Source organism: Lactuca serriola, chromosome 8, assembly GCF_051521515.1.
Source record: "Lactuca serriola cultivar US96UC23 chromosome 8, Lser_US96UC23_V15, whole genome shotgun sequence".
Lineage (NCBI taxonomy): Eukaryota > Viridiplantae > Streptophyta > Magnoliopsida > Asterales > Asteraceae > Lactuca > Lactuca serriola.
The window spans coordinates 6,942,686-7,014,774 of record NC_136415.1 but is presented as its reverse complement, the minus strand read 5'-3'; the positions used below and the strand labels follow the sequence as shown (position 1 = coordinate 7,014,774).

At 34.2% G+C, this 72,089-nt stretch overlaps 6 protein-coding genes across 6 annotated transcripts; 4 read left to right on the top strand and 2 right to left on the bottom strand.

Annotated features, from left to right (window-relative positions):
- The first annotated feature begins 6,255 nt into the window (after positions 1-6,255).
- On the top strand, positions 6,256-8,608 carry LOC145066611 (uncharacterized). The gene is made up of 6 exons (XM_079013903.1): positions 6,256-6,429; positions 6,521-6,823; positions 6,910-7,025; positions 7,602-7,714; positions 7,983-8,351; positions 8,436-8,608. The coding sequence occupies exons 1-6, from the start codon at positions 6,256-6,258 to the stop codon at positions 8,606-8,608; spliced, it is 1,248 nt and encodes a 415-aa protein (XP_078870029.1).
- Positions 8,609-21,840: 13,232 nt separating this feature from the next.
- LOC145065643 (protein DEFECTIVE IN MERISTEM SILENCING 3-like) lies at positions 21,841-24,760 on the bottom strand. Its single transcript, XM_079012674.1, has 8 exons — positions 24,547-24,760; positions 23,756-23,887; positions 23,558-23,672; positions 23,253-23,478; positions 22,958-23,149; positions 22,536-22,859; positions 22,241-22,469; positions 21,841-22,160 (listed from the first exon to the last, which is right to left on the bottom strand). Exons 1-8 carry the CDS (start codon positions 24,565-24,567, stop codon positions 22,116-22,118), a joined length of 1,284 nt encoding a protein of 427 aa, XP_078868800.1. The 5' UTR covers positions 24,568-24,760; the 3' UTR covers positions 21,841-22,115.
- A 1,758-nt stretch (positions 24,761-26,518) lies between these two features.
- Positions 26,519-28,995, top strand: LOC145069523 (uncharacterized protein At2g29880-like). Its single transcript, XM_079016460.1, has 3 exons — positions 26,519-27,921; positions 27,998-28,350; positions 28,439-28,995. The coding sequence occupies exons 1-3, from the start codon at positions 27,816-27,818 to the stop codon at positions 28,619-28,621; spliced, it is 642 nt and encodes a 213-aa protein (XP_078872586.1). The 5' UTR covers positions 26,519-27,815; the 3' UTR covers positions 28,622-28,995.
- A 2,198-nt stretch (positions 28,996-31,193) lies between these two features.
- Positions 31,194-40,248, bottom strand: GMI1 (gamma-irradiation and mitomycin c induced 1). Its single transcript, XM_079012673.1, has 35 exons — positions 39,578-40,248; positions 39,453-39,482; positions 39,258-39,344; positions 39,125-39,180; positions 38,959-39,033; positions 38,802-38,874; positions 38,667-38,722; positions 38,483-38,588; positions 38,326-38,394; positions 38,174-38,260; positions 38,043-38,093; positions 37,742-37,880; positions 37,598-37,659; positions 37,347-37,475; positions 37,178-37,268; positions 37,047-37,081; positions 36,882-36,960; positions 36,620-36,799; positions 36,376-36,553; positions 36,148-36,262; positions 35,594-35,710; positions 35,170-35,487; positions 34,978-35,081; positions 34,614-34,900; positions 34,432-34,526; positions 34,224-34,322; positions 34,082-34,148; positions 33,604-33,689; positions 33,231-33,515; positions 32,968-33,147; positions 32,752-32,866; positions 32,426-32,666; positions 32,171-32,359; positions 31,784-32,095; positions 31,194-31,680 (listed from the first exon to the last, which is right to left on the bottom strand). Exons 1-35 carry the CDS (start codon positions 39,968-39,970, stop codon positions 31,359-31,361), a joined length of 4,908 nt encoding a protein of 1,635 aa, XP_078868799.1. The 5' UTR covers positions 39,971-40,248; the 3' UTR covers positions 31,194-31,358.
- Positions 40,249-41,225: 977 nt separating this feature from the next.
- Positions 41,226-42,300, top strand: LOC145068686 (phytolongin Phyl2.2-like). The gene has a single exon (XM_079015684.1). The coding sequence runs from the start codon at positions 41,446-41,448 to the stop codon at positions 42,154-42,156; it is 711 nt and encodes a 236-aa protein (XP_078871810.1). The 5' UTR covers positions 41,226-41,445; the 3' UTR covers positions 42,157-42,300.
- Positions 42,301-42,582: 282 nt separating this feature from the next.
- LOC145070015 (uncharacterized) lies at positions 42,583-43,495 on the top strand. The gene is made up of 2 exons (XM_079016933.1): positions 42,583-43,247; positions 43,347-43,495. Exons 1-2 carry the CDS (start codon positions 42,705-42,707, stop codon positions 43,392-43,394), a joined length of 591 nt encoding a protein of 196 aa, XP_078873059.1. The 5' UTR covers positions 42,583-42,704; the 3' UTR covers positions 43,395-43,495.
- The last annotated feature ends 28,594 nt before the right edge of the window (positions 43,496-72,089 follow it).

Sequence of the window (72,089 nt, the reverse complement as noted above, 5' to 3'; positions counted from 1 at the left end):
AGTAGGGTATCGCGCGCTGTTAACCAACCCCTTCTTAGACAGATAGAAACCGAAGCGAAAGACATTGCAGGCCTTCCAGAAGACGATAACCACCCGAAACCTACTCTGTAGATCCCCCAGAAAGACCCTCCGCACCTCACAATCAGGTTCGTGAATCAAAAGGATAGAACTCATGGGAACGACTACTATAACTGAGTATATGCATAAGGGTGGTATATAATTGAGATAAAAAAGATTTAAGATGTGTGCTTCCTCCCTACTCCCTGTTCCTCGTTGGGTTGCGGGTCTGGGGTGGAGTCGCACAACTGAACATCCTGTCGACCTCAATTATATACGGCTTGCATACACCAAGTACTAGTGGTTAAGCCAAGTATGAGCTTTGCCACGAACCTCATAGTAAAACCCTTCATCATATCCCATAGAATAGGAACTAGAGTCAAGAGAACCACTGCGGGTTGAGCTACTAAAATGACCACAAATCCGAAATTTGTTGTCACCCCGGTTAATCCAATATAGTAGCTAACACCCTAAGTTGGTAAAGAAATCTGAGTCGTAAGAGTCAAGGACATTGACTACGACCATCCATTCACGCTTAATCCCACAAATTATGCATCTCAGCAGATATCCCGGAAACCTGGAAGCTGCAATAAGTTAAATTCTGAGAAGAGTGGATGAGGAAATTAGAAGCTCCGGGTGACGGAACCCTATATTTCTAGACTTAACCTAAATCAAGAAAACTCAGAACCACCGGAAGAGTAGTTACAGAAGATGCTTGCACTACTCAGGCACTTCGTCCACCCTGTTATTGACAAGTAGTGCCTAGGACACTCCACCTCCTCACGTGGAAGAAGTCACCGTCGCCATGTAGACGATAGACTGCATTCTCCGAAGTGAATACTAGAATGCCAAGAACCACAGGATAACCCCTGCAGCCAAGAATACTTGTATACAGTAGGAAAGTAGGTGGCGTTAAGCCTTATAACCCTGATCCCGAAGATATTATTGACATGACACCAGTCTAGGTGTTAGTCGATGGGTTATACAAGAGCACGCACTTTCTGCAACTGAAATAAACCGACGCCTTAGAGAATAGGGCATGTCTTAGAGATTCGTTAGACTACTAGGTGTTCCAAGAATACTATCTCACACAGAAATAGTAGAACCACCTCCCGAGATAGTCCAACACTTTAGAAAATCTCTAAGGACTAAGTTAGCCCTGAGCAGAGATTGCTATTCATGAAACAGCAAAGCGGGTAAGAGCGTGATTCTTTCCGGTTAGGAATCATATTAGGAAAGCGTCAACTAGACGATGATGAGAAGTTTAAAAAATTTCTAAATAATCATCTAGTAAAAACCCTAACCCACCGACCACTAAGAGTTTCCGTTAGAAACACCTCAAGAATCAGAAGTACAGGTCCATTTTGCACTAGGTCGAGATAGATGCCACGAAACCAATACCTGCCAGTGTGTAGCCAATACATCCAATGATCCAGAAAACCTCCAAGAGCCAATCAATAGGAAATGCGAATCCGAGGATAACCCGAGTCCCCTAAGAACCAACCTGAAGAACTACACCCCCGGTATGAGAGAACGTTTGGAACTTCAAAATGGCGATCATGCCAGTAATGATCCCACCATAGAAGTACTTTATGTTCTAAGTACTAAAAATCTCTATCCTTCCGAGAGCTTAGGACCATCCGAGATTCTTTATAAGAATTAATCCAACCCTCGTCATATCTCGACTACTTTTGGAATTCCATAAATTCCACTGTAGTCTATTCGTGTCTCCAGCATGGACAAAGTATTTGTTCGACGTGACTTGTATAAACCCACTCGTCGTGATAGCAATAATTAGGAACCCTAACTTCGTAGAAGAACTTGTAGGAAATCATGAGCCGAGAGATCATGCGAGCGAAACGAATCCGCATCCCACTAGTGAAGGTTCGCTGGAACGCCAAGCGAAGACCAAAGTTCACTTGGGAGTGTGAGGACCAGCCGAATAGGAAGTACCCTCATCTCATTACTCAATTGTTCATGCCTACTTCCTTTCCTAAGCTCTAATTTCGGGACGAAATTCCCTCTAACAGGGGGATAATGTGACAACCCGAAATTCCCGTTTGTTTTAACGTCGTAATTAAGCACGTAAAATTAGCCAAATTTATCCCAAAATATTTTTGACTGGATTTAAACCCACTGGAATATTTTAAATAATATTCGTCAAGCGAACCAAAAATAAGGAGGTATAATTTAAAATTTTGTCGTGTTTAACGGAAGTCGCGAAAAACCCCGTTTGCGGTTGGTGTTGGGTGGACCCCCACCCAGGCTGTAAACTCAAACCTATATAAGGGTTGAGTGGGTTTCATCCCAACCTTTTTCACACCTTATACACCTCCTCTCTCTACTTTCTCTCTCTACAAATCAGGTTTTGGTCAAAAATCGCCCCTTCGAGCTTCAAAATGGTAAGTTAACCTTCCTAGCTTGTTGTTTAGCTTATAACACTTGAAAATTCGTGGCTTAAACATCCAAAAACCCCAAGAACAAGATTTTATGGTTTGGGAACATCCCAAAACCGTAAACCCCTTGAAAGAGGGTTTTGATGCCCAAAAACTCTTCCAAAACTTTTCCAATGCTTAGTTATGACTTGGGGACTTGCACATATGAGCTTAGAACACCAAAACCTTGGCTTTTGAGGAGTAAACATGATTTTATGGCCCAAGAACACTCTTGGACCGTAAACCCCTCTTCATGGGCCGTGAACACCTTTTAAGGTGTTAAATTTGCCCTTAAACACCTCCCATGGCTTGGAATAATGTCTAGAACCAACCACCATTGCATTAGGGACCTTAAACTTGAAGGAAACCATGACTCTAGGATTTTACGGCCGTAAACCCCCCAAGGATTGGTCCATGGGCCGTAAACTCCCTTAAAGTGGTCAAATGGTGCCCTAACTTCCTTCCATGGCTTGTACATTGGACTAGAATCACTTGTGCTTAACCTAGAACCACCAAAGCACAAAAGAAATGGACTAACATGAGTTTATGACTATAAACTCATGTGTTTACGGCCGTAAACTCCCCAAGGAGTGGTTCAGAAACCGTAAACTCCCTAAAGTGTCCATTTTTGAGCCTTAATCACTGCCATAGCCCTTGAATCAACTATAGAACCCTTATTTGTCAAGCATGAAGCCTTAAAGCACCCAAATTCACCATTCCCATGAGTTTACGGCCGTAAAATCATGGGGGATATGGTTCCAAAACCGTAAACACCCCTAGACACTACTATTTGAGGAGTAAACTCCAATGTGAGTCCATACACACCTTATATGCAACCCTTGGTACTCCTAGCACTTGTAGCAAAGTGTTTTCATGTAGGAGGACATCCTTACTTGATTAATTAGTTATTAAATGACTAATTAGATACTTAAATGTATCATTACATGTTAAATAGGATTCGCGTGTGTGGTCAAGTCCTCACTTGCACTTAGCATCCTATACCGTCCATTCATCCGAATCACCAATGTCAGGTGAGTTCATACCCCTTAATTAACCTTTTAAATGATTTTAACTACTTTTATAGGGGGGGGGGGGAATATAAGTTGAACTGTACAGTTATTAGATAAATCACGTGTGATCAATAACTGTATAGCAAAATAGATTTTGCATGTTAAACTGTTTATCCAGATTAAAGGTTTCCAAATCATGTTTTCGAATCTTATTAAAGTATGAATATCCCTTTTTAGATCATTAAAGGTTATCTAAAGTTTTTCAAAGTTTGTTTACTTAAGAGACACCCAGTCGTAATTTCTTAGCAAAGGTTTTCTTCACTTAAACCATTTTATACAAATCATTTTCAAAGCTGTTTATGAAAGGTTTTTCAAAGGATTTCCAAAGGTTTTCAAAGCTTGTTTTACATAATGAAATCAAGTCGTAAATTCTTATTTTTAAAGGTTTTACCAAAGTTTTCTTCTATGCTTCTATGCTTCTATTTCGTTAAATGCATGCCTATATTTGTATAGTTATATAAATAATGTTTAAAGGACTTAGGAAGGCTAGTTCGCCCTATTTCCTTTTCCTCATTGGGATGTGGTCTGGTGGGTATCGGATATCCGTCCAAGGGTCGTTTAAACATTAGTTATATATCATGTATACATGTATATACATAAAGGTTTACATCGACCAGTTCATTTCCATTGGGTAGCAAGGGCATCCTTCCATTCATCATTCATAGAAAAAGAAACACTAGTAACTATTATAGGAATAGTTAGGAGATTCTATTTACTCTTTCTAGTACGGAGAATTCCAAAGGAGTCAGTTCTTTCGTGAGTCTATATCATTATTCCAGTACTTATAATAGAATTCAAAATACGAGATGCATCTTCAGGACACGGATCTCCGTTGTCAAGTTGGTAACCAGAGTCTCCTGGAGGGAGAGCGGGCATTGTGTGTATAGATCTATACGGGACTGACACTCCTACACCCTGACTGCTAGCTACAGTCCCCGGCCGACCAAGCCAAGGGGTGACAAATGTCACATTCATTCCGACGCTTGCAGGGCATCAAGTACTCTATTGTCGATCAGTATGGTTACGAGTATCTCTATGTTTACCTTATAATTCATGGCCTTAAGGTAACTCGGTATTTTTGAAACAACACACTTAGGATTACCAGATGTTTTAGACTTTGCTAGCTGTGTCGTTCATTCGATACTGTCTGGAGTCTGTATTTCTTTGTTTTAGACTTTGCTAACTGTGTCGTTCATTCGATACTGTATGGAGTCTGTATTTCCTTGTTTTAGACTTTGCTAGTTGTGTCATTCATTCGACACTTTCTGGAGTCTGTATTTCCTTGTTTTAGACTTTGCTAGCTGTGTCGTTCATTCGATATTGTCTGGAGTATGTATTTCCTTGTTTTAGAATTTGCTAGTTGTGTCGTTCATTCGATACTTTCTGGAGTCTGTATTTCCTTGTTTTAGACTGTGCTAGCTGTGTCATTCATAAGACACTGTCTGGAGTCTGTATTTCCTTGTTTTAGACTTTGCTAGCTGTGTCATTCATTCGACACTATCTGGAGTCTGTATTTCCTTGTTTTAGACTTTGCTAGCTGTATCGTTCATTCGATACTGTCTGGAGTCTGTGATTCCTTTTGTTAGACTGAGCCAGGCGTATCATTCATTCGATACTCTCCTGGAGTCTATGATTTCTTTTCCCTTAGTCAGCAGTATTACTGTTGTGGCATATATTATTTTTCCCCTAGTATTTTTACTAGTGATATTCTCATATTTTCTTTATATTCAATACCGTATTTTGGTAATGACGGTATTTTGGGGAAAATTACTCCTTAAAACATAAGTTTGTCGGGTCTTGGTAGAAGACTGCTTGTATTTAGAAAATATAGGATTTTCTGGAAAGGACGCTAATACACCGTAGATTCTAAACTACTATCTTTCATAAAGTTATTTTGAATAAGAATGCGTACTTATACAAATGACACAAAATACTTATGGACTCACCAGCATTATAAAAATGTTGATACTCGCTTTCAAAATAACTTGTATTCTCAGGTCAGCGATAGACAGGTACATCCCGGGAGCTTTTGTGGAGACAGCCTAGTACCGAGCTGCATATATGTTATGTTCTGTAATTACTTTGATATTACTATAACATGTAACTGATGTAAAATTATTACTATTAATGCAATGGTTGTTGTACTTTGATTACTATACTGCATATGTTGTGATACTTGACATGACGTCATCCACCCCAGAACGTTTCCACCGTTCCGGTTTTGGGGCGTGACACAATTTTACAAGTGAAATCTATTAACATTCACATTCATTCATCCCCAATATCTCGTTCTCATCAGTACCTCCGATTTTTGCTCCATCCTCCTTCGATTTCTACTCCTCTTCAGCGTAATCGGCTTGGGCTTCGACCTCTACTTCTGATATGGTAACAACTACCATTCCATCTCTGGTTTTTTTTTAGTTTCCATTGAATCTCAGATTTGATGCATATGGACATGCATCTTTGATTTTTTTATTCTGTTCATCAGTCCTTCTCCGATTTTTTTCTGTTTATTGCATCTCAGATTTTATGTATAAGACATCGATTTTTTTTGTATTCATGAATTCACTGTTGTGTTTTTTGGGTTTGGTATCCACAGTGGGTATTCCATCCACCATTTTTTTTGGAATCAATGAAACTAAGAAATTATAACTATAAAACTAGAAATTGATGAAATTGGAGAGGGATTATTGATGTTAACAAGTGAAATTGATGAACCTGTTAGTTGTGTTAAATGTGAAACTATTATGTTAACAGTGAAATTGATGAATTGCCTTGGTTTGATGTTAACTGTTACTTTCTTTCCTGTTAGTTGTGTTAACTGTGAAATTGGATATATGTGTGTGAATTGCCTTGGTTTGTTAACTGTTAGTCTATTTACATCTTTTTCTTATGTAGTTCTCTGATAATGGACGAAAACTACACTAATGTTGTTGATTGTGAACCATCTAAAAAAAGAATAGAACAAAATTTGTATGGGATAATCAAAGCTTCAAGGATTTCGTTGATGCATGTGTGATTGAATTTAATAAAGGGAATAGAAACGGCGGTCACTTCAATAAGATTGGGTGGGAGAATTTAATAAAACACATGAAAGAAAAAACAGGGAGAACCTTTGACAGAATACAACTTAAAAACAAATGGGATGACATGAAAAAAGATTGGAAGGTTTATGACCAGTTAATGAGGCTTGAAACCGGAATTAGTGGAACGAGAAGCTTAATAGATGCGTCACTTAAGTGGTGGGAGGAAAAAATAAAGGTATGCTTTACTATTCTTTTTAGTTATTTTATGTTATGATGCCATAGTGAAATCGATGAGTTAAACATTATTAGCTTATCTTGTAGACGAATAAAGAGTATGCCAAATTTAGGGATGCATATTTGAGCATGTTCGACACTCAATATGCTCTTTTGTTTCGGGATTCCGTTGCCACTGGAAATCGGACTATGACTTTGTTACGGTTTCAAAATGAAGAAAATAAGGAGGGAAAATGAGATAGTAATGAAATCAATTTAGACGATGATGAGCCTTTTTTTACGAGTTTCCTTGAAAGTAGTTCGGGTAAAAGGAAGAAGTCTAAGAATGTTGGAAATAGCCGATCAACCAAGAGTAAAACTTCAATTTACGAGGAAAAAGTAGATGCTTTATTGGATGTCATATCAACAAAAATCACACAAACTTTTCCACAAAATAATCCCTCTCCTACAATATCTGATTGCATGGTGGTTGTCATAAAGTTTCTTGGTTTCAATGAAGGTTCCAAAGACTATTCACAAGCATTGTTTGTCTTCAGCAAATCCCATAATCATGAAGCTTTTATGTTTCTAACGACTGATGAAGCAAAGATAGAGTTCTTGAAGTTACTAATAAAATAATGACTTGTGTTACGACTTTATGTGTTATGACTAATAAAATAAAGATGAAGTCCTCTGACATTATGTGCTTTCATTTTTCCTTTGACGTAATGTAATCAACATTTTATTTTATGGGTTATTATTTTTCCCTAATGTAATCAATATTTTTTTTACTTATGTAGGATGGATAGTGATGACTCTAATTCATCTGATGATAATGAAGTGTATTTGGTGGAAGAGGATATAGAATTCAAAAATTTATGTGGATTAGCTATAAAAGGGATATTGTTATCTCGTAAAATACGTACGCCATGTCACACTTCAAACCGCACAGGGCAAATGTTTATTAATGAAGTTTTAAATGGACATCCTAGACGATGTTATGAGATGTTTAGATTGCACGTACCTGTTTTTAGACAATTATGCACACATCTTGTTACAAATTACAGATTGGAACATACACGAAATAGGTCTATTGAGGAATCAGTAGGCATGTTCTTGATGACATTAGCTCATGGATGTAGTAATAGATTTGTTCAAGAATTTTTTTAATCATTTTATAGAAACGATTCATAGGCATTTCCATTTAGTTTTGGCGTCCGTGTTGAAGATGAGTGCCAACATCATCAAACTAACCGAAAATTATAATGATGATGTTCCCAAATATATACTAAACAATCGTCGATATCATCCATTCAAGGATTGCATTGGCGCTATAGATGGGACACATATAAAGTCATCCATTCCACAAAAGGAGGAAGCGAAGTATATTGGTCTAAAGGGATACGCTACACAAAATGTAATGGTTGTTTATGATTTTAACATGTTCTTTACATTTGTGTGGGCCGGATGGGAGGGGACTGCACATGATACAAGAATATTCAATGAAGCCTTACAAAGGCCGAATCTTCATTTTCCACATCCAAGGGGTGGTTAGTATAACTTTTTTATACACACAAGTTTTGTGTTTTTAATACTTTTTGGAAATGAATGACATATCTATGTTTTATTTATAGATAAATATTATGTTGTTGATGTCGGATACCTAAATACTAAAGGGTATCTTGCTCCATACAAAGGTACTAATATTCGATATCAGATATCGGATTTTCAACAAGGACAGACTTTTGCTATGCGTGCTCCTCGTGGAGCGAAAGAGGCGTTTAACTTTCACCACTCATCAATATGAAATATCATTGAACGAACTTTTGGAGTGTGGAAAGCTAGGTGGGCGTTATTAAGAGACATGCATGTTAACTACAAGTACAAAAACCAAGTGCATATTGTGATAGCATCGATGACTATTCATAACTATATTAGAAAGGCTGGTAGGTTTGATGAAGCGTTTAACAGGGCACAACAAGAATCTTACAATCCCAGAGGATTGCTGGGTTTTAGTTCAAAAATAGTTTCATAAACTAGAAAAATTATGGCAACGGAAGACTTTAATTTTGAAATAACATAAACATTTTATACCCACCAAGGATCTCCTTGCAAGATAAAGAAAGATTAAACACCAACCATAAAAAGGATGAAGAAATAACAACCTTTGTTGTTTTTTGGGTCCTCTTAGGAGGCTTGGAAGTTGATGAAGAATATGGAACCTTTGAGACACCAACAACAACTCAACTTGATGTAGATGCTAGTCCATAAGCTTTTAATCCCTTAAGCTTTAAGTTCATAACCAATATGAACTTAAAGAGAGCATGTAAAAGCAAGTAATCTTCAAAGCTCTTAACTAATTAAGAGAGAATGAGAGGAAGAAAACAATTTTCGGCCATTTGCATCAAATATAAAGAATGAGTGCAAGCCTCATCTTTTATATGCATAAAGTGATTTTATGGACCATAAGTCCTTAACACTTTAAGACAATTATGTCTCCTAAAGCCTACTTGTCTCCCTTGCCTTTAAAGCATGGTTTCTTTTGAATAAATTAACATGAAAGCCATACTCTTGTCTTTTGGCTCTTATTTTATAAAAATAATAAAAGGAAGAAGACAAAAGTTTTATATTTTATAAACCAAGTTTATCAAATATAAACTTTAACTTTTTGGTAAAAGACAAAACAATTTATCTAATCCGAAATGTTGTGCATGACTTATTAATTCATACCATATGAATTATATATAATGTTACTTGCTAATGAAAATTATTATTTCCTAGAAATAAATAATTTCCAATTTAATTATGAGAGTTTTATTGAATATTTATTAAAATCAATTTCTAATAAATAATCAATTATATCAAGTTGTTGTTAGTGTGACCCATTAGTATCATCTGTTAATTAGTAATATCACTTTAATATGACTCTTGAGCATACTAGCCCTTTCAATCTCTCATTTGCGCAAGACTCATATTAGACTGATATAGACAGTCGTGAACGTCTAGCAACATTTCATTGCTCCCAACAACATATGACATTTTTGTCATTCTATCAACGCCCAATTCCCAAAAAGCATAAAGCTACAATTGGTGTATAAGGTAAGTATATCAGTTATCCCCTTGCTATTGACATCATGTTGAACATGAGATACGGATTGCGATCAATCTCATTAGTTGTTAAACTTTTGGTAAGGCGCCTTAGATGTCTAACTCTCAACACATAAGAGGAACAAATCTCATATTGAATACATAAGCCTCTTGCATAGTTCACACCATACCTGAAAATGGATTTTATAACTGCCCAGTTAAGGAACAACATTTGACCATATCAAAGCATATTACTCCCTACACTTAAGTCTCACTATGTATCTCAGGTGTTAAGGATACAAAGATTATACCTTTTAATCAAGTATCATTCATGATAACGATCCATGAGATGATCTTGATGCAGGTCAGTTCAATACTAGTTCTCTGACAAGTACCTATGAAACTTGGTTACAACCACTTGCATACTTTCATCTAGTGAGAGTCAACCAATCCAATTCATATTAGTCTTACTTCATAATTGCTCCCACAATTATAACCGAATATGAACTTTTAGAATAATAACATTATTCATGGATTAAACATGTTAATATAGAACACAACAAGTACTAATGTGATGACTATATCCCAATATATCATAACATTATCTAATACTTTTTGTTATAATGTTCCAATATCCAAATACTAAATCCAAATAAAAAACACATTTCTATAATAATAAAGTCTTATAGCTGAAGTGTGATAATTCATACTTAGTTCAAAAGAATGACTTTATCAATGGATCTGATAAAATTTATTTGTGTGAATTCTGTGAATACTATCATCTCCATACTTAACTTTACTCTACGTATAGTTAAATATCTTGGAGAATATTATTGGTGTTCTTTCGTGACATAGAGTTTCTTAGCTTGATTAAGTATACTCTCGAAGTCACATAGATTTCTATGTGATCCTTGAATGGCAGAAATCAACATAGTTTTTCAATGATCTCATTTATCCAATCATATTTGAATTCAACTTCTAAAGTAGTGTATTCTTATTTTGTAGTAGATTGTGTCATTATGTTTTGCTTGGACCTCATTCCAACAAGACTTACCCTTCATTCCATAATGAAGTCAAAATCCAATTATAATTCATAATTATTTATATATGTTTAGAAATTAACATATTGTGTAGCTCTTCCCATAAAGATCCTTTCTAAACTGATTGTCTCATATACATTCTCTTAGTTCTTCTAAATTACTCTTAGAATTCTCTCTTAGTCATCCAATGACCTAACCATGTATTCAATTAGTATCCTATAACATGCTTACAGCATGATCAAATACCATGTCCTATGTATAATATGTTGTAAATGATGAATTCATTTGTCAAGCAAATAGAATATAAATCATTTCATCTAGTTCAAACCTATGAGTTATGTACTTTTGAGGCTAGCTCAAAATGGTGACATATGACAATGCCAAGAAATCTCCAAAAGAATCTCGTGTCTTGATCCCTTTCAAGATATTGCCAATATATGTATAAGGACATGAAACTTTTAACATTTAATTTATTTATCCCTTATAGATTTTATATTCCAAGAATGTATCTTCACCTTCCTAAGTCTTTCATTTTAGAAAGACTTTCCGAGTAAAGGTGAAAACGACATTGCTTAGTCAGAATGTGATTTCAAATGATTAAGTATGTCTCATTCATACAAGATTAGGAATTTCACTATGCTCCTACTAGTTCTTAGTAAACACACATGTTCTATTCATTTTGGTATAAAAACATAAGTTGTGGTTTATATAAAATGATGATTGTAACATTGATATGTTTGCTTTATATCCACAAGTGGATCTCAAGCTCTACACATTTTGTTAGGATAACATGGATTAAGAAAACCTCCAGGCTAATCTATATAGATATCTTCTAGTAGATGTCTATTAAGAAAAGCGGTCTTTCTTGAAACCTATTTACTATATCTCATATTAAGAATATGAATTTATAGTAAATAATATCCTTGTTGATCTAATCATGGCTACTTGTGAAAAAGGTTTGATCACAGTCAATGCTATGAGTATGATAAGGACCATAGTCAATGACATGAGTATGAGAAAATCTTTTTACTACAAGTCTTTCTTTAAATGTATATGGTTATCTATGTAATTTATTATTTCCAGAAGAATTATTTACTCATTCTAGCCTTACTATAGGGAGAAATTTTAATCAAAGCTCATTACATCTCATGTTCATGACTTTAAGTCATTTATCAGATTCAATATCTGACATTGCATCTTGGTACTTGATGGATTTTCTAGAAACCATTAATAACAGCTCATTAATGAGAGGTTCCACATTTCTCAAGTCATAGATGAATTCTACCATTAATGCAAACAATATGTGTTTGTGAATATCTAGTATTCAAGTTTAACAATCCTTGTTAAAACTAGTGCTAACTATTACTATATAAGGTTATGGTTCTTGATCTACTTCAAGTTCCATGTATCTCCCACTTGCTTTGTCATTAGAAGCTTGCTTTCTACTAACATAGTTTTCACAAGAATAAAAGAACCTATTCCTGGTGGGTTTGCATATAACAATTTAAGGCACATTTAGAGAATTATATATACAAATATGTATTTAGTAGATTTTGGGTTTTGAACCTTTAGTCCAACATCGACTTCAAATCCATAAAACATTAAGTAAGATGACGATGGGGCCGTTCCATACTAAATCTTATAAATTGTTTAATCTACTTATTAGTTGGTATTTGTATTCAAGATACAATTTAATAGTGATTAAAGTATTATCCCAAAAAGATAGGAGGATATATATTTCTACCATTTAGAAAGTAAATCAAACCTAGTAAGATTTAATTCATCATTTATTATCATTAAAGACTTAGATGGTTCTTACGGGTTTGTATCTCAACTTTTGAAATCTTCAACAAATATTTCACAATTATGCTTTACCACGTAAAATATAATTAAAACTACTATAGTTGTTAATAAATTTGACTTGGTATCTTGTGCTTAACCTCAGACATTCATTAGAAAGGAAGTCATACACCAAGGTGTATAGTTCCTTAATTATTTTCTCTACACTTTAGTAAAAATATCATTCGAAATCCTTTACATATAAATAAGGTTCACATATGTCAAATAAACTATATTGTTTGCCTTCACATATCCATTTCTTGAAGTTGGAATATGTGAATGTCATTTATATAATAAAGATAACAATGTCAAAGATGAGTTTGACTTAAAACAAGTTTAAGTCAAAAAGTGCTTGCATATAGAACTTAATTTTATTTATAATAATGTTGATATTTACTCTACAATTCTATTAAGAGATCTAGTCTCATAAATAGAAGTTAATCATTTCAGAATATGAATATTATCGTTATGAAAAACGATTGAGTAAATTATCAAACATTTGAATAAAATAACTAATACATAAATTTAGACATGCTAAATTAAAACATACATTGTTCCAAAACAAATATTGTTTTACATTACAAGTAATTTATGTTCTGAGCATAAATAATAAACTAAACTCCGAGAGTGTAGTTCCAACTTGATTGTGCTCAACTGGTACTCTTCAGTAAATATCTGCAAGCCATTTACAAATATTAGATTAACATTTAAGTACGAAGTGCCTAAGTGTTACATGAAAAGTATGAGTTCTATCTAGTAGATCATAGAAGCACTAGTCTCTTCCAGACTTTCTTTCCAAATAAGAGGAGTAAATCCTCTTACAGTGTCCAATTTCTTCACAAAAGAAACAAGATCCATCTATTTGGGCTTTAGTAGATTTCTTGGGCTTAAAGGTGTTCAATCCATAAAACATAGGCCTCTTAGATCACATTAGGTGACTCTTTTAGCATTGCATTATTCCAATGTTTAAACTAGCTTTAAATAAAATATCATTGTATTTATTGGAATATTGCTTGACCTGTTATATCATCATATATATGTTTAAATTATCCAAGACTTCCTAGAAGTCATGAATAACTATTCATAGCTTGATGTTAGAAGCATCTTTAGCACCACAGTGATGCCTTTACTAGGTATCATGTTTAGGTTTATTGCTCAAAACAAATAGTTTAGGACTAGGACCTTTAAGTGTATACAATTCCATATCTCTCACGAGATTGTCTCTTAAGATATGAACCCATTCATTGAAGTTATATCTATTGCATGTTATTATTCCATTAAGTCATTAAAGAAAATGACAATTCATGATAATGAGAACGAATTATTTAACTACAAAATTTTAACAAAATTCATTTAGTATTTTCAATATTTAATCTTTAATAATTAATACTTTTTTTAGTTTCCAAAAATATTAATTATCAAAGTCTAGGATCCAAGTTACAAAACAAATAAATGGTTAGGTATCCTTTATCCCATCCATTTGAATTCAACTCGGTAGATATCGATTATCAATTATATTTTGTTATATAATTTCTATATTTATGGGATCTCTAATAACAAATTTAACTAGACATGTTTGAATTCATCTATGCCTCAGATTTCTCTTGTTTAGGTATCCTTTATCACAAAAGATTTCTGATCAAATCGTCCAAATAGAAAAACATGTGTAATCAGTCTATAACTTGTTTATAGAAATCGCAAAGACACCCCGACCATCAAAAGACAACACTAAGCGGTTAGGTATCCTTTATCCCACTAGTGCATACAAGAGATGTGCGGGTGTTTTTCAAAAGGATTGCATAGATTTGAGGTTTGTTAAATAAGGGTCTTTATATGTTTTATAATTCTAATTTAAAAACATATGATATCATGGTTATTACATACATATAATAAACCATGATATCAATTTTCAAAAGAAAATCATTTTTAAAGGTTCTATATAAAAAACTAGTTTTTATATAATTTGACGCAATTCAATTTTAATACCAATATTAATTTTCAGTACATTTGAATCTTTTATATCTTTAATAAAACTTCATTTTATTACTTATATACTGGAGTTTTTATAAGTTACAAAAATCATCATTTTAAACTTATAATGATGTATTTCAAAATTTGCTGTTATTAACGATTTTATAAAACTGAGTTTTATTTTTAAAATAATAACTTGTTACATCTTATGTCTAATTTTGAAAACCTAAATTCCATATGATTTTTATTTTGTTTAGCATGTGAAAAACTAATTTATCAACCACATATAATAATTGCATAAAATAAACAACACAAAAATGCATAAAAAGATATGTACATAAACATAACCAACTAATGACATTTTTGTGAGCCAACACAAAAAATGTCAAGTCCATTCCTAAAGGGACATTTAAGGGGACCAAACAAAACTTCTTGTAATGTTGTTGTAGAAGCTCCCACTTGAGTAAACATCAATTACTCGCAAAAGATTGGAAAGACTTCTTAAAGGCTAAAATCCAGCAACTATCGCTAAAAGTCCAACATCTCTTTGTAAACAGCATTAGTGACACTTTTCAGAAAATGTCACTGAAAATCTTGCACACCTTTTAGACTCAAAAATTGCTCTTTTGTCTTCAAAAAATTGGTTTCAACTTCATCTCTTGTTACATTTTTGTACAAATAAATTAAATCTAAAAACTAATCTATTACTTACAAAAAAAATAAGAAAACTAATTTATTACATACCATATGAATAAATAAATTATTACGACCATTTTTATAAAACAACCAACACAACAAACACAATGATCATTGGCTAGTTTATGCACATCATATACATCAACATACACATAAAACAACCTTTGTTTTTATAGGATAACTTTAAATGACAAAAGATGCATGAAACTTTTGTTACATAAAATAACAAATATAAAGTTGCCATAAAAAATATGTATGGACTTATTTTTATACAAAAACAAGTTATCCATATTATCAAAAAACTAAGATTTCCAAACATAAAAAAAAAATATATCCAACCAAACTTACAAGGTGGCTCTGATACCAATTGCTAGGTTTTAGTTCAAAAATAGTTTCATAAACTAGAAAAATTATGGCAACAGAAGACTTTAATGTTGAAATAACATAAACATTTTATACCCACCAAGGATCTCCTAGCAAGTTATAGAAAGATTAAACACCAACCATAAAAATGATGAAGAAATAACAACCTTTGTTGTTTTTTGGGTCCTCTTGGGAGGCTTGGAAGTTGATGAAGAATGTGGAACCTTTGAGACACCAACAACGACTCAACTTGATGTAGATTCTAGTCTATAAACTCTTAATCCCTTAAGCTTTAAGTTCATAACCAATATGAACTTAAAGAGAGCATGTGAAAGCAAGTAATCTTCAAAGCTCTTAACTAATTAAAAGAGAATGAGAGGAAGAAGATAATTTTCGGCCATTTGTATCAAGTATGAAGAATGAGTGCAAGCCTCATCTTTTATATGCATAAAGTGATTTTATGGACCATAAGTCCTTAACACTTTAAAACAATAATGTTTCCTAAAGCCTACTTGTCTCCCTTGCCTTTAAAGCATGATTTTTTTTTTAATAAATTAACATGAAAGTCATACTCTTGTCTTTTGGCTCTTATATTATAAAAATCTTAAAAGGAAGAAGACAAAAGCTTTATTTTTTATAAACCAAGTTTATAAAATGTTATGCATGATTTATTAATTCATACCATATGAATTATATATAATGTTACTTGCTAATGAAAATTATTATTTCCTAGAAATAAATAATTTCCAATTTAATTATAAGAGTTTTATTGAATATTTATTAAAATCGGTTTCTAATAAATAATCAATTATATCAAGTTGTTGTTAGTATGACTCATTAGTATCATATGTTAATTAACATTATCACTTTAATATGACTCTTGAGCATAATAGACCTTTCAAGGAGGTGACACTCATAGTAAAGGTCATGAAGAAGGTCCAGTTACACATCGCACAGACAATGATGATTCGTATATGACAGCGATACAAGATATTATTGTGCAAGATATAATGGAATTGTAGGGAAAAATGTAATATTACATTACTTATGATATTTTTATGAATTTTTTACAATTTGTATTCAACTTTTATATGAACTCAATTTTAATATTATCATGGTCTAATCAAAAAATTATTTTACTTTGTAAAAGAAATTAATATTATATATTTTGTAAAAGAAAAAGTTTAAGAAAATATCAATTTTGTATATAAAAATTATTAACTATGAAATATTATATGGTAAATGGTTCTAAATTATTAACTATGTCCTTTTTGGTCATTTTACATCTAAAAAGCTAAGCTAAACATTTCTTAAAATAAACTTATTAACTTTTCAGTTTTTCCTACCACAAAAGCAAACTCAAACACTTTTTAAAAATTGTTTTTCCAAAAAACTATAAGATAATAAACACTTTTCCTAAAATTACTTTTATGATAAAAAAAAAAAACTAACCCAAACACATCCTTAATCCAACACTCATCGTTCTGTTCTCCCCTCTGTTTTTTTTTTTTTGGATTAATCAGGGTCATTTGTGGTATATGGTTTTTCGTGTGTGCGTTTTTTTATTTGAGGTATGCGTATGTATATGTGAAATGTTTGTTTATAAGTTTCAATGTGTTTGTTTGACTGACCATGGAAGAAGACAATAACGGACGAGTGCGAGTGTATCTGTATCAGAGAGAAAGAAAAGATGTACTATTTGGTTGGAGTGGATAGTTCTTTTGTTTTTTTTTTTATTGTTGAATTAACAAAGTAGTAAAATAATACAAAAATGCATAAAAGAAATTAAAAGGAAAAAGTTATCATTTCAAGTTTATTAGGAACTAAAACCATAAAAAAAATCATGATTTTGAACATTTTATATAAGTAGAATGCCACTTTTAATGTTTTGTCTAAAAACTATAACCAAATGAAAATAAAATAAAATAAATAATTTACAATCTAGAAGATCCACCATCCACAAGTAAATAAATAAATAAATATAAGTACATATAATAGCTTTTTGTAAAAAAAATAAAAATAAAATAAAATAAATAATTAAACGAAAGTAGTTATAAAAATAGTAAAACAGTATAAATACTTTCTTCAATTTCCATTAACAATCTAGAAGATCCACCATCCACAAGAAAAACACAAGAGAGAACCCCTTTTATCTCAAAACCCTAGAATTTTACCTTCAATTTCATCCATCAGAAGAAATAAGAAAACACAACAGGAAGAAAAGGAAAAAAAAAAAAAAAAAAAAAAACATGGTTAAGGAAGCAACATTGGGTTGGGTATACGATTCTTGACAACACAAAAGACAGAACCTTCTAAAGAAATTGTCTGTTTCATTGTCGTTGTGGTGAAAAAAGCAATGAGCTTGCAGCTCAAATTCAACAACAAATGGACATACGGTGGTAGTGTCAGTACACAAAAACATAATAAGTGGTTTTTTCTTGATCTTTTAAAAATTAAAGGAATGTATGAAAACTTAGATGGATGGTTACGATTTGATTTGGTGTGATGTAAATTGCCAACTTTAATGCCGATGAGAGTAACATGCACGCGCTGTTCAGTTACATCTGCCCGGAGCTGACAGACAGTCGACCGGATTGGGCCGTCGCCGGCAGGCGTGACACTTTCTCATCGAAAAGCTCGAGCTATCACGACACGTATGTGGGTTTAGTAGAATCGTGTGACCCTAACTTCAAATCTTGGTCAAACTTTTGGTTTCTTATTATAATATTTTTTCAATTGTAACTTGTAATTGTGAAAATTCAAATGGTTATTATTATATATGTATGTTGATATTGAAATATCTTGTGCAGCTTTTTTTTATATAAAATTATATGATTTAAGACAAATTATAGAGAATCACGATGTATTTTACCTTATCTACCAATATGAAGAATGAATTTTGCCTTATCTAACAATATGAAGAATGTATTTTGCATGTTCTTTGCACAAAAGAATAAACTATATATGTTTTTTTTATTGATAACTATGATGTATTTTATTTTACCTATAATAATAATAATAATGTATTTATATTTTATTATCAATGTGTGCATCATACTTTATTTGTTATATGTTGTTATCGATAAATGAATGTAAGGATGTTGCTTTGATGAATAAAGAAATATAAGTATGTTGCCATCATGTGTTAAGTAAATGCATTTATGTTGCTATTTATGAGTTAATTATTGTTATCATTAGTAAAGAAATACAAGTATGTTGTTGAATGAGTAAATAAATACAAGTAAATTGATACTATGGGTAAATAATAAATTATATTGCCTATATTGGTAAAAAAAAAGAGTAAAATACACGGGGTTATTTCCAACAATTTTTCTTATAAATGTTTATTTTGGCAATAATCTCAATGAGGGTTGAGCATTAGTCGGTTTTACGCAGGACCGGTCCTGAGGATTCAACTGTCCAGGACGAGTCGGAAAAAAAAGCCTTTAGGCCTTAACGTGTAACGAATTTAAATTAAGTTTTTTTTTTTAAACGACGATAAAATTTATAGCAATAAACATAGCAAAATCATAGTATTTTAATCAGTAATGGCATATTGTAACAACTAACCGACAACATTTGCTTTATGTCGTCACCATTCAAAGTTCCAAGATCAAAATTCACCGGTTTATATGGGCCTCCAAAAAAATTCATGATTTTGTCATTAGTAGTGGAGTGACTACATTTATATATTTTTTTTTATGATGGAAAGGAACACTAGAAATAATGTTTCTGAAAAGATAGCAGAAATAGTTATGTCGTCACCCATTCAAAAGTAGGAATAACGATTGATTAAGTAGCGAATCCATGATTTAAACATACGAGATTCCAACCTGAATTAGGTATAAAATAAACGGGTCAAAAAATATAGTTTCTTATGTTTTAATAATACTATCTAAGACAAATATAATATAAAATTATTAACTTTAGCAATGAGAAATAAAAAAAATAAACATCACAAAAAGACAAAAAAACAAATGAAGATATAAAAATTAATAAAACAAATAAATTATTAAGACTATTCTACGATTCTATGATTCAAGCTATAGTATATAACTATAACCTAAAGATTATCAATAATTAAAAAAATTAGGAAATGATTGAAAACAAAAAAGAATACTGAGCTAAAATGACTAAAATTGATTACATTATATATACTCAATATATAAAAAATACTTTGTTCCCTGTAATATCCAAAAAGATCAAAACTAATTACCAAAAGACCAAAACTAATGCTCATTACATCTATTCTACTTTATAGTTTCTAGACTAGACTACTAGACATTGACCTATTTCTTTATATTTACTTGGTTATCTTTGCATACAAAATAACTTCATCCGTCGGTCTAGAAGACAAAGTAGAAAGTTAAACCTGATAACCTTGGAGTTAAAGGAGACTAGTCACCGGAGAAAGTGGAGAAGCAGGCCTCCAGTTGATCACAAATCGGCAGAGTTGGACAAAGAATCGACGGAGATGGGTGAAGGTAGACGGAACCGCGCATTGAAGCAACAGGAGACAACAAAGAATCGGTGGAAATAGGCGGAGATGGGCTACCTAAGTGAGCCTACCAGAGACAAAGATTAGCACCGAGATACAGAAGTTGATGACAACGAATGTCTTCGTGTCCTAAAGTTTTTTGTAAATTTTGATTTTGGGGATTTTTCACTTTTCAGTCTCTTCTATTCTTCCCTATATGTGATATTATTTTGTTTTATGTTTAGTAATTTTGAAGATTAACAATATCGGTATGATTTTTATAGAAAAGATTTTTTGTTATCCACTGTCTCCTCCTAAAATTTTGGTAACCATATAGAATTTTCGTTAGCAAAATAGGATCATTAAAACTGGAGTAAGGACTTTTTTAAGAAACCTAAAAATGAGAATTGAGAACAAAGATCGATAATCTTATCAAATAATTAAGAAAAAAAAGGCCCCTAAAAGAATTGGGCCCTGTTCACGTGTCCTACCTGCCCCTGCTTAAATCCGGCCATGGTTTTACGACTATTCTATTTATATGATATTTTGGTTCAAGTTATTTACGTGTAAATAAAGAAGAAAAAGTTCAATCGTGCGCATGAACAATCAGGAAATGCTAGTGAATGTGCTTATGGATGTCATGAAAGCAAGATTTTCAATCTCTAAACAAATAGATCTTTATCCATTTACAATACAAAGAAATATGGTAATTGCTTGCTTTGCAATACATAATTTCATAAGAAAATATAACATTGGCGGAAAATTATTCATGGAGTGCAATAAAGACATTACATTCAACATTTTTTCCAAAAAAAAAAAGATATTATATTCAGCAATGAAGAATAATTGGAAGAAAAACTAAATTGAACACAATGGGGGCACTCTAAGGGTATACAGAGTGCTTTGGAGATTATTACACATAATTCTCACCAAAGAGATAGATGGTCACATCATTCAAACACCCTCCCACACCAAGATTAAGAAATGGCGGTGAATAATATATTCTCATCAGTTGGAAGAGATAGATAACGAGGGAGGGGGAAGGAGAGAGATTGTGAAGGGCGTAGCCACAATCACAAGAGCTCACAATTCACAATACAAGAGGTTGGGGGTAGTGTTTGGATGCAACTCACGCGTAACAAATTGAACTACTCCTTATAGCAGCCTAACTGCACAATATATGTTTAGTCTGCAGGCATGATGAAATTGCTAATATGATGTAACATATATTTTTATTTAGTTTATTTATTTGAACATATTTTAAAATTATGTTTAATTTAAGTTGTTTATCATGTTATTTTGAAATTATTTAATGTGATAACGTACACTTTAAGATTTATAACGATTATCAAATATGTGGTCATTTTGTTATTTGTCAGTGTTTAAGGGTAATATAGAGGCGATACATTAAGTAGAAAATTTAGCACTATTTATATCATCAACACTTTATCCGCTCATATATCATCATCCATTGGGTGCACTTTATGACTTATATGGTCATTTTGTTATTTGTCATTGTTTGTTGATTTACCTAATTATATCAAATTATATACGGAGTACAACATATTTTTAAAAATAACAAAGCTTATCCCGGGTTTCAGGGTTTAAACCACAGACCCGATTAAGGTGGGGTATCAAATTATATAAACACATTAAGTAATAGAAATCAGTAAGCACCAACAAACATCAGAAATCTCAAGAACAAAGGTTCTTAATTCTAAAAATGAAAGCCAATAATAATATATATATATATATATATATATATATATATATATATATATATATATATATATATATATATATAATTCAAAAGTCAAAAGTCAAAAGTCAAAAGGAGGTGTTTATCTAGGAGTCGATCTTCCTGGAGGTGCTTGCATTGGGGGGTACTGCATCATAATATTCACAAAAATATATTGTTACTGTTACTGATACTGATAATGTTGGATCAAACAAAAACTATAGTTACCTGCATTGTATAAGGCGAGCTTTGTGCCATAAAACCAAGAAATTCTTGCTTCTTGAATTCAAAATTGAACTTCACATGAGCCAACATCGCTTCTTCCCTTTGTATATCTTCCATCATCCTTTCCCTTTTCCATTTAAACTCCTTCATCTCCTTTTCAACTTCAATATACTCCTCAGGTAAATAAGAAACCCCTGAACTTATCGCAAATCTCACTTTCACCTCTTCTTCCCTACAACAATTACAAAATCAAAAACACATTCATATATTTAAAAAAAAATGTTTAATTCTGGCTTACCGAGTTGTGCCAAGAGAAAAAATACTACAACTTCTTATAATTCCTCCATCCAATGAAACGGCTCCATCATGTATGCAAGGTAGGGCTTGTAACATTTCTGCCCTGCTTTTATAAACTTGTAATCGCGAAAACAGAGTATAAAAAAGTGTCTCTCTTAAACCATTCCCTTTGTTTGTAAGATAAAACAGATGTTCACTATTGATATGAATCATGTTCACAGCAAACCCCATAAATCCAGCTGGCGTTTCACCATTTGGTAATGTTGGTTTTGAAAGAGCAAGCCTCCTTTGCGCATCATTAGCTAGAAACTCACCATAATATGGACTAAAAGCCATAAAAAGAAAATACTGTTTGTTAAACTAACAACTAAAGATTTGATTTGAAAAAAGGGGAAAAGAATTTACACATACATACATACATACCTCATATTTTCAAGACAAATGACATTATATCGCCCTTCCAAGATTTGTCCTATAGCAGTTCCAAGCCCTAAGAGACCTGAACTTTTATTAATACAACCTTCTTTGTCATAAGATTCAAGAGCTTTAACACCATCATATGTCATGCAAACTAAAGCCAACATGTTATCTTGCCCAAGATACTCTGATAGAATCCTGTTTGTTCTCCATCATAAACATTTAAAACCAATACTTAATGATGATGATTTCTAGAAACATGAATCATGACCTAAAACAAGACTGAAAAAGTCAAACTTACCTGCTAAGACTATCATCGTTGACTTTTCCTAAAGTAGCTACAACACCAAGAACATCTTTGATATGAGTAGCTTGATTGCGGTGTCGTTTAAGCTGGCACACAATAGCAGCAGCTGATTTTTCATTTTTCATGATATTTTCAATTGTGGCCTCTTCAGTCTGCATTTGTGAAAGGTCCCCATCTTCTATCTTAGGTGCAGATGAGGAATGATACTTTCCCAGAGTAACTAAAGGAGAAAGAAAATAACTCATGGTTCGCATTTTGAAAATTACAAGAAAACGCATCAAGGGTATTAATGTATATACCTTGCATATCTGTAATCACATCATCTAGACTGTTCTTATGAGTCCTTAAATACTTGATGTTTTCTTCATGTTGTTTAATCTTTTTTCCTAGCAAGAGCATGTCGTTCTCAAGTTTCTGAAAAGATTAACAAAACGAAAGTTTTGTGTAACAGGAAAAATAAGAACAGAGATTGACAGATCTGAAATGTCATTAATAACCTTAGACGGGTTGACAAGGGATTCTGCTCCATTCTCTGATCCATCCCTTGCAGCATTAGATGTGTCATTTTGACCAGTGTAGTTCATTGCTGATGGAACTTGTACACTTAACACATTTGGACGTATTGGCATCTACAAAGTTTGACAAGTCAATGTCATAAAGAGAGGTATAGACGTATAGTATACTCAATAATGTGAATGAGATATTATGGTTGAAGATGGAACTTGGCAGATTATATATCATGGTTGAAGATGGAACTTGGCATATTATATATCATTATCAATTGAGAAATCAAACAAATGAACTGAAATCTTAAAAGGGTAAGCTAGATTTATTCATCAACCATGAATCTGACAACCACAGTCCCCACCCTCTCAAGCACTTCAACCATGATTAACCCTGTATGTTCGTTCATAATCATGATTCATTACCAAAACCATGCTTCCATCAAGAATTCATTCATGGAAAAGTTGGTGATACCCTTAACTCTGAAGCCGAAAGCCGAAACTTCCCCTTTAGATACTCAAACATTACAATGTACTAACATCAAACCACATATACTTGGTATGTTCTCCTTACGAAAACTTAAATTTAAAGAAAATTGGTAGAAATAGGTTTACACGAGTATGCAAGTCAACAGATTGAAACGTTTGTATACAAATGCGCACATACACTTCAATTGAAGTCCAATAAACTTGACAAAAATACAAAAGGATTTTGCCCTTTTTTTTCTCAATTTCAGAATGCGAAACTAGAACACGAAATGCGAAACCCTAACGGAAATCGATACCTGTTGGCCAGACGAATACATGGTGTTCGGAGCAAATTGGGGTTCCGGGCAGGTAGATTCCCGTGTGCAATGTGGGAGACAACCCCAAATGATCTCGGTTCGGACAAGTGAGAGTTATGGTATGCTATGTAAGCTTTACAATTTTTGAGTACTACTAATTCATAATTGAAACAAGAGCGAAGAAAGACAAGGCAACTTAACTTTTTTATTACAGCTCCAAACTCCAAAAACCAACCTAAAGTGGGTATTTGGCTGAGCTTTAAAAAAAAAAAAAAAAAAAAAAAAACTTATTATCCATTTCACACCTATATAATTTAAAATAAATGTTTGGAAGCACTGCTTTTTTTTAAATAGTTTATTGCGGTGTCATAACGTGAAATCGAAGATAAATTATTTTTGATAAGTTATTAACTTATCAAAATTCTTTATAACCTATAGTTATCCAACATCTTTAGAAAGTATTATTTTGATCATTTTGAAAAAAACTAAAACAGGATTATCAGGTTTTGACACCGTATAAGCAAATCTAAACATTTTTTTAAAATTTCGTTTTGGCACCTTTATAAGTTGATAAGCTATAAATTAAAAAAAAAATTATCATTTTAAATAAGCTTAACCAAACACCCTCTAAATATGAATGAGGCCACCGTAAATATTTGGGCAAAACACTAAAATCATCATATTGGTAGGTGTTATTATGGGGAATCATTTTTTTACGTTTATTTATTTATTTATTTTATTTCTTTTACGTTTATTACAAAAGAGTACATATTTTGCATAGAAATTAAAAAAAAAAAACACCCTAATATCACTTTAATTTGTGAGTACAAAAGTAATATGTGATGTATGTTTAGATTTTATCTATATAAAAAACCAAAGTACTTGGATTACATATTGTAGTTCATAGATTGGTTGTTTCCAAACAATGTCTGCAAGTTGCAAAGAGAAATGTCATGTATTGTAAGCTCCTACTTGATAAGAATAAGAACGTGTTTGTTTCACATGATTCCTAAGGAATTAAAAGGAATTGGAAACAAAAATCAAAAGCAAAACGTGTTTGTCTGATCAAATGAATGGAATTAGATTTCCTTAATAACAATTTCATTCCTTATTTGAAAGATTTCAAATTCTTCCATCGTCCAAAAAGATTCTAAATTCAATTCCTTATCTTTTGTTTTAAATTACACAATTGTCCTCCTATTATCTATGCGTAAAATCAAAAAAATAAAAAAATCATATATTTGATTTTCATATCTTCTCTGCGATTACATCCTTATCTATTGTATATTTTTTCATTCGACATTTTCCAAGAGATTACATCTATTGATCAGTGCTGCTGTGCTCCCGTATTTTCTGTGGTTCATCATTGTTCTTGTTCTTTGCTGTATCATCTCCATTTACAAGTAAGCATTCCAAATCCTTCTATTTTTCTACAATCAATTGTGTCTTACTATTGATTTATACATTTTTCATTTGTTTTTTCATCTTTGCTTGATAGAAAATTAACATAATATATTTATATCTATGTTATTATACTTCATCTATGGTTTCTTTGGAAAAAGTGTCAAATTTGTCTATTCAAATATACGACTTGTAAATTTTTTTGTTTGGATTTATTGTTGGGTTGTGCAATTACTCTTTTTATAAATATGCATACTTTTGCCTGTGTGGTAATTTTTTTAGTTGTCCACATTAACTTTTGGTATTCATTCCTTTAACGATTTATGCTTTTTTACTTTGAAAAAATGAGACAACATCACATTTGAAGACATTTATTAGTGTTATTTGATGTTTTTTTATTGATTTAATTTTGTTTATTGTTGCTATTACCGTTTGATGTTTTCAAGTCAATTATATTTGGCTTTTACAAAGTTTATTTGAAGAATAAGCTTTGTTTTTATAATGGTTGGGAGTTATTTCACTGGTTAAAATGGATTTTTAGACAAAATTTGTAACTAGTTTTATTGTAGAACTCAAAAACGCAAAATTGCAAACATTGTAATAATTTATTGAAGGTTTCTTTCAATGAAACTTTTATTTACAGTTTTCTTTCACTTTTGTTTTTTCGTTAAAAGGCAAAGGTGTATACACACTTTTATTTAAAGTTTTTTGACACCTTTATTTTTCTTTCTGTCTAAATTCTCATCATGAGTTAAATAAACCATAATTTATTAAAGCATATTTTCTTTGTTCTAATTAGTTCCACAAATAAGCTCCAAATCCAATTTCAACCAAAATGAGCTTATTTATGTAATGATATTTTACTTTTTTACTACAATAATTTTACTTCTAAGATGAATGATCTATTTATTAACTATAATATTTTCATAAGATTTTCTTTGTGTAAAAAGATTAAACTTGGTTTTGTGTGGATGCTGAAAAATGGATTTGACATTTATTTTTTTATGTTTGAGCAACTTGTAGTAATGAACACCATTTTTTTTTGTCAAATGCGACCATTAATTGATGAGTAAAGTAATGATATTACGTATTTTGAAGTGAATAATTTTCTTTTTGTGGGAGATGAGCAGGAAAAGGCACGACTTAGTCTAACTAGAAGCAAACATAGAAAAAAAATAAGTCAAATAGTCGTTACATTTTGGAATGAAGTTATGACAACCACTACATGGTTTTTTATCACGGTGTGCAAGTTACTACAAATATATATGGGGGATAAACCACATATCAAAACATATCGTCGAATGTGGATCGACAAGCAATATTGCATAAATACGCTTATAAAAGCGACACTACATGCATATCACACCTTAGGATGACCCGAAGATGTTTCACAAAGTTGTGTGGCATGCTTCACACATTAAGTGGGTTAAGAACAAGTAGACAAATGGATATTGATGAGCAAGTGGCCATATTTCTTCACATTATTGCACATAATGTGAAGAATCGGGTCATGATAGGTCGTTTCCAGCGTTCTGGTGAAACAATTAGCAAAATTGTTACACGAGTTTGCAATGCAATGATAAGGTTGCATCTATATTTGCTTAAGAAACCCGAACCTGTTACAGAAAACTCTACAAATCAAAGATGGAAGTGGTTCAAGGTATAAGCACTATTTATAAAATTTTCCATAAGTACACAAATTGCTTGATATGACATATGGCCATTTCATTTTATATATCGTGTAGAACTGTCTAGGAGCTTTAGATGGAACAAGCATAAAGTGCTTAGCGCCACTTAAAGACAAACCTAAATACAGGACAAGAAAAAATGATATTGCCACAAATGTTTTAGGGGTGTGTTCACAAGATATGCAATTTATCTATGTTTTACCGGGATGGGAGGGCTCAGCTGCGGATGGTAGAGTGCTTCGAGATGCCCTACTTAGGCCACATGGATTGAAGGTCCCGAGACCGGGTATGTACAATAATTGGTATTGTAGATATGCATTAGTTATTAATTATTAGTTATACTAACTATATTACATATATAGGTTATTATTTGGTAGGTGTGATGGAAAAAAGCAGAAACTATCACAACTGGACAATAACTGAAGATGCGAAGCTCGTGGAAGCATTGGTAAATATGGTGAGCATGGGAGGATTTAAAGTCGATAATGGTTTTAAATCTGGATATTCACAACATCTAGAAAACGCATTGAAGGAAAAAATTCCTAGCTCTGGCATATTGGGTAAACCCCACATTGAGTCAAGGATCAAAACCATGAAAAAGGATTGGCAGGTTGTTTATGATATGGTGAATGGTACAAACACAAGTGGTTTTGGTTATGATACCTCCACTCATTCTGTAACAGCTGAACCAGCGGTTTGGGATTCTTACATACAGGTACAATATTAAAACTTTTATATATTTTGTTACTTCTTAATTATTTATATTATATTTTTATGTGCTAACCTTTTATGATACAAAATAGGATCATAAAGAGGCAGGAAAATGGAGAAATAAGATATTTCCTCATTACGAGGATTTATGTATCACTTTTGGAAATGATAGAGCTCAAGGGAATAAAGCCAAGGATTTTGCCCAAATGGAAGAAGATGCAAATAATGAAAAACAATCTGAACAAATAGAAATGGTTTTGAAGAACAAACCATAGAAAATGAAGAATCTCCAAACATAGGCTCAAAGAAGAGAAAAAGAGTTGATGCCCTTATTAAGGGAATAACTATTGCAGCTAATGTCCTTGGAGAAAACTTGAAAACGCAGTTAATAGTATGAATCAAACAATACTGGGAGAAACTGAAGTACAAAAAAAGCTTCAATGGTGATTCCTGAAATTTCAAAAATGCAATCATTGAGTGCCTTGGATAGGTTCAAAGCAAGTAGGAAAATAATGCGTGATCCGGAAATCGTTTTAAGTTTTTGGAATTTGGAAGGAAAATATCGGGAGGGTTTCGTGAGGTTCATGTTGGAAGAGTGATATGATTATGAACTAGGTATTTAGACATTATTTTACATAGTGTGTGGTTAACTTTTTTTTTTATTCCTTTTTTTTTAATTTTAGGTTGAAATAACGAATGACATTTGTTGCTTTATATTAATATATATAATCGTTTTATATCAATTTTAAAAAAAAATGTTTTTATGATATTGTGTTCGACGAAATACATGTTAGTTATTTTTTTTAACTTATATTTTATAGAAGAGTTTAATAAAAAAAATGCTGTAGTTATATAAAACTTTGTTATGTTTATTAAAAAGTATAATTAAGTTACAAAAAATCAATAAAAGGGCATTTTTGTCGTATTACAAAATTTATTTTCCAATTCCTTTGGGAAATCAACAAACCAAACAGAAAACAGATTTCATTCCATGTCAACCAAACACATTTAAATTTCTAGTACATTCAGATTCCAATTCCTCCAAATTCCAATTCCTTTGACAAATTCCATTCCTTTTTAAAACATTCTACAAAACAAACGTCCCCTAAATGTCATGTAAGTTCCTCTTATAATAAGATAAGGTCATTTACATATCCCAAAACTTGGTTCCATACGCTAGTTAGGTTCCTCGTGATTAACAGTTCTCAATGATGACAACCTATAAGATGGTATCAACAAATGTGAAGCACACAATCTACACAAATAGTTAATGGGCATTCTTATATGTAGGGACCATATCATAAAGAACTAAAGATAATATAAGGGATTAAAAAGCTTAAAAATAAATTAAAGCTTGTGGAAAATGGATTAAAGACTTTGTTGAAACATATTGAGTTATATAATCAAGCTAGACAAATATTCATGTTGGTGATTCTAGTGTCATGTGAGATTTAAATTGTAATCTAATACAAGTTTAGTGGTGTAAAGTGCATATTTGTACATAAAGCGAGTTTGATCCTAAACACAATGAAATGCAAGGGTCACGGGGTGACGCCCCTCGTGGGTCCAAGTGGCAGTGGTCTCGCTAACTGATCAATAAGTAGCGAGGTCAAAGGGCAAATTCCACACCAGGTTTAGGGAAACGAACCAAAATCTCTATGTTTAGACCTACAATCCAACAAAAAAATAATCATCTTGAAGGAATTAGAGAAACATATAAGTTTTAGGTTTTCCCAAAGACAACTAACAACCTGCTTGTGACAATTTTGTTTGTAACAGTCTGACAGCCATATTGTATGGTTTATCGATTCTTCCAAACAACTTAAGCTATCTGACAATTATATATCATAAATTGTTTTCTAACTACTAAAACTCAATTTTCATATATTTATCCAACTTTCAGGTGTATAGTATATAATTGTATTTCGTATACTCTTAATTCTTCAATAATATTGTATATTTTTAATTTTTTTTTATCTAAAACTGAAAATGTCCTTGAGGATGATTATCCAATATTGGATTTCTTGATAATCATACATAAAGTAGAAATATCAATTCAAAAAATAAACTTACATAATTCTCAAGAGATATCCGAGCATTCTTCGATTATCAAATCCCCTATTTTTGTATCCACATAATCTTTCTATGAATTGCTTAATGAAAACAAAATATTATATTCATTTCTAAAGTTGTGGACAACATTATAACTATGGTCTTTGAGTGGGTTAAGCATAGGGGTAATTTTGACAATTGTAATTGGGCGAATTGGTGTTGTTCCCCGTTTAGTGTCTTGTAGCTTTGCCCTGGGCGGAGTGTGTGGGGTTTGTGTTGCTTTGGGGTTGTGATTTAGCTTAGTTGTTTGCCAAGTCTTTTTCCTTGTAAGACTTTGGCCCTTATTTCTTTTTTATAAAATTTCGCCGTTTCAAAAAAATATATAATAATATTATCTGCTCATCAATTAATTCTCAAACTATTATATACTATGTATTCTATAATATTTATTTATAATTATTAATATATTTGTAATGATTTTGATATTTTCCAAAAAATCAAAAGGCCGTTAATCTCATTCTATAGTTTTGACATTAATTGAACTTTGTGTAATGCAAAAATAAAAATGTTATAAATGCGACAACCTTAAACCTATATTATTAGTAGATATTTGTATATTTTAATTTTAATAATTAACTATTAACTATATTATACATTAGTAAAACTGATAAAGTTTATAGATAATTTTAAAAAACATGCTATTTTATTATTAAAATATTGGATGTATATATGTTTTGGTGTTAAAAAATCATTTTTTTTTGGTGTTGTCGATGAAGTTGCTCTAAGAGTCTATAATTTAAAACAAGCCAATCCATTTTAATATATATCCAAACTATAATGTCATCTAAAAGTGCTAATCTAAAATAAGTTTATTTACATACCTAGACATATAATGCTATCCAAAAGATAAAAAGGTTCCATAATCACGCCCTATGTTAGCTAGCTAAGGAAACTTTATAACTAGGAGAAGGGGGTATACGACCCTGGTACGACAACAACCGGCTTCTCCTCTAAACAAGAAGATATAGGAGACACATCTGTGGTGGTGGTGATAATCGGTTGGTTGCGTGTGAAATAATTAGCATAAACATCGCGTCTCTTTTTGTACTTTTTCTTAAGCTTTTCAAGACTTTTATTTTCAGTAACCAACTCCTCAACTGTCCTTTTCTGTTTCAACTTCAGTTCATTATACCTCTTCATCACTTGCTTCACACGTGGAGACGCCGCTTCATTTCTCATCGCACCCACCGCCACCGGGAATATAATATCCCCTTCCCCTTCCCTAAACATATAGTATAATAATAATCTCAAATTACACACAAATTTATATTTATATTTATATTTATATTTATATATCAAAATAAAAACCAACCATGCTTGCTTACCAGCCTCCGAGAGACATAACGCCGTTTCCTCTGAGTATCCCTCCATCCAAAGAAACCGCACCGTCTTTAATTGACGAAGTTGCCCTTCTCATGTCCTCTCTCGTTTCGTAAACTTGTGTTTCACCAAAAAGACGATAAAACAACGTCTCTCGAAGACCATAACCAGATTCGGTCCTTGTGTTTAAATAATCAACGTCGATGTCTATCATATTCACCGCATAACCTAAAAACCCTTTTGGAGTTGTCCCATCAGGAAGGGTAGGATCCGGTAACAGAAGCTTTCCTTCAACATCTTTCTCTGCCTCGCATGCCCTGCCAGATCACAATAATTACAGTCATGCCACTGCCCATTCAGATTTTTAAACTTCTGAGATTCACTTATGGCACCTTATATCTTCGATGCATATAACACCGTAACGACCGTTTATAGATTGTCCAAGTTCTGATGCAAACATATGAAGGGCATGTGCACGATTCACCTTCCCATTCTCTTCATATGTCTCCAGTAATATCACATGTTCATAAGATTTGCATACCACTGCAAGCATTTCATCACCGAGATACTCTGCAAATATCCTGAGAGAAGGTCCAAGGTAATAAAATGGTGTTATCATGTAGGCTTAAATGCAGAAGAAGATTCACCTGCTAAGGTTTAACGTTGGAGCTGTTCCAACAAGTGCTACAACACCAATAATTCGTCCCATTAAAGTTCCAAAACAATCTTCTTCATCTTGCATCTCTGACATCATTTTGAAGAGTTTGATGACAACAGCAGCAGCAGTCTCGGTCTTACATTCAATCTTTTCTGTGATCTCATCTTTCCCTGGTGAACCGTATTTGTATTTGCGGGTAGAAGAACAACTTTGGTAATGGTATCTGGAAACTGCATTTCAAAATCCAACATTACATTTACATTATTTCATTTCCAATTGTCTGTTAACAAGATTAATTAAATAGTCATTAGTTACCATTCAATTCTAATAGTTGGGACTCAATCCCTCTTTGTTGATATTCTAGTAGCTTTATATTCTCTTCGTGTTTACCAATCCTCATGCCAAAATCAATAAGCTCATTTTCAAGGTCCTGAAAGAAATAAAATGGTGTCGTTTGTCATAGTAGATATGAACAATTTTTTACATAGAATATGGCAAGACTTGGCAGTGTTAATAAGTGTACGTATATACCCTTTGGAAAACAAGAATGGATTCTAATTCGGTTTCTATTCCATCTGCATAAATGTGTTGGACACTTGTACAATCGGTTGGGGTGGGGGTATTTGAGTCCATTAGAGGAAATATATTTTCATCTGGGGACAGATGTTTCGCATTAAGAGGCTCTATCAGCGGAGGCATCTCAACGTGAACCTACATGTAAGAAATAACACTTAAATTAGTCTCCTCAAAAGTTGTGACATGATATTTATTTTTCTGAAAATGACGATTTTAACCTTGATGGTCAACTTGAGATCCGGGTGGCAGGCATGAGCAACAACGAAACTAAAATCACCTACTATTTCAGAAGGAACAGGAACTGCACGAACTATGCAACGCCCCTCACGGAAGCCATATTTCACAGATTCATCAACATTGTGTGATTGTGATTTTATTACAAGGGTATGGGATTGTCCACTTGTATCTTCATCATGGAAGTTTACATCCACATCACCTTTCGAATCCACAACTTCAAATTCCAGGTTTTCTAGGTAGGAACCAGCAAAACAGGTTTCAGGTATCTGCAATCATCAAGAACATTATTATTATTTAGTTAAAATAATTTGCTGCTAATGAAATTTGGGAGAAATTAGATCAAGGGTTTCAAACCATTGATACAGTTCTCAGCTGCCTTTCCTCAATCTGCCACTCCTTCATGATAACGGGTTGTCCATCCGATCCAACAGATAGTGATACTGATGACAGTTGACTTTTCAAATGAGAATGAAAATCATGAGGAGACTAATTAGGGGTTGTTTCTTTTTCTTTTTTCCCATCAAGTCATGTATGCATTGCATACAGTGACTGAATGGATGATGATGTTAGTTTCTTTTCCGGACAAAGTAAACCGTTTGGATGAGACTAAATGACCATTTTACCCTTACATACGAAAAAACAAATTCACAATGTTCATCAATTTTTAAAGTGAGGCCAGAAAAAAAGAAAGTTAATTAACACGTGAACCCATTTTCTCCATATTAAGTCAAAAAGAAACAGTCCCTAAGTTTAATGTAACAAAAGCCATTAAACAAATTACAAGTATCATAATACAAACTAAATGGATAGAAATTTAAAGTAGCATGCATACCTTTTTTTCCATAGCCTGCTGTAACCTTTAAAAGGCCACCAAGATCAATGCATCCATCAGCATCCACCTATTGAATTATATATTATAATGACAATTTGCTAAATATCAACAACTTATTAAAAATCTTGCAAGAGGCACATACCTTCTTAGAAGAAAATGATTTTTCCAGTGAGGTAAATCCATTCATACTTAACTGCACCTTTTCTTTTTCTCGTAGATGATTTCCAAACGCGTCAAATAACTGAAAAAGGGTGTAGAGAAAGTTTAATACTACGATAATTAACTATAACTAATAACCAAAAAAGGTTGCAGTTGTTGTATGGAATTAAACTGGGTAAATAATAATATACCTCTAAAGTCAACTCTTTAATTGTATGGCCTGGAATCAATTGCTTCTCAAAGTTTTCTGGTTGCACTGTCACACGTGTCAAGGATCCAGGAAAAACTAATGCAAAGAGAAGATTAAAAAAGAATAAGCAAACCAATGGATTTCTTCCAATGAATGATAAATGGCAAACATAAGCACGCACACCTTTGATAGGGATTTCTAGCATGTGGGACCCATCAGGCCGACATAACATCAGAGTGGCATCATAACTTGGTCGAATATTGTCCAAATTAGAGCTCCCAATAACCAAATCCTTGAGTATGAGAGCTGACATGTCAGATGATATAGATGGGCTCCATTTGTGAACTTTAAGGTTAACACCCTTGTTACATTCGACCTTGACCACTACTTCAGGAACTTTTAAAAATGGAATTTGATTGGAATATGCATCAAACATCGCAACAAAAATAGGCTGGAAACAACGACCCACCCTAAATAACAAATAAGAAACACATATATGAGTTATTAGATTTTATAAAAATGCACACATAAATTATATTTTTCTTACGTGACATTATAATCAGGAAGCTTCTTTGCAAGTGCCCATTTGTGGACCTCACGTGATGCTTCAACTTTGACCTTCACCACACGTTTCTCACAGCTTGAATCTCTCTGATGATAAATGCTAATCATTAACAAAATCATATGATTGTAAAGCCATGTGGTTATGTATACATAGAAGCAATTCAATGTTACTCACAATGAAAAACGTGAATTTATAAATTCCAGCTTTTTGAAACAGAGGATGGGAGTTGCATTTTGGTTGAAATATATATAATCCATGCAAGTCCTTTCGTGATGAAGGTGTCACGCGTCCTGAATAGATATTGCTTTCATTTCCATTTCCATTTTCAGAAAATGTAACTGATAGTGACATCTCAAAGTTATCTTTCATCACATATTTTTGATCTAATTCTTCACATGCAATCCCAGATTTATAAGTAGCAGGACGAATGACAGCAACAATGTCACATGGTGATACATGTGAAGCATGAACTTTATCCGCATCTGGTAATGACTGTAAGAAGAAAGTGAGGAAAAAACATCATCATCAATCAAATTCAAACATACATTTTTTTCACAAAGAGGATAAATGACAGTTGATTGGAGGAAGTGGAACTAACCGAATCTATTCCCAATTTGAGAGATTGTCTTCTATTTAGTATCTGAATCGATGATGGACATTTCTGATATTGCTTCTTAAGTTGGTTATCCCATTCAGAACCATCAACAGCCAAACACTAGTGAATAAATCATTGTTCAAAAAGTTTTCATTTTTCTCAGAATTTTTGAACAGAAAACATAACTGCAAGTAGACTAAGGGTTGTTTCTTTCTTTTTTCCAACTAAGTCCTGAATGGGTGATAACATTTGTCTGGAGAAAGTGTTGTATGAGACTAAATGATCATTTTATCCTTACATTCCAAAAAGCAGATTCACAATATTCATCAATTTTAAAGTGAGAGGAGTAGGGAGAAAAAATGACAACAAGGTTAAGAGCTAGTGTCTTAACACATTAAGCCATGTTTTTTTTTTGGCTTAACCCATAAAGCCAATCTATCAAGATTAAGTCAAAAAAGCAGCAATGTATAGTTGTCCAGATTAAGTGCTTAACCCATCAAGCCCATTAAGTTGAAAATAAAGAAACAGCCCCTAGGGTTATAACAAAAAGTCCTAACCTTTCCAGAATCAATGACATTTATAGGTACTAATTCAGATTTCCGCAAATCAAAAGTGGGATTTCCATTAGCAGATTCAAGGAGACACCCATCTTCTTCTGACACTTCAATCCGCCTTCCAATTTCCAAATAAGAGTATTGTAATTGTAAATGTCAACCAAAGAAAAACTGTCAGATACTAAAAAGATAGAATAAAATAAAGATGGTATTAATAATAAGATATTCCACCTGCAAATTATCCATGCTTCTCCTGCATCCCCTTGAAATCCTTCAAGAATAATGTATTCCAATGTAGCATAGATATTAGTTTTGTGGAATCCAGCACATGCTCCTTTTAGAATCTTGATTTTCTGCCCTGAATCCCAAGATTTTCCTTTCCGCATTACAGCTTTGTGAACCCTGACAACTGCAACCAAAACTAACATGAGTAGCAGAAATCAAAGCCATGGAGTCAATTTTTTAAAATTCTCACCATTGTTTGCTATGTTAAGCTCCTTGTTTGAAAATTTTACTATGAAGACAGGCTCATCAATTCCACAGTCAACTTCCTCATCATATTTTTCATGCATTTGGACAAGCCACTGTTGGTACTGCTTATCTAACTGCAAAAGGGTCAACGGTTTTCCATCTCTTCTTATATCAATGTGTACACCTGTTAATGAACCTTTTTAGGTTTTTTTTGTAATTTAATGTTGGCATCATGTTTATACTCAACTAGAATTAAATTCAATTACCAATCTCTTTCTCTGGAGGTTGCTTAGTGCCCAAAGTTTTCAAGGCATTGGCAAAAGGGTTCTGATGTGCAAAATCCGTCTAGAAAAAGAAAAAGACAAAAATGGACGTAAGGTACGATTGTGTAAATTTAAAAGTGAGCAGAAATGGAAGCAGAAAACACTTACCTTAGAAGGTGTTGGATTGAAGCCAGCATCCGTCTCTAGAAATCACAAAATAAAGATCTCAAAAGTCAAAACATAATGATAATGAAAAGAAGTGCAAATTATAAAAGAGATAAAGAGAAGATTGGATATACCAATAAAACATTTAACTCTCATGCAACTTCTCTTCAAAACTTGTGTTCTGTGCCCTGGTCTTTGTCTGAAATCCATGAATGGCAACCATGCCTAATTCAAAGGTAGATTCATTAATTATTTAAATGTTATTCTTAAAGGTATCATAAGTTATCATTCCTCTCAACTCACCCAACGAGCATCTGGAAGTAAACGACCAAGTCGTCTACAAGAAACATGACTAAAACTTCCAAAATCTTCTGTGTACCCATATCCCTCTTCTTTTAAAGTTTCCAGAATGTTCTGAATGCTTTCCTTTCCCTGTTATTTAAAATTTCAAGGGACAAAAGTCACAAAGTAGTAGAAAGTAACTATATTGCTTCAAAAAATATCATGTGAACTTGTATGAAGTACATATATACATCCAAGATTCTAAACAGTACCTCTTTAACTGGAAGATAATAACATTTAAGACGTGCATTTGCTTCCTCGGATGATCTTGCTCCTGAATAAATTCAAAGTGAAAAATAAAGTTCATGGCTAAAATTGAGTTACCAAATTTAGTAATCTCAACAAAAAAAGCAAACCTGGACTACTTGTAATAGTATCATTGTCATGATTCAATTGAAAACAAAGTTGCAACACAAATTCTGGACCATTGCATGTATTCAGATTTGTAATTGCCACCTCTCCACCTGGAATTTCTGCTAGATTGTCGCCATTAACCTACAAATACAATTCTCATTATATATAGGTAAATATTATATGGTAATAGTGCACATAAACCTCATAAACTTGAATTAATAACAAATGTAGTTCGCTATTAGGTAAAGTACACGCAACAAAAGGAAAGAACAACCAACCAGAGTACATGCAACAAAATCAAACCTGAAATTCGATTGGCATTATTGTTCTTCCTTTCTTGGACAATTCATCACACTGTAAACAGGAATGGTGTTATTTTTGTAATCCAAGAATACAAATTATATCATCCATGTGTTATGTATAAGCCAAGAAACCTGGATATACGGAAAGTAGATATCCTTCAATTTGCATTTGAGTTGCCTTATGTCTATATTTTTCTTCTTGGGCTCAAAAATATCAATCTGTTCAATTATAATCAGATAAGTTCAAATTGGGATCGTATTCTTTGAGAAGAGATGATAGTTACCTTTGTGAAACTACCACCTGGAGCTAACTGAAGTTCATCCTTCATAGGGTCTCGAAGGCTACCATAAGTCTAGATTACAATGTAGAATGAGGAAACAAACATCAGATAATATATAACAGATAAACAGATAACAAATAGCAACAAAGAGTTTGATTACCCTCCATGTTCGCTTTGAACCTGAACCACTAACAAGAGCTTCTCTCTCAAGGCGTAACATATAAACCTTTTTGGAGTCCTTTGTCTTAGAGGAAACCTCTGTGTGCCTACAATAAGATAGCAACAGAATGACTATCAAAAGTTAACAAACAAAATACCAAATTTGATCAATTATACAGACATACCTTCCTAAATGCATCGAAGCAACAAAGCCACCATATCCAAACATGCCAAATGCAGGCTGTACTCACCAGAAATAAGTCTAAAAGTTAGAAACAAGAATAGGGTAATATTCAAGACAACAAAATTTTGCTATTTACTTTTAAATATGGAGGTTTTCCTCCTATAGCTTGGCCTTTGGAAGCCCGATGAAGGGAGGCTCCCATCTTCCCCCTACAGAGAGAAACAGATAGCATAAAACATGTGCATGAAAGTAAGAAACAAAGAAATGAAACAGTTTGAGGATTAACATCTTACCACTTCTCTATTGACAAAGAATCCATGCCTGGTCCTGTATCAATAATAGATATCCTATCATCTGAAACCTCCACACTGACAAGAAATCAAAGTTATATGAAACAGTAGAAACCAAAATCCTATGAACAATTCTTGTCCAAAAAGTACCACACAGGACTCCTTGTACCTTATTAACCTCTTCTCCTGTTCACCATTAGACCACACAGCTTGCAATGAATTATCCTGTAGTAAAAAGTATGACATGAGAGTCTTGAAGATGGGGTTTTAAGGAAAATGAATAAACAAATGTCATTTATTACAATTATATCAGCCAATGCAGTTTCAAAAGTGTACTCTTCAGGGAGCTCCTTAAGTAACTCGGTGTCTGGTGTCAAATCCCACATGTTCTAAAGACAAAAACAAAGAACGAAGGCATTACAGTTCGGGAAATATTGTGAAGCAACAGAATACAAACCACAGGCAATCAGGTTATATATAATCATTCCCAAACAAACCTCATAAATTTTTGCTGGCTGAGACCCATCCTGTTACAGGATCATTATAGAGGAATTACAAACAAGTTTAACAGATAAAACATGAAACGAAATAAAGCTATTTCAGAATGAAAACATGGACTCACATGAAGTCTCAAATTGTAGACACGATTGGGCTCTAATTTCGTCAACGTAAGACTGTTCCTAAAAACATGATCGGAATCGTCAAGAAAACATAACTGTGTATTCCAGTTAACTTGTTTCTTAGGGCTAGATGTCTTTTGCACAGCTTTAGCATACTCATTCCTTACTCTACCAGCCAATTCTTCGACACTAATACGCTCAGTGCCTTCAGGAATCTTCAACAAGACAGTTATCCCATTCGGCAAAAGAATTTTCAGCTTGTAAACTCTCCTTGGACCTGATACATCTTGACTAATTACTCCCAAGGAATCCGGCGTCCTTCTCTTGAATCGCTCAACGTCGGAAGTCTCATTTAATCTCTTTTGTGGCGTTAGAAGATGACGATCACCGTCCATCTTGAAACGTAACGCAGAAGGAAAGTTTTCTCTTCGGAAACTCAAACAATATCAACTCTTGTGTTTCCGTGACAATGTGACTATGAGCTAGAAACTGCGGATGGTTGTGATTTTGATCTTAAATGTTTAATTGCAAGAAATCGATTATCGTTTGATTATTAGAAGCAACGAAAATCCTGAATTGTGTATGCGAGGAAACGTGGTGGACAAGGGTTTTACAGGGGAAACGGAAACGACCATGAGAGAGTAGAGTGTAGGAGTGTACGACTTTCAGAATACACCTGAACGCGGCTAAAATAAGCCGGGTGTAATCATTCCGCAGCCTGTTTCATATTCCAAATCCTTCCAATATATTTTCTTTACCATATTAAATGAAGAGTTTTTGTTATTTTATTTTTTTAATTAAATATAGCATTTTATCATACTTTTGCTCAATTAATAAAAGTTGAGTTACATTTACAACAAAAAAAAAAACCTTTAAAATTTGAAACTTTTTTCTATATAATATTTTTCAAAAAAATATCTAAAATATCCTTATAAACTGTCATATTGATTTTTTTTAAATGAAAAAAAACACATTTCTTCTTTTGCATATATATATATATATATATATATATATATATATAATTGTTTATATATTTTGTATTAGTTGTTAAAGATATGAATTTAGTTTGTGATTTTGTCATACAAATGTTACGACGGGGCATGCATTCCATGGGTTGTAGTACCATACAATCATGCTTTTCATCGAACTCTTAAAATTCATATATTTGATTAACCTTTGAGAATTTGATGATCCATCCACGTAGTTTAAAGAAATTACACCCATGGTCCTTGGTCTAGAGATAGTCACCGTTGGAAGGAAAGACTTTCTGGCAGTACAGAGAGAGAAAAAGAGGTATTAATTGATGGACGTGGACTATGTTATTTTTAAAATTCAAAAGTGAAGTTTATACAATAGGGGTGTTTGGCTTAGCTTTTCAAGTCCAAAAGTCCTTTTTGAAAAAGAAAAAAAAGTAAAAAATGTTTGGCAAAACTTGTTTTAAAAGTTATTTTTAGAGTTTTTATATAAAAAAATTTACTTTTTGAAAAAGTCAGGAAATCTTGATTTTTTATAATTTTTTCAAAAAGAACTTTTGAATTTTTAAAAGCTAAGACAAACACCTAGGAGAAAAAATGAGATCCTTTTAAAACAAAAACTATAAGTTAGTTTGGCTACAATTAGAGTAACCCTTGTATTTTTAATCCTTTGAGAAAAACTACAACGTAAGTCATCAATGACTGATCCAAAAGCAAGGAATAATTCTCGACAACAATCGGAGATTTTGCAAATCGTCTCTCAATTAGCTACAAGCATTCATATTCATATGGTTCCAAAAGCAAGGAATAATACGACATGTATGGATGTAGCATATGGTTTCAGTCTATCGTTCTTTGTTTGTTGTGTAATTATCTAGACCAACTCAATTTGAAATATGAGTTGGAACCCTAATTTAATCTTCTACGCTTGCATTGCAAAAGACACTACAATCCTAGCTGAATTCAATTCAAAAGATGCAGATCTTGGCGATTTAGCTAAGAAGTGCCTAGAGAAGACGCCGCCCTTCCATTCCATCTTCTCCCATACTGTTCATGGTGAAACATACATGTTTTTCATCCTTGATCCTTTCGTATATTTTGGAATATTTGATGAATCGCTCGAGAAACCTGAGTGCTTGTTGTTTCTCAAGAGCGTAAAAAACGCGTTTACCAGTATGATAGATAATCGCAATTCTGGCACGATGAAGCAGCGGTTGTATTCCCCAAATTGGCATTGTTTCCAAGGAGAATTTAGTCCGGTGTTTCAGCAGCTTCTGGCTTCAAATTTGGAATTCGATGCGACGTCATCGCCGGCGGATTCGAAAGACGATCACAGAGAGAGTTTAAATTCCGTGAGAAGGAAGAACAAAGGGTCTACGGATTCTTCCTCGATGAAGAAAAGGTTTTTTGGAGATGTTGACAAAGACGTAGCAGAAGAAGGCAAATTGGATTTGGATAATGACGATGGGTCTGTTTCAAGTGGGAGTAGGATGCAAAGGACGAGGTACATCTGGAAGAAACAAGAATCGATGGTGGTATTGTCTATGGACTTGATCAGAGTTTGTGGTGTCTTGTTGTTCGTGATATGGCTTTGGGTTAACTGTTAAAAGCCCCTCATTTCATCTACTACTGTATGAATAGATTGATTACTCCATGATAAGGAAATAATTTCTTCTACTGTAGAACGTGTTATATGTATATTACTCCAGTTTATCATATTGGCTTAATAAGTTGATGATTGTTTGGGGGAATGATTATGATTTATGAGATGAGGGCAATAATGATATTCATGCATGGTTAGTATTCATAAAATTGGGTGTTTTAGTTTTAGTTTTAGTTTTAGGAATTAGGCATATTCCCTTATTCCCAACATATAATGCCGTTTAAAAGATGCTGTTAGGACTTAGGAGCAGAAAATATTTACCTTGAAATTGTAAACAACTTTAATTAATAGTATCTAATACATTGTTAATTTGTTATTCTATCGGCTTGTAGCAAGCTACGTGTAGTCTTATAAATGCGTGACTACAAGTGGGTGTAAGGGCAATTTTGTGATTTCCACTAGGCCTGCAATAACAAATTAACAATCTAGCTACTACTTCTACCCTTTTGTTTTCAGGTGAAGAATCAATCAATCAACAGTAGGACTTGGAAGATGGGGTTTGAAGAGGAACCAAAACTATTACTGTTTTCACAGCGTTTCAGTAGACTGGAGCTGGAGGGTGGCTTTACTCCGCCACCAGACACCTACACCGGAGCTGGAGCCACCATCCCGTTTCAATGGGAGGAGGCACCCGGAAAACCAAGATGCACCGCTACCAGTGATCCGGCACCACAAGGTGTGAGGTGTTTGAATCTCCCTCCGAGACTGTTGATGAATACCAAAGAAGAGAGTATACAGACAGAGTCACCAACAAGTGTGCTGGATGAACCTTATTCCGGCATGTCTTCACCTGGTAGAAGTAAGTGGAAGATGATGATGGGATTGAGGAAGATGATGATGTGTAAGAGGACATCATCGCATCAGCTCCGTTCATGGAGTTTGGATAGTTTCACGTATATCAGCAGCAGAGATGGTGATTCCTCTTCATCATTAAATGACGTCTTTTCAGATTCTCTTGATTCCAACGTTAAAAACAACAAAGTTTCAACGACACGTGGCATCATCTTCTTCAACAAAACCGCTTTTAGCATCTTGGTAATTAACTTCCAAACTATGTGAATCTTTAGTTTAGGGCCCTTTGTTAAAATAGAAAGTTTGACCTAATTAAGTAAAATGTTGGTGTAAAATTTACAGGAAAACATGAATCAAAGCATTAATCAAGTCGTCCCATGGAGACGATAGATCGTCTAGCTAGCTGTGTTGTGTAAATACTGCAACTACCATGGAATGGAGTTTAGTAGTTTCTGGAACATTTGCTCATTAAATGGATCTTTCTTATTTTATGATTCCCATTTTGCGTCATGGATCTTGCTAAATTACTTCAATCCAAAACTCGTTTACTATTTGCAAACTACCAACCAAAACATTTTGCTAAAATTAAACCCAAATGAATCAATGGATCTATCAAATGGGCTTCGGTTCACGTCCACAATCCAGCCCAACATATTTGGGCTTTTGAAATAATCATTCAAAGAAATTTTGATTACCTTATTCCCCCTGGGATTATAGTCTTTCGTGCTTTTGCATAAAATGAGAAAAAAAAAATTTAACTTATGTAGCTGACTTTTTGGAAACGGAAAACAAATTGACTGGAAGCTCTCTCTCAACATTTCAGCTAGCACCTTGGATTCAATTTCTTTTACAGGATAAACTCAATCTCCATAGAGATTTACAAGAAAAAATTCCCCACATGACACCACAAAAAATAATTTAAGGAAATCGAATTCTCAGCCTCACGTCCCCCAAATTTAACAAGATACCCACATCTATCACAAAATATTTGACTACAAACTCATGAGAATTATTATTATTACTTTATATATATATATATATATATATATATATATATATATATATATATATATATATATATATATATATATATATATATATATATATCACCACACAAACATTCGTGAGAATACAAGTTATGCTTCACGATATATATTTATGATATTTTTAACGGTCCCTATCAAATAAAATCCGTTAAAAATTGAGTCACAATTTTTCCTTGCAAATAGTAAAATTTTGTATGTTTGAATGAATCATTCCACCATACACTATAATTATCATCGCTGCATAGTGGCTTTGCAATGTGTTTTTTTATTTCTTTTGAATTCTTGGTCATTCATAATTCATTAATCTATCATTTGTAGTCAACGAGAACTAGCAGATATGACTTTTTAAAAATATATTATAATACACTAACAAGAGTTATAATTACTTAAACAGATTATTTAGGGCATTGCTAAAAATTACTATAAGGAACATGCGTGTATATGTGGCCACAGACATGTCACTCAAATAATTACTCCGTATTAAATTAATTTAATTGACAAGTATAAATATTTTGAATATATATTAATAGTTTATAACCCATCATAATCATGGTTAGAAAATTAATTAAATTTTAATGTTAAAAAATTAAAATTATCAATCAATTATTTTAAATAATTTATTACTCTTTGAGATTTTTTTAATTATATAAAATTATAATTGTTGATTTAAATAAATACGTGAAGTTATATCACCTTATAATCTGTATTAATTTTTTTTTATTTTTTTTATCTAATGATATTAATTTAATATAATCAGAGTGAAAATTTTAAAATTTTAAATTTAAAATAAAGAATCAATTACTAATTTAATGTAATTAGAGTGAAATTTTGAAATTTGAAATTTAAAATGGATAATTAATAGGTTGACAAGTGGCATGATATGTGACATATAATATTAATGTGGAGTTTTAATAGTAGACACTTGTCAATAAGATAATAAACCTATTATTTTTTTAGATGGAGAGATTTTACAAAAAGTTACATCCTTAATATTTTTTTTAATTATAGTTTCAATTTCTTCCTATTAGCTTAATTTATAATTTCAATTTCTTTGATGGTTGGTTTTTGATCCGTCTAAAATTATGTTTTTACCCTTTCTAATATATTTTATCATTTTCTTTCACCTATTCCTAATTTACATAAATAATATTTAATTATATTAATATCTTTTAAATGAAAACACCCCTAGCCCCTTTCCCATCTTATACCAAGGGTTGTGATAGAAAACCAAAACCGAATAACTAAACCGAACCAAATGATGTTTGGTTAATTTGGTTCGGGTTATTTTGTTTTCGGTTAATTCATATTGATTAACCGAAAAGTAAATTACACAAATGGTCCTTATGGTTTGGGGTAATTTGCATGTTTGGTCCCTAACTTATTTTTTTTTTTTAACTCGAAATGTCTCTATTGTTTGTTTTTGTTGCGCGCTTGGTCTCTAGCTTACCTAAAAAGACTATTTTGTCATTGATTTTTTAATTTATTTAAATAAACACACCCCCAACCTCATTTCCACCTCGCCTTACCTTAGCTTACCTATCCCACTTTATTTAAATAAATTAAAAAAACTAAGGCAAAAATAGTGTTTTTAGGTAAGAGAGTGATCAAACGCGCAACAAAAACAAACTGTAGGGATCTTCCGAGTTAAAGATAAGTTAGAGACCAAACGTGTAAATTACTTCAAACCGTAGGAACCATCCATGTAATTTACTCTTAACCGAATAATGATACCTTATATGGGATTGGTTTTGTTTAAACCAAATAAACTATTTAATATATATATATATATATATATATATATATATATATATATATATATATAACATTTTATATATAAATTTATAGATTAGTTAATAAGATTTTCATAACTTATTATTTAGTTATTAAACATTATAAATTTATAATTGTTATATTTTTTTTATTAAAAAACAAAAACAAACTAACCAAATGCCAATTAACCTCTAATCATTTCTCTCATCTTCGTATACGATTAAAGTTATATTAGCCTATATCTACAACTTGTATGTCTGCATCGGCTCTATAATAGGGATGAGATTTAAAACCGGAAAACCAGATTGGAACTGGAATTAGACTGGAACCGGAACTGTTAGAACTAAAATATATAGAATTGATTCCGGTTTTAGATTTACAGAATGGCTTTATCCAAGTTCCAGGTAATCCGGGTTTGGGTCAATGGATTCGGGTAAACCAAGTTTAAGAACTGGAACCGGTATTTGAAACCGGAACCACGTTTAGGGGCCAAAACTAGTTTTTATGAAAAGTTTAAAATATGCATATTTCATTCGTTCCAAGTAGGATTGACATGTCGTTTTTGCTAACGTGTATTTTAGAGATTGTAAATGATTTTAGATTATAAATTTATCTGTTTTAGTTATATGTTCATTGACTTACAGTCCCCCAAAATCAAGATATCAGGGCTGGGAGTTTTTAGCTTTTTTGTATTTTATGAAAATTTTAAAACATGCATATCTAGTTCGTTCGAAGTCGGATTGACATGCGGTTTTTTCAACTTGTAGTTTAGAGTTTGTACATGATTTAGACTATAATTTTATCGTTTTTGGTTTAATAGTCAATGAATTACAGTCCCCCGAAGTCAAGATATTAAAGCTGGAAATTTTCAACTTTTTAACTATTTGTTTTTGTACTTTGTATTATGTGAAAATGTTAAACATGCATATTTCATTCATTTAAAGTTGGATTGACATATGGTTTTTTCAAAGTACAGTTTAGAGTTTGTACATGATTTTAGACTATAATTTTCTCAATTTTAGGTTCATATTCCATGAGTTACAGTCTCCCAAAGTCGGGATATCAAAGTTGGAAGTTTTTAGTTTTTCTGATTTTTGTACTCTGTGAAAATTTTAAAACATGCATATCTAAATCTTTTGTAGTCAGATTGACATGCGAGTTTTTCCAACTTGTAGTTTAGAGTTTATAGATGAGTTTAGACTATAATTGTGTCATTTTTGGTTTAGTATTCAATGAATTACAATCCCCTGAAATCTGGATATCAAAACTGGAAATTTTAACTTTTTAGCTATTTGCTTTTGTACTTTGTATTTTGTGAAAATGTTAAAATATGCATATCTCATTCGTTTTAAAGTCGGATTGGCATACGATTTTTTGCAAAGTGTACTTTAAAGTTCGTACATGATTTTAAACTATAATCTTCTCAATTTTGGGTTCATATTCAACAACTTACAGTCCTCCGAAATCGAGATATCAATATGAATATTTTCAAAGTTCAACCCACTAAGTAGCAAGTAATTACCAAAAATTATGGTTTTTCCAGATTTTCCGGTTCTAAACCCACTTTACCCGTTTCCACCTTACCCACGTTGATGTTTCCGAATTTTCTGGTTCTAGACCCACTTTACCCGGTATCGTATCCGAAACCGAAGCGGAGCCTATTTTTATATATCGATCCGGTTTTTGGTTTTACAAAATCTCGTCAACAGGTTCTGGGTTTTTTAGTTATGGGTCCATCCGGGCTGGGTTTGGACCCACTTTCATCCTTACTATACAATACAAAACATCATAATATAAATCAATAGTATTTATATAAATTAGGAATATGTAAAAGAAAAAGATAAAATATATTTTAAAGGGTAATATCATCGATTTAGATGGGTCAGAGACCAACCATACAAAAAAAGGAAACAACAAAAACCATCTTTATAAAAAAATTAGAAACTGAAAATCCAAACTTTTGTAAAGCACGACGACCATTTATGTAATTTTGTCTAAAAATATGATGGGGAAATGACTTATATGGGTAAGAAAGTTTTAAAAACGTTTAAAAAAGACCATCAAAGTATTGTTTGTTTAAAAAACACCATCTAACTATATATTTGTATAAAAACACCAACCAAGTTTACTATTTTGTCAAATCTAACAGGTTGGTAACCTGCATTTGTCGGTCAAAAAAAAAAAATTACCTGATCATTTTAAAAACTGAAATTATAAATGACATGGCATCCTTTTTTAGTCTTACGTGGATTAATTGCAAGGGAAGATCCATTTTCTCAGCGTTCTTTCTCAAAATCAGGAGGGAGTCAATACATAACCCTCTCTAGGATTCGTTTCTGCCCTTGTATACAGTTATTTTTGTTTAAATTGATTGATTTTAACAGTTGGCGAATCTACTCCTGCTTTGGGCTAATCACACATACATCTTTTTTATGACCAAATTGCCCCTGTATACAGTTTTTTTTGTTAGAATTGACTGATTTTACCAGTCAATTAAGGTGTTGTTTAGAAACTGTTAGTATCCAAGACCATTTACATGCTCGTGCACAAAGACGAATTTGTCCTTGATTGCGACAAAACTGCCCCTATATACATATTTTTTATTACTAAAAACACCCCCTGTCCTAGAAAAATATGACACTTCTATACAAAAGCTAATACCAATTTCTCGCTACAAATCAACTAATAAGAAAAGAAGTGGAGCAACTTTCTTAAATGACCAAAATTTGAATTGCAATGTCACAAATAACAATTTTTTAAAGCTATAATGAAATAATGCTTTGTTTTGTAAAATATACAAAATCCATTTGTTGTTGTGTGTAACTAATCCACAAACATTTACATAATTCTCGTTAGTGTACTTTGCAAAGTGGTGCTGAAGTAATTTGGGCAACAAAAGTACATATAACTATATTAATATTCTCTAAATAATCATATATAATGAAATAATGGTTTGTTTTGTAAAATATACAACCCATACTATATTTTTGATAAAAAAAAAAATAATGATTTTAAGAGATTTTGTTCAAAATGCCCATACTCTTTTTTTTTGGTAAAAAATTAATGATGTAATAGTTTTTTACTAAAATGTCCGTATATACTATTTAACAGGTTTGACCCCATCTGAATTGTGATTCAGCTTAAAATTGAATGTCATTTTGACAATTTTATTGCTTTTAAGACTATTTACTGTTGAAAATATGTCAAATTTGTTACATTTTGCTGCTATAAATAGTCAAAAAATAATTAAAAGTCTACAAAGATTCAAGGTAACAGTAAATAATACTGCCATTTCCAGCAGCAAATCTTCAATTGCATGGACTAAACTTTGTCATTTTTAGCAGCAAACTTTATCAACCAACAAAAAGAGGTTAACAAAGAATCTAAATGGCATTCCATTGTAACAGCATCAAAACATGACTTGCACTCAAAACCCTCCAAACAGCCCCTACACTCAATTGTAACAGCCCCTCTATTGTGATTCCTTTAACTGTGACCAAATTGCCCCTCTGTTGTGATTCCTTTAGATTCAAGGTAACATTGTTTTAAATGAAAAGATCATTTCATAACTTGTTTACATAAATTCTTTCTTAGCTTGTTTACATAAATTCATTTTCTATCAATTCCTTTCAAGACAAAAAGAAAGAAAGCAGGAACTTATAGTCATGCAAGTAATTTCATTATTTTTCTCATTAACGATTGTACTTCCTTTGCTCTTTCTTGCATAATAATAAACAGGTTCAAAGAGGAGTGGAGCCATATGACCACCTGATGCCCCAAATCAATTTATTTGAGCTGGATTCGAACGATTTACAGGGAGAATAAGAAAATTAATTGTCAAGAGGAGAAGAGACGAATGACCACCCACCTGATGCCCTAAATCGATTTATAATATGTATTTTTCATTTAATGTTGAGTAGATGTGCAACACACTACCTAAATATGCCAACTAAGCATTACTTTTGCCAACTCAGCCGTTCACCTGGAGATCTGGTTATCACCGGGTCAGATTTGAACAAAAGATAAACTTCGTTGGTATTTTTTGTATGACGCCTATAGTTAAATGGTATTTTTTGAACAACTAAAACTTCATCGATTTATATGGGTTAGAGACCAACCATGCAAAAAAAGGAAACAACAAAAACCATCTTTATAAAAAAAATTAGAAACTGAAAATCCAAACTTTTGTAAAGCACAACGACCATTTATGTAATTTTGTCTAAAAATATGATGTGTTTGACAATGAGTGTTTGGGAGCTTATAACGTATAACTTTTAACAAAAACAACTCAATTTAAACAAAAAGTTATGTTTGATTAATTTAAATAAATAACTTCAAATCTAAAAGTATTTCATGCAGCGTTTACAAAAAACTATCGAACATTTTTAAACTATTTCTATAATTGCTTATAAAAATATATTTATATATTTATCTTTTTAAATAATTATCATTCTTATGTAATTTACATATTTTAGAAGTTTCTTAGTAATTTTGTCAAATACTTCGGTAACAAAAGAAAAATACATTCCTCCTACTATTTTCACAAAATGTTAAAATAAAATATTAAAATGAAAAACCATATTTGAATTAGTTAATGCAAATTTTGGCGAGAATGACGGGCTTTAAGTTCGTGGGGTCGTGGGTATGCTTGGGGCCCCCTTACTTCCGAATTCCGATTAAATGAAACAACTACCCCTTCTAAAATCTTTATGTGTACGTTAATTATTACTATATAAACACTAAACCCATCCGCGTGGTCTCTTCTCCTAATCATTTCCTGCCCCACCTTACGCCTTTCATCATTCATTACCCCCATCTCACTCTCCCCATCAAATATATAAATGATCAACATCAAACACTTTATTTATTTACAAAACTAATTTAAAAACAGGATTTATATTTACGGTTATTACTGAATTTAAGAATAATTTTATCGAAAAAGTTTTAGTTGCCAACAAATATATTTATTTTTTAAAAAGATAAGTCATTATCTTAAGTTAAACAGGTTACTCACTTTTTCAATATGTAGAAAACATTAGTTAATTGTTATTTTAAAACAATACGTAAAAACATTCCAATTTTTATTTTTAAGAGCAGTGTGGGCAACAAGATGCAACACCAAGTTGTGCCACCTCACATGCCACAAGATACAACAAGATGTAACACCAACATTTTGAAAATAAATATTTTTATTTTTGTATTTTTTTTACTATTTTGTTTTTTTTACCTTTTTTTTGTTTTCGTTTTTTTTTTCTTTTTGCGTTTTTTTAATAACTAATATATTTTTTTTATAAAACATATAATTTTAAAAACAAAAAAAAAAGACATAATATTTAAAATCTAAAATCCGATTACAATTAAAAAAACATAATTTTAAACCTAAATTAATAACTAAAATAACATTGAAATCACTACTAAATACCACACACAAATCCTAATCAACCCAAATATTTTTTCCTAATTTGTTCATTCATTGCTTGTAGCACCGCTAGATCAGCAGGTGCTAAACCCTCCTCGCTTGTCCAAAGAATTGACAACTGTTGTGTCATTAGTTCCCTCTCTTTTTGCTCATACTTCTCCCGTGCCTGCCTTTCCAGAAATTCCAAATGACGTCGTTTCAACTCATTTTTTTCTTTTATTAACAAATTATGTTCGTCGAATTTCGCTCTCATTTCCGCCGCATCTTTTGCTCTCGTCTCCACCTCCTCCGCATGTCTTGCAGCGCGTCTCGTTTTGTCGCGTCCGGGCGGTCGTGGTGGTGGGGATATCTCTTGGATATCATCCGGGATCTCATCGTCATCGGCGTTTAGGTCGATGTTAGTCCGTGCGTCCGACACGTCGACCGAACTAGAATTGCGAGACCTTTTGGATTGAACCTCCGACGATATAGGCGCATTATTCCACTTTGGATCCGCTCGCAACAATTCCCATGATTTTTCAAAGTCGAAAACATGACCCATTTCGACCTGATATTGTTCCTTAGCAGCTTTGAACAAATCAAAGTCGTTGGTTCCACTTTGTTGTTGCGCCGCAATCCGGTTGTAAATACCGTTGAATTTGTTGCACCGCTTAGTTATCATACCCCATTGCTGCTCAACATGTCGTTGTTGCGATACCGATTTTTCTTTAAAATAGCGTGAAACTTGTCGAGCACCGCCCCCCAATAAGCTCCTTTTTTCATTCCCTTTCCACGAAGTTCGTCCTTTGAAGTAGCACACCAAGCCACCGTCAAAGCGTATTCCTCCTTCGGTGTCCACCATTGTGGAACGTCTGCATTTTCATATTCCACCGCTATTGATTTCCCTTTTGATTTTCCTTTCCCTTTCCCTTTCCTACTACTTCCTGCTTCCACTTGAACTGTTGGTTGTGTTGTAGGTGATGGTTGATTGGTTGTTTGTTGCATCGAACCAAAAGTAGAGAAAAGATTTTGTTGTAAATTTGGGTTTTGACCAAATTGATTTTGTTGAACGTAAGGTGAGTTGGGAAATTGCAGTGGCGGTGAAGCGGTATTGAAAGCGACACCTTGGTATGGTATTTGTGGTGAACCTTGAGACGACAAAAGGTTAAAATAATTTTCATACACCGCAAATCCGAGAGGCGAGGTTGTGTTTGGGTTTGATGATGGAGAGGGGGGGGTGTTTGGGTTTTGCTACATTTTTTGAATTAAAGATATAGAGAGAATGAGAGAAAATGTGTATAAAGATATAGAGAGAATGAGAGAAAGGTATATAAAAATTGAAATAAAGTGTATGTATATATATAAATGGTAAAAAGGTAAGTTTTTTTTTTTTTTGAAATTGACCGTTATTAAACAGTAAAATATGTGCAACGTCTACTTTTTTGGCGTTACAACTCGTTTCCAAAGCAACGAGTTCTGGGCGACGAGAAGCAACGGCTAGGGGGGGGGGGTGTTCACCGCGTTATGACGACGTCGCGAAATGTCACGTGGGTCTCGTCGCTTCTCATCGAGGCCCATACCGACTCGTCTTACAAATTTTGTGATAACTCTTACATTAACTATTAGGGGGTTGTGTCACACCAAAAAAGTTTGTGCCATAGTTCAATTTCTTATTATTATTTTTAAATATATTTAATTTAGATTAAAATAAAACTTAAAATTTTATTAATGTAAGTTTAAACTACAAAACAATAAATTAAAATTTTAAAACAAAACAACAACCACACGTTAAAAATCACAATATAAATAAATAAACTTTTGGGAAAGTGACTTAAAAATGAAACACAGTTTCAAAGATATATAAAAAAATACCATTGTTTTTTTTAGTACACAAAATACCACTAAAGTATATTTTTTATATACAGAATATCAACGAAGTACACATGTGTTCAAATAAAACATTGTGATAACCGATTACCTCAGATAAACGGAACAAAATGACTTAAAAGGTAACTAAGTTTTCAAAACGTTAAAAAAATACAATTGTTTTTTTAGTACAAAAAATATCATTGAAGTATAGCGTTTGTACACGGAATACAAACGAAGTACACATTTTAGTACAAAAAAATAACTTTGAAGTTTCAAAAATATTCAACAAAAAAAATATCATTGTTGTTTTTTCAGAACATATTTTGTTAACTTCGTTGTTTCCGGATTATGTAGAACATGGTCATCGGAGATTATTTACCGTCGTACTAGTTCACACCAGTTGTGTACTCTCTTTCATTCCCTCACTCGATCAGTCTATATCTAAATACAATAATAGAAAAACACATAACTAAGAATCCATCAATTAAGATGCAAGTCGTTCAAGCACTCCAACACATATCTTTCTCTTTACTTTGACTACAAATCGTCATCAAATCAGCCACATGATGATGAGTGTTCCTGGCCATTCACCTCTCACTGGTCCCCGAGAATTAAATTAAACTCCTACTCTCTACATCAATATTTAGGAATTCTAATGACATAATGTCACACTCGTTTCTTCGTTGTGTCTCTCTTGCGTTGTAACACTAATGAAGGACTAACCTTGATGTATAATATGTGTATCTATATAACATATACATGTTTTAGGTTTTAGGTATATAATGTGATCGGGAAGCAAGAATGTTTAACTAAGGTTATTACCCACTTACTTCTCATGTTACCACAAGAACGATCGAGTGAAGGAATGAAAGAGATTGCACAATTGTCGCGAACTGATATGACGGTGCATGATCTCCGGTAACTTTGTTCTACATAATCCGACAACAATGAAGTTAACAAAAATTATGGTGTTTTTTGAACATTTTTGAAAACTTCTTTATGCTTTTAAGTCATTTTTCCATTTACCTGAAGTACTTGGTTACCACAAGGTTTTATTTGAACACATGTGTACTTCGTTGGTATTCTGTATACAAATAGTATACTTTAATGGTATTTTTATACTAAAAAAACAATGGTATTTTTTGAACATTTTGGAAATCGAGTAACCTGATGGTTACATACAATAGCCGGTTCAATAATATTTTGTGTAGGTCTTTTTTGTATATTTTTTGAACTTCATTACCTTTTTGAGTAATTTTCCCTACATTCTTTCATAACGGACATCCCATTAAAATAGTCTGAGATAAGATGCTAGCAGGCAACTATATGATTTCTTAATATAGATTTTTGTGTCATCTGATGTGAACTTTCAAGCATAGTTTTGCTTAAAATATTGATTGGTCATTTCATAATTCTCGTAGCGAACATCCCTACCTTAATTAGATATTCATTTTCTGACGAAGAGTATAATGACATTTTAAAGGATTTTAAGAAGTGACATTATTGAATGATATAAAATGAATGGGATGACTAATATTTATATAGGATAAAAAATATAAATACAAGTTTTTTTTTCTTCTAAAAAATGTTGTTAATGAGTAGCAAAGAAGATAGAGAAAATAGCAAAAGGGTGTGGAGTTCTACATATATTTGTCTATGTAACGTCCTAAATTTCAAACCAAAATTTTCATTTAAAATAAAAGTAGTTATTCAAACTACAACTTCAAAGATCTAGATAAAACCATTTGATTCAAAAACATTTATCAGAGTATCGTCAAAAGTTATTATATGTGCAAATCTCCAATGGATGCGATGCAATTGAGTCGTGTCCCTCCTTTAATATAAAAAAACATTTAAACATTTAAACCACAAACCATAAACACATAGCTTATTGAGTTCCCACCAAATACCTCACACAACAATATAAATACAATGTATCACACCATACCTACGCCACAGGGGTGGACCGCCTCCTAGGCCTACAACACAAAGTTGGACCGCTCCCAAGCCTGGAGTATATAGTTGGACAGCCCTCGGGTATGTTGGCCAACAACACAAAGCAATATTGCCTCAACCCAACCAAATTATCCTGAGCCTACAACATAAAGTTATGTGGGCCTACAACACAAAGCAATACTGATCACAAGTTCATAAGTCATATCCGACAAATAACAACAATTAATAAAATTAACCCTAACACCACTACCAAGAACAAGTTCGTAAGTCCCAATCTTTGTAACATGTGAAGACTGACTATTCCCCATGATTAGATTCAGCCTTCCATGCTCCACTCTTTCACTTTCTCTTATTCCCCGCAAATCAGAATCAATATGGAAACCACATCCTGTATCAAGGACCCAAGAAAGAGAAAGTTGTGTGTTATTAACTTGAATAATGTAAATACATGAATATGAGTCCTTGATTTTACCATCCTTCAAGACCTGCAAGTATTTCATACAACTTCTTCTCCAATGACCCTTTTCGTAAAAATAGAAGTAAGTGGTCTCTTTTGGATCACTGATCGCAGGGACGTCAAAGTTGGTCTTCGACTTGGACCTACTACTAGACCCTCTAACATGAGCCTTCCCTTTCCTGTTGGATTGGGAATGAGCCTTCCTCTTTTTCCCTTTTCCGAATCCAATGGCCGGGACATGAGCACTTACTACAGAATGGGCATGATTTTTCTATCCCAGACTTAACAATTTGCAACAAGTTCTGGACTTTGGTCAATGTCATCTTCGTGTTGTTCAAATGATAAGTCAAAAGAACTGATCATAACTAAGAGGTAAGGAGTTAAGGACCATGTTAACGACCAACTCCACAATAAATGATATATTGAGCCTTTGTAGTTGCTCCACGTACCTTTGCATTTTTGGTATGTGAGGGCAAACAGATTCTCCTTCCTTGAGTTCGCATGCCATATGAAATTTGACCACTTCGAAGCGCTCTTGTCTCGCCTTATTGTGGGACTTTCTAGCAAGGTCGAGAGTCATCTCATATGGTCAGTAGTCCTTATATAACTTGGGCAAATCAAGTGCTATATTGGCCACCATGATACAAGCGACCTTTATGGCATCATCATAGTGTTTGTTGAATGAGGCGATTTCCTCACGAGTAGCGATGGAATGATCGATTTCAATAAGAAACTTTACGAGGACATATTGTTTTCCCTCGTATCGAAGATTCGTCTTCAAATTCCTCATCAGTCCATGTATTTGGGACCAATGAGCTTCTCTTTTGACATAATCGAGAGTGGTGAGAAGTTTGAGTTGGAGAGGTGGATTGAGTAGTAGTGAGATCACCGTTTCCAAACACCCATATAAAGAGACATAATGTAACACTATGTTCTGAATAGTTTCCTAATATGGGGTGGTGACTTGAAGATTAGGTATCATCAGGATTATGGCCTTTAAGGAAAAGAGATTTAGACCCAATTGTGTGTGGATAATGTAATTCAGATGATTCGGGCGTTCAGTTTGTGTTTTAGAACCAAGGGGTATATCTGTAAAGTGGCAGTTCAGGCTTTTATGGAAATTGGATTTTTGTTTGGGAAGTTTTAAGGTATGTATGAGTTGGTAGAAGTGTAGGGCTTCTCGTTACCCTTCTGTGGATATAAGGATCGTCAGAAACGGACTTATAATAAAGAAGTTATGGCATTCAGAACTTTGGTGGTTTTGGGGTTAAACCGAGTACGCGGTGCGTACACAAGTGTATGCATAGCATACTAGTGTTAAGGATAGTACGCGGGGCGTACATTGGAGTATGTTAGGCGTACTAGGGAGAAGGATCGCAACACTTAAGGGGAGTACGTTAAGCGTAATGGGAGTATGCATGGCGTACTCCAGTTACATGCAAACCCCTAAATGAGGGTGTTGGACCCTATTTAAGCTCCTTATCTTTTCACCTAACCTTAATACCTTCAGCCTCCTTCCCTTTTTAACCCTAGATCTGAACCCTAAGTGCATTTTGGTGATTTTGAGCTTGGAAAGTGATATGTAGGTGTTTTGTGGTGAAGAAGAAGAAGAGGAATACTTAAAGGAGTGGCTTGAGCTTGTAGATCCAGGAGTATCTTCCCATTTGCAAGCTTTCTAAGATAAAAAGCTTATAACTTGATGATCATTTTGGTTGGATCTACTTTATGGTGTTTCTTTGGCATTTTTGAGTCCCTTGGAGTAAAAGTGAGCTTTTGATCTACTCCAAAAGTAGTAGATGTTAGATTTTAGCTCCAATAAGGTCCATTCTTCATAAAAATGGAAACTTTATGGAAGATATTGGTCCATTCAAGTATTAAGACCCTTATTAAGATCCTTTTTAAGTGTTCAGCCCTATTAAGGCATGTATGTGAGTATAGTTGGCAAATTTATTGGTTAAGACCTTGTCTAGGGATCAGATCTATGTTTTGGACATCTTGTCCTAACCCATTAAGGACTTAAAAGTTGGTATTGGGCTCCTGACGAGTACGATGGGTGTACGTGGAGGTACGTTCAGTTTAATGCTGGTTTATGCATCAAACGTTTGTACTTCGTGCTTCAAGGTTGAGTACGCAGACGTACGTCTCGAGTACCTAGGCCGTATTCCTCGGTTCAGCTAGAACAAGCCTTTTTGAGTTAGGGCCTTGTTGGGACATTGGGCTTCTGATTTTGGGTCATGGCTAGGTTATGGGTTTTCTTGGTTTTGGTCCCATTAGGCCAAATTAGGAAGTTTGTGTTGGATATAGTGTCTAAGTCCATAACTATATTTGGTATGTACTTGACCCGACCCGGCATGGTCCATCTGGGTTGCACTTCACCCGAACAATTTATGGAGAATCTTTTGAGAATAGTATAAGTTATGATTTATTAATATATTATAAGTTCTAATATATTAATATAAAATCATGTCATTTAATTAGTATTGATCTATAATTAATCTAGAACTAATTTAGAGATCAAAAGTATGACTAATTAAATATGGGCTCTTGTATTTATATAATGTGGGCTAATGCTTATTTAGAATGGGCTAGGCTTGCATGGAAAGTCCATGGATACTCCATGGAGCTTTAACCCATGGATCTCATGGAAATGAAAAGACATGGGTATTAGGGTTTACATGGATGTAACCCTAATCCACCACACTATATAAAGGAGGCTTTGGTTCTTGAAATCACACTAGTTATAGTGAGTATACTAAGAGGGCCGATTTCAAGAAGTTGTCACTATTCTCTCAAAGTTCCAAAGTTTGTGGTGATTTGTGATTTCCATTTGAGGCATCCACACTATTGGTGCTAGGCTCTAAAACTCTAAGCAATCAACTACAACTACAAGGTAAGTAATTCTACTAGCTTTATGTGATTCAAGTTCCCCATGCCATGCTAGATAGGATAAGAACCTTGGAAAAATAATTATTTGCATGTATCTTAGTCAAACATAGATCCAAGGTTTCTAGGGTTGCATGTACACCATAGGAGTGTTAGAATGCTCAAAACCCATCAATGGTATCAGAGCCTAGGCTTGTTTACTTGATACTTGATGCAAATAGCTTGAAAATCGATTTTTTTGTTCACTACACGTATGAAATCGGCGATTCCATGGGGGGACTCGACGAGTCCATGAAGAAATGCATGCTACTCGTCGAGTCTATTCATGCACTTGACGAGTAGAGGCTGCAGTGTCCAGTTTTTCGAGTTTTGCTGCTCGAAATGGACTAGAAACATTACCCTGAATTGTTTTGGTGTTATAAAACTTGTTTTAGATGGTGTAATGTTTATGCTAATCCATTTACAATGGCTATTATCAAAATTACAAGTTTATGAGTAATTTATGATTCTTGAAATGTTCATATTCATGTTCTTGAACTTATAAAGATTAGATGATCATAGGTATTGTTTGTAACCTACTTGGTAGTTTAATTCATGGTCATTATGTGTTTTAATGGAGTCCATAACTTGTCTTCAAGTTATAGAAAACCAAAGGTCACACTTTAATAAAAACCATTAAAAGAACACAAGAGTTAGAAAAATGAAGAGTCTTCATTTTTAATACTCAATTAAATTCATAAGTTATAAGAAATGAAAAGTTTTGAAAGTTTACAAAACTGGCCCTCAAGTTTTGGAACAAGTAAAGTCATGATTAAAACTTTAGTTCCAACCCTTAGAATTTTAAAAGTTAAAATTCAACCCTTATACTTTATAATATTATAAGTTAATAATATATATGTATAAGATCAAGTTGTCTTACCGCTAGTACGACTCATTCACGAAGCTGATCTATAAGGGGGGTATAAGGTTGTTGCCTATAAAATGGAAACTTAATGGGTGTCCACTCTCACCCACCGCTTCCTTGATCGGTGGAGGGTCGTTAGTCGGACGGGTAGGACAAGGAATTATAAATTCTCATTAAAAGTATAATGATGATTATAAATTAACTAAATGCTTAAATTAAATTCCTTACTTTAGGAAAACATGAATAAGGTGCTAATCCATGAAATTACACTTTACCCTTTGTTTAAGTCGTTAGTGGAGCGTGTGTGTCACACCCCAAAACCGAAACGGCGGAAACGTTCTGGGGTGGATGACGTCATGTCAAGTATCACAACATATGCAGTATAGTAATCAAAGTACAACAATCATTACATTAATAGTAATAGTTTTACATCGGTTTACATTGTATAGAATCATCAAAGTAATACAAGTAATAATGTAGATGCAGCTTGGTACTAAACGGTCTTCACCAAAAGCGCCTAAGATGTACCTGTTTATTGTTGACCTGAGAATACAAGTTATTTGAAAGCGAGTATCAGCATTTTTACAAATGCTGGTGAGTTCATAAGTATTTAGTGTCATTTTATCCAAATAACTTTATATAAGTAGTAGTTTTAAAGTATACAGTAAATTAGAGTCCTTTTCCAGAAAATCCTATATTTTCTAATTAAAAGCAGTCTTCTACCAAGACTGGTCAGAGTCATGTGGTAAAAAGTAATTTTTCCTTAACACTATCATTATCAAAATGTGGTATTGATTTTGAAATAAAGTAGGAGAATATCAGGGAAAATAACATATGCCTCAGCAGTCAAGACTGCTGACTAAGGCAGAAAGAAATCATAGACTCCATGAGAGTATCGAATGAACGGTACGCCTGGCTCAGTCTAACAAAAGGTGACACAGACCCCAGACGGTATCAAATGAAAGATACATCTAGTAAGGTCCAAAAACAGTGAACACAGACCCCAGACAGTATCAACTGAATGATACGTCTAGCAAGGTCTAAAAACAGTGAATACAGACCCCAGACAGTATCAAATGAATGATACGTCTAGCAAGGTCTAAAAACAGTGAATACAGACCCCCGACAGTATCAAATGAATGATACATCTAGCAAGGTCTAAAAATAGTGAATACAGTGTTAAAACCCGTTACCTTAAGGCCATGAATTATAAGGTAACCCCGAGATACTCGTAACCATACTGATAGACACTAGAGAACTTGACGCCCTACAAGCGTCAGTGTAAGTGTGACATTTGTCACCCCTTGGCTTGGTAGGCCGTGGACTGTAGCTAGCAGTCAGGGTGTGGGGGTCTTAATCCCGTATAGATCTATACACACAATGTCCGCTCTCCCTACAAGAGACTCTGGTTACCAACTTGACAACGGAGAAGGCCGTGTACTGAAGATGTATCTTGTGTAGTGAGATCTGATGTAAAATACTGGACTAATGATAGAGACTCACAACTGAACTGACTAATGTAAACCTATATGTCTATGCTTGTATACATAATATATAACTAATGATCAAACGACCTTCGGACGGACATCCGATCCCACCAGACTACATCTCAATGAAGAAAAGGAAATAGGGCGAACAAGCCTTCCTAAGTCCTTTAAACATTATATATATATATATATATATATATATATATATATACAAGCACAGGCATACATTTAACAATTAGGAACATTTAACGAAGTTTAAGTGTTTAACGAAGTAGAAGTGTTTCACAAAGTATAAGTGTTAACAAGTAGGAGCGTATCGTGAAGTAAAAGCGTATCGTGAAGTATAAGCATATCGTGAAGTAGAAGCGTATCATGAAGTATAAGCGTATCGTGAAGTATAAGCATATCGTGAAGTAGAAGCGTATCGTGAAGTATAAGCGTATCATGAAGTATAAGCGTATCGTGAAGTATAAGCGTATCGTGAAGTAGAAGCGTTTCTCGAAGTAAAAGTGTCAATAAAGTATAAGCGTTTACAAAGTAGTAGCATTAATCAAGTAGGAACGCTTATGAAGTAGTAGTATTTCTCGAAGTAGAAGTGTTTAACAAGTATAAGCGTATCACGAAGTAAAAGCATTAACAAAGTAGAAGCATTTAACTAAGTAGGAGTATTAACTATGTAGAAGTATAACGAAGCAGTAGTATCTAACAAGTAGGAGTATAAAAACATGGAAGAAAACCTTGATGAAAACTTTGGAAAACCTTTATACTTAAGAAAATAACAACTTGGTATTCTTTTGTAAAATAAGTTTAAAAACCTTTAGAAATCCTTTGGGAATCTTTCATAAACAAGTTTTAAATGAAACTTTGATAAAACAATATAAGTGAAAGTTGAACAAGTAACGACGTTTTAGAAAACCATTTACAATATCATTCGTGGTAAAACAGTTAACAGTGTAATAATTCCTTGTGCATGCGGGTTATCAATCACATGTGATTGATATGATAACTGGCATGTTTAACTTGTATTCCCCCCCCCCCCATAAAAGCATGTAAAAACATTTAAAAGGTTAATTCAGGGGTATGAACTCACCAGATGTAAGTGGATCCGACGAAGGTGCCGGTGAAGTGCTCGGTGTCAAGTAAAGACTTGAACACACTTAGAGACCTATTAACATATGATAACATATGTTTACATACAATTAGTATATATATATATTGCTAATTAAACACGTATACGCATCCTAAAGTGCGGAAAACGCTTTGGTTAAGTGCTTGGAGTGTCCCGGGTAACATCTATGGGTATGTATGGCTTAGATAGGGAGTTTACTCTTCAAGAGTAAAATCTTTATAGAGTTCACGGCCCTGGGACTAACTCCCCATGAGTTTACGGCCGTAAACTCATGGTGAGGGTGTTCTAGGATGCCAAAAAGTCTTATATCAATTGTGGAATTTTGCTAGGTCCAAATATAAAGTGTATGAATGGATTTAAGGCATCTAAATGGACCAAATAGGAGTTTACGGCCCTAAACAAGGAGTTTACAGCCGTAAGCTCCTATGTACATATTCTTTTGGTGTTTTAAGGGCTTAAATGATAGAGAATAAAATCCTATGTATTTTTCCAAGTCAAATGGGGAGTTTAGGGCATCATTTGGGCATCTTTTAGGAGTTTACGGCCCATGGACCTTTCCTAGGGGGGTTTACGGCCGTAAAATCCTATTTCCTTGGATTTATTGAAGTTTAAAGCATTTACACTAATGGGTTTGCTTCTAGACATTTTTCCAAGGCCATAGGAGGTGTTTGAGGGCATTTCTAACACTTGAAATTGAGTTTACTCCCCATGAAGAGGAGTTTACGGCCCAAGCATGTTCTTGGGTAGTAAAATTAATTTTACTCCCCAAAATGCAAGGTTTTAGTGTTCTAAGCTCAAAGGTGTAAGTCCACAAGTCATAACTAAGCCTTAGGGGAAATTTGGAGGGGTTTTGGGGCTTAAAAACCCATTTAGGGGTGTCCACGGTCCAAGAGTGTTCTTGGGCCGTAAACACCTACTATTGCCCCTATTTGATTCCTTAAACACAAATTTGCATGTTAGTTAAGCTATACAACAAGTTAAGGTAGATTGCTTACTCGTTTGGGGCTCGAAACAGACGATTTTTGGCTCGAAAACTAAGTTGTAGAGAGAGAGAGAGTGGAGAGAGGGTGAAAAAGTCTCTAATGGACTCCAGTCCCCCTTATATAGGGGTTTGAGTTGGGGCTCAGTGGAAATCTACTCGATACTGCCGCTAAACGGTGCTTTTGGTCGCACCCGATTTAGTGGTCGTATTTCGACTTGGTTGAAACTAAACATTTTTAAGGGCATTTTGTGGGTGTTTCTAATTTTATTTCAACCCTTACCAAGTCATTATAAAAGTCCCAAATTAATTAACCTCTTCTAAAAGGTTAACGGACAATTAAATAAAACGAGGCTTATTAACGGAAAAGGGGTTAAAAATGACGGAATAAATTTCGGGTTGTCACATCATCCCCCCGTTAGAGGGAATTTCGTCCCAAAATTCAGGTTTAGGCAAGGAAGTAGGTATAAATGACCGTGTAATGAGGTGAGGGTACTTCTGATTCGGTTTGTCCTCGCACTCCCAAGTGATCTCTGGCCTGTGTCTGTCATTCCAACAAACCTTCACCGTTGGGATGTGGATTCCGTCTTGTGCAGTTAGTGATTTCCTACAAGTATGTCTACGAAGCTAGGGTTCTCAATGGTTTCTATCAAGGTGAGTGGGATACGAAGAGTGACGTCAGGAAAACACTTATCAAGTCTAAGGAGTGGATCGATCCGTGGTGAAACTTGAGGAATTTCCGAAAGTAGTAGTGGTCTGACGAGGGTTTGACTAATCTCCGTAAAGAATCTCGGATGGTCCTAAGCTCTTGGAAGGGTAGAGCTTTTCAGTACTTAGAACATAGTGTAATTCTATGGCAAGATCATCACTGGCGTGATCGCCATTCCGAAGTTCCAAACGTTCTCCCTCATACTGGAAGTGTAGTCCTTCAGGTTGTTTCTAGATCATCGGATGGATTGCGTGTCTACGGGTATCTGTTTGCTGTAGAGTGGCTACCTCAATCTTGTGCAAAATGGATCTGCACTTCTGATTCTTGAGATATTTCTAACGGAAACCCTCAGGGTCGGGGAGATAGGGTTTCACCAGCCGAGTGTTGGACTATCTCAGGTTGTGGTTCTACTATTTCTGCGTGAGATAGTATTCGTGGAACACTTGATAGTCCAATGAATCTTGTAAGACATGCCCTAATTTCCAAGGCGTTGGTTTATTTTAGTGTGGAACGCGCGTGCTCTTGTATAACCCTTCGACTAACATCTAGACTGGTGTCAAGTCTATAGTCTCTTTTGGATCTGGGTTATAAGGCTTAACACGACTACGCTCGCATTTTGGTCAAGCATTCTGGGCTGCGAAGGTTATTCTATGGTTCTCGGTATTCTAGTGTTCACTTCGGAGAATGTAGTCTATCGTCTACAAGGCGACGGTGACTTCCTCCATGTGATGGGGCGGAGGATCCTAGGCACTACTTGTCTGTACGGGGTGGACGAAGTTCCTGAGTAGTGCGAACACCTTCTGCAACTACTCTTCTGAAGGTTCTGATTTTTCTCAGTCTAGGTCAAATCTAGTGAGTATAGGGTTCCATCACTCGGAACTTTAATCTTCTCATCCACTCTTCTCAGAATTTAATTATCGTAGCTTTCAGATTTCCGGGATATCCGCTGAGATGCTTAATTCGTGGGATTAAGCATGAATGGATGGTCGTAGTCAATGTCCTTGACTCTTACGACTCAGATTTCCTTATCAAATGAGGGTGTTAGCTACTATGTTGGCTTAACCAGGATGACAACAAATTTCGGATTTGTGGTCATTATAGTAGCTCAACCCGCAGTGGTTCCCTTGACTCCAGCTCCTATTCTATGGAACATGATGAAGGGTCTTTCTGGGGAATCTACGAGGTATGCTTCAGGTGGTTAACGTCTTCTAGAATGCCTGCAGTGTCTTTCGCTTCGGTTCCTATCTGTCTAAGAGGGGTTGGTTAACAGCGTGCGGTACCCTTCTCCTGGGTACTTTGGAAAGTCTGAAATACGAGTGACGACTGACGGATCGGATTAGTCTTTATTATTTTTATTTTGTTTAGGTTCGGAAGAACCTTTATTTGCCGAATGGCTATGGATAAAGTTCTTTTTACACAGCACTAAGGATTTACACATGGTTGCACGAAGTCGAACCATGATTAATAGGGGCGTCGAAGTTGGCATACTTCGACATGATATAGAATGAGGATCGAAAGGGTCATGTTCTGAACAGGCACACAAGTTCTAGGTGTCTCGGGTTTCGTCCTGTGTATCACTGCCGCGGATTCTTGGACCGATAGAGTTGACGCGGAACTATAGAGAGTCCTAAGTGTTTCTGAGTAAAGTACCTTTTCATGAATGGATTTTCACGAGGCATTTCTATAATCGCCAAACATATACTAGTCATGTATAATTAAGGTGGGGACGACTGTTGAGTGAGCGACTCCGCCTTAAATCCACAACCAAACGAGGAACAGGAAATGAGGCGGCCTTCACTCACTCTAGGTCTATCCATCTCAATTATACATGGTCGTAACGTATATATTTAGCCATTATAGTTTTACCTGATGAAATTTTAAATTTTATAACAGTGCTGCGACTTTCGCCTTAACGGGGAAGTAATTACATTTAGAATTAGCCTTTTAATGTTCTCGGTTAGTTATTTGAGATTGAGAGGCGTACCAAAAATCTACCGGTTTCCTTGATGCTTCTCCCTAAGCATTAGGGTTAGACTCCTCCTGAGTCTTTGTTGTTTCCTTCAGTTTGGATAGTTCTTCTTGAAGTGTCCCATTTCACCACATAGGTGGCAAACTGTATTGGTCGCCACATTGGTGGTTGATGTAATGAACTCAACCGGGGATCTACAGGTACGAGAGGTGTGCCCCTTCCTATTGCACCTAGCACAGAAGAGTTCTCGACAGATACCATGATGATGGTAGCTGCACTTGCTGTAGTGGGGAAGGTTTCCTAGGTATGGTCTTGTAGGTGTCGGGATGGAAGGGTTGGTAGGGGTATTGATTGTCTCAGCTCGTTGCCTTACGAAAGGTCCTTGAGCCAAGGTACTTCCTTCCTTGTTCTTAAACTTTCTCTTCGGTGGAGTTGGTTGAGGTTCTTGGGTGGCTGGGTATGCAGGTGTTGGTTGCTGCTGTCCATTACTAGGATCGGAATTTCCGATAGGGCTCTTGCTAACATTTGCGTTGTTAGAATTCAGTTGAGCCATGGCAGTTGCAACGAATGCCGAGACTGCAGTCTGGAAGGTAGCTGCATCGAGTAGGAGAGGAGGTTTCTTGCTAGTGGATTGGTTACGCTTGCTCGGAAGCATGGTTTTTCCTTATACGGAAAGGAACTCAAGCGGATGAGAGACGATGGTTAACCCTGGACGTATCTATCCTTATTGTATTAGGCATAAATTTTCCCCGTGCCTCGGATATTGGTTGTCTGAGTGTCGACCTACATCCCTATGATGTAGTCCTGGTATTCAAGGTAGAAGTATGAGTATCGGAAAAAGCCATAAGATGGGAATCGTTCCTACTAAGTTACCTTTATACTGGGAAAGGTTCACTCTCCGGCTTGGAAAGATTTGAGAACAGTTCGGAACGAAGACCGCGGGAAGAAAGGCTCAGAAAGACTTATGGCTAAACACTCTCAATACAGGTGTTGGGATCCGCTCTAAATGTGTTACTGGCAACGGGAAAAAGGCGATTTACCTAACACATAGCGTGAGTAGTGTAACCACTAACTCACTAAATTGTATTATTTTATGGGTGTATTAGCATGACGAACATGAGGAAAAGACACTTCTCGGGTTCCATGTACTAGCTCCCTCTGTCTACCTCGTATCTCTGACCGGGACCGGCGTTGGTTTCCTTCGGGTAGTTACCTAGGGTTCTCTTCTCGTATGGACATATTGAATCTCTGCTCCGCCTTCCTTTTGATTCCGACTCTGAGTGTCATCGCTTCAGGATGGATGACTGGAAATCTCGGAAGTTTAGGCGAATTTCCCACCATGTCCCTAAAAGATATAGGCACTTGGTGATTTCAATAGTCTAGACCCAGTTCATTTATTTCCGACTGGAAATCTTCTCAATGAACCTCTTCGAGGTCTTAATTCAACTCTTCTGCTGAATACTGAAGTGGATAGGGTTTTCTACAGGGTTCGTGCGAGAATGGAAATGTCTACAGAATCCTAAGAGATTATTAACATTTCACTGGGTGATCCATATCGAGTCCTGCTATGATTACATAGGGTATACAGATCATATATAGCTTAGATCCGATAGGCCTTCGAATATGTGATACTACTCGATATCCACATCCCAACGAGGAAAAGGAAGTAGACCGAAACCACACATTCTCAGCCTATGGGATTCTTATTATATATAACCTTGGGAGTATACCCTCTGTAATTGTAGGAGTTTACGGCATCTAAATGGACCAAATAGGAGTTTACGGCCCTAAACAAGGAGTTTACAGTCGTAAGCTCCTATGTACATATTCTTTTGGTGTTTTAAGGGCTTAAATGATAGAGAATAAAATCCTATGTATTTTTCCAAGTCAAATGGGGAGTTTATGGCATCATTTGGGCATCTTTTAGGAGTTTATGGCCCATGGACCTTTCCTAGGGGGGTTTACGGTCGTAAACTCCTATTTCCTTGGATTTATTGAAGTTTAAAGCATTTACACTAATGGGTTTGCTTCTAGACATTTTTCCAAGGCCATAGGAGGTGTTTGAGGGCATTTCTAACACTTGAAATTGAGTTTACTCCCCATGAAGAGGGGTTTGCGGCCCAAACATGTTCTTGGGCAGTAAACTTAAGTTTACTCCCCAAAATGCAAGGTTTTAATGTTCTAAGCTCGAAGGTGTAAGTCCACAAGTCATAACTAAGCCTTAGGGGCAATTTGGAGGGGTTTTGGGGATTAAAAACCCCATTTAGGGGTGTACACGGTCCAAGAGTGTTCTTGGGCCGTAAACACCTACTCTTGCCCCTATTTGATTCCTTAAACATGAATTTGCATGTTAGTTAAGCTATACAACAAGTTAGGGTAGATTGCTTACTCGTTTGGGGCTCGAAACGGATGATTTTTGGCTCGAAAACTAAGTTGTAGAGAGAGAGTGGAGAGAGGGTGAAAAAGTCTCTAATGGACTCCACTCCCCCTTATATAGGGGTTTGAGTTGGGGCTCAGTGGAAATCTACCCGATACTGCCGCTAAACGGGGCTTTTGGTCGCACCCGATTTAGTGGTCGTATTTCGACTTGGTTGAAACTAAACATTTTTAAGGGCATTTTGTGGGCGTTTCTAATTTTATTTCAACCCTTACCAAGTCATTATAAAATTCCCAAATTAATTAACCTCTTCCAAAAGGTTAACGGACAATTAAATAAAACGAGGCTTATTAACAGAAAATGGGTTAAAAATGACGGAATAAATTTCGGGTTGTCACAGTGTGTGGTTAACCGGCACACTAACTTGAACTTAACAAGGTAGGTAAAGGGTGACTTAATGTTTATCATAGTATCGATGGAGCGTGTGTGGTTAACCAGCACATCGATTGAGGGGTAATACATTAAGGGTACCAAGTAATTTGCATGGTTACTTCACACCTTGTTTTGTGATCCTCGGCATCCCAGTCACAAAACTTGAAGGGCACACTCAAGATTGAAACATGCCATTGAAGAAAGTTCAATGAATCTCAAAGAATCTAGGAGTTTCTAAAACCAACTAAAACCTAATTAAAAATTTTCGTTTTTCATGGTTGAAATTGGTGAATCATCATTCACCTATCTTCAAATATCTTATAGCTTAGATTACGACATCCCTCTTCTAAGTTATAAAATATTGTGTTGGGTCGTAGCCTTAATATTACATTTGAGTGTTTTATTAAGGACTATCTCTATATCTAATCTAATCTATTCCCTCTTCTTTTCAGATATCTTCCAATAACAATGCTTCTGGCTCAAACCCTACTAGCTCCTTCTCTCTCATGAATCTTTGTGGGAGAGTCATCTTTGATGGGTCCAACTTTACAGATTGGATCAGAAACATTAGGATGGTCACTCGGTATTAGAACAAAGAATATGTTCTCGACAAGGAGCTGAAGGTACCCGAGCAAACTGCTACTCCTGAAGAGCTTGCTGAATATGAGGTACATGAACGAGATGCTACAAAAGTGGCATGCATCATGATGGCTACCATGACAGCCAAGCTCCAAAAGTCCTATGAGGACTATTATCCTTTTGAGATGCACCAGGACTTGATGGACCGCTACCATCAAAGTGCTCGTCAAGAGCGATATGAAATAATCTCCTCCATGATAACAACCCGAATGAAGGATGGTGAACCCATCACGGGCCACATGCAGAAAATACAAAGGTATGTAGACCGTTTACTGTAGCTGAATGTGAACTTCCCCGAGGAGTTAGCAATAGACATCATTTTTCACTCCTTACCATCATGTTATGATCAATTCCGCATGACATATCACATGAACAAGGAAGAAGTCACCCTCAGCAAACTTCAAGGACTCTTGAAGACCGCTGAAAGTGGTCTAAAGGGTAAGTCGGTTGTTACTACTCCTACTCCTACTTCAACTGCGGCTAATGTCTTGGCAATCGGGCATGGCAAAGGGAAGAAGAGAAAGAACCCTTCTAACGCTACCACGGGTAAGACCCTTGAAGGCTCCTCTTCAAGCAAAACCAGGAAAGGTTTTGTCACTCCTTCTGCTAACCCAAATGAGGCTGAATGCTTCTATTGCCATGAAAAGTCGCACTGGAAGCGAAACTGCCCAAAGTACCAACAAGATTTGAAGGATGGGAAAGTAAAACCCAACCATGAAGGTATATACACTATATTGTCTAATAACTAACCTCATTCTAAGTCTTGGGTCCTTGATACAGGTTGTGTGTTGGATTAGTGTCTAAGTCCATAACTATTTTGGTATGTACTTGACCCGATTATGAGCATGGTCCTTTTGGGTTGCCTTCACCATAGCATTGGCTACAGGTAGAGTTAGGGATTTGACTCGGCCGTTCCACCAAGTCATGGCTTTATCGATAAAGGTACAGGCTGCAAAATTTACTTTTTCAGATTCCGAACAGGCACAGATTTCAAAGATAGATTCGATTTTCTCGAACCATCTAGTGAGGGAAATGACACCTCCAGTGCCATCAAAGGACGTGGGTTTCGTGTTCATGAAATCTTTATAGGAACCCTCTTTTCGGTGTCCCTGGCTATCTTCTTGGTTTTGAGGCTGGGGACCACCTCCTGAACCACCGGGGTTTATTTGAGACATAGCAGCTGCTACTGCGGCAGTAACAGCTGCCTGGAACATTACAGGATCAAATTGAGGAGGCGGTGGCGGAGGAGGATTGTTGTTCTTTGAACTGGGTCTTTTTTCTTAGAGGCATCTTGATCTATAAAGATCAGGAAAGAGAGGATGGTAAGTCCTCTGAATTGAATCAAGAGATATGACAGATATTGAATCCTATTAAGCGATAAAGCAGGTATGAGTTATCAAAGCAGATAAATTATCGCTAAAAGAATGATCGAGGAGCAACGTTGGAATGAGGATTTCTCTAACGAAGCTAGCACTACAAATACTCTTATAGTATTTCGTGATTCGCTGCGACAACGACTCATTGTTTGGGTATTGGGTAAGTTTTAGGCATGCTGAACACTACAGTCACTCCCAAGCACATGTTGGCCGTGTCTCGAATGAATATAGTTGGCCAGGCTATATTGATCCTAGACACGACTACATAACTGCTCAGGCTTAACCGCAGCGTACAACACCCATTTACTTATGTTTTGTTCTACTTGTAGTTACGGATTTCGACGGTTGGGTATACTTATATACTTTTTGAAAATACTTATATTTAGAGTATACTTTTAGTTCAGAGCACTTAGGCCGCTTAGTGTTTATAGTCTTATACCATGTAAGGTTTGGTATACTTAGTTCACTATAAACATGGGCTCTGATACCAATATGTCACACCCCAAAACCCAAGGCGGAAACGTTTCCGGGGTGGACTCCACGTTGAGTATCAAATCCAATGTACATAGTAATCAAAGTAAACAACCATTACATTACATATAAAGATTTTTACATTTTTTTTAAAGTAAAAAGTATTACAAGTGTGATACATATATAAATATATAGACTAAAGTAAGACGTGTCTTCAACGCACTCCGTCTTCGTCAAAAGGATCATTGGGTACCTGTCTAATGCGGACCTGAGACTACAAGCAGTTTGAAAATCAGCATAAAGCTGGTGAGTTCATAAGCGGTTTTGTTTTCTGAAAATGTATTTGTTTCCTTTATGTTTTTGAAAAGTTACGCACCAAGAAAATCCCATATTTTCTTAAAAGTTGGTTACTAATCCGAAATGTAATGTAAAAGATGTACACTGAAAACATGGTTACTCTTGTGAATTGTAAGGTTTAGTTATCTGGTTTGTTACACGAATCTCATTGTGTACAAATGTTACCCCAGGAAAATCCCATATTTTCCTGAAAGTTGGTTACCAATCTGTAATGTGAAAGATGTATACTGAAAACCTGGTTGTCCTTGTGAAATGTATTAGTTTTAACACGTATATAAAACTAATATGTACAAGTAAACTAGTTACTTTATTTATTATTACTTTCAAGTAAATCTCTGTTATCCAAATTGCGAGTTCCATATATAACCATACGATAAACTAGATATGGCAATAAGTAATCCACATCACCTTATGAATTTCGTCACCCTTGAACCTTTCGGTTCGGCTGTAGCTAGCAGCTAGGTGTGGGGTAGTCAGCCCCGTATAGATTTATACACTCAAGTCACGCTCCCTATCTAAGAGATTCTGGTTACGGGTGCGGTCCTTCACTCGCGTATCTCTGTGGAGTGTTCTCCGAGGACGTGTCTCCAATTTATAGGAATAACGAATTTACTAGTAATAATACAGAAAGTTACTGTTACAAACAATGATCCTCCACTCGCGTATCTCTGTGGAGTGTTACCGAGGACAAAACAGTGTACTAAGTTTCATGTTCAAAGATCAAATGTTATGCTTTTAACTGATAAAATGTGGAAAACCATTTGTGAAAATATAAAATACAACATTTTATAACGTTTTTCACAACTAATACTGTAATGTGTTCTGTAAGTTCAATCGGTATCTATTATGATTGTCAACGTTAAAAGCATATGAAATA

Excerpts from the sequence above, each read along its gene's own strand:
- LOC145066611 (XM_079013903.1), top strand. The coding sequence starts at position 6,256 with ATGTTAACAAGTGAAATTGATGAACCTGTTAGTTGTGTTAAATGTGAA. Across the intron at positions 6,430-6,520 it reads ATTGCCTTGGTTTGTTAACT|AATAGAACAAAATTTGTATG; the intron begins GTTAGTCTATTT and ends ATCTAAAAAAAG. Across the intron at positions 7,026-7,601 it reads CGGACTATGACTTTGTTACG|GATGGATAGTGATGACTCTA; the intron begins GTTTCAAAATGA and ends TTACTTATGTAG.
- LOC145065643 (XM_079012674.1), bottom strand. The coding sequence starts at position 24,567 with ATGTATTCGTCTGGCCAACAG. Across the intron at positions 23,888-24,546 it reads TGTATTCGTCTGGCCAACAG|ATGCCAATACGTCCAAATGT; the intron begins GTATCGATTTCC and ends CAAACTTTGTAG. Across the intron at positions 22,161-22,240 it reads GCTCGCCTTATACAATGCAG|TACCCCCCAATGCAAGCACC; the intron begins GTAACTATAGTT and ends ATTATGATGCAG.
- LOC145069523 (XM_079016460.1), top strand. The coding sequence starts at position 27,816 with ATGCAATTTATCTATGTTTTACCGGGATGGGAGGGCTCAGCTGCGGAT. Across the intron at positions 27,922-27,997 it reads ATTGAAGGTCCCGAGACCGG|GTTATTATTTGGTAGGTGTG; the intron begins GTATGTACAATA and ends TTACATATATAG. Across the intron at positions 28,351-28,438 it reads TTTGGGATTCTTACATACAG|GATCATAAAGAGGCAGGAAA; the intron begins GTACAATATTAA and ends GATACAAAATAG.
- GMI1 (XM_079012673.1), bottom strand. The coding sequence starts at position 39,970 with ATGGACGGTGATCGTCATCTTCTAACGCCACAAAAGAGATTAAATGAG. Across the intron at positions 37,476-37,597 it reads ATTATCTTCCAGTTAAAGAG|GGAAAGGAAAGCATTCAGAA; the intron begins GTACTGTTTAGA and ends TTTAAATAACAG. Across the intron at positions 36,961-37,046 it reads TCAATCCAACACCTTCTAAG|ACGGATTTTGCACATCAGAA; the intron begins GTAAGTGTTTTC and ends TTCTTTTTCTAG.
- LOC145068686 (XM_079015684.1), top strand. The coding sequence starts at position 41,446 with ATGAGTTGGAACCCTAATTTAATCTTCTACGCTTGCATTGCAAAAGAC.
- LOC145070015 (XM_079016933.1), top strand. The coding sequence starts at position 42,705 with ATGGGGTTTGAAGAGGAACCAAAACTATTACTGTTTTCACAGCGTTTC. Across the intron at positions 43,248-43,346 it reads AAACCGCTTTTAGCATCTTG|GAAAACATGAATCAAAGCAT; the intron begins GTAATTAACTTC and ends TAAAATTTACAG.